The sequence below is a fragment of the Molossus molossus genome, unplaced genomic scaffold (genome assembly GCF_014108415.1).
Source record: "Molossus molossus isolate mMolMol1 unplaced genomic scaffold, mMolMol1.p scaffold_m16_p_14, whole genome shotgun sequence".
Taxonomy (NCBI): domain Eukaryota; kingdom Metazoa; phylum Chordata; class Mammalia; order Chiroptera; family Molossidae; genus Molossus; species Molossus molossus.
In genome coordinates this window covers 45,550-114,346 of record NW_023425349.1, presented here as the reverse complement: position 1 = coordinate 114,346, position 68,797 = coordinate 45,550, and the positions used below count along the sequence as shown (strand labels likewise).

General features: G+C 60.4%; 2 protein-coding genes across 2 annotated transcripts; both read right to left on the bottom strand.

Moving 5' to 3' along the window:
• Positions 1–63: 63 nt before the first annotated feature.
• On the bottom strand, positions 64–24,922 carry QSOX2 (quiescin sulfhydryl oxidase 2). Its single transcript, XM_036261654.1, has 13 exons — positions 24,586–24,922; positions 20,169–20,201; positions 14,623–14,723; positions 12,599–12,647; positions 11,924–12,029; positions 11,687–11,777; positions 10,504–10,649; positions 9,297–9,428; positions 8,768–8,897; positions 7,233–7,355; positions 6,264–6,414; positions 2,987–3,175; positions 64–918 (listed from the first exon to the last, which is right to left on the bottom strand). Exons 1-13 carry the CDS (start codon positions 24,920–24,922, stop codon positions 440–442), a joined length of 2,067 nt encoding a protein of 688 aa, XP_036117547.1. The 3' UTR covers positions 64–439.
• A 2,946-nt stretch (positions 24,923–27,868) lies between these two features.
• CCDC187 (coiled-coil domain containing 187) lies at positions 27,869–63,505 on the bottom strand. Its single transcript, XM_036261653.1, is given in 24 exon segments — positions 27,869–27,999; positions 30,340–30,852; positions 30,855–30,970; positions 30,972–31,026; positions 31,029–31,110; positions 31,523–31,632; positions 33,038–33,237; positions 34,139–34,249; positions 34,321–34,464; positions 37,286–37,372; positions 38,227–38,337; positions 38,885–38,969; positions 41,993–42,065; positions 42,823–42,880; positions 45,211–45,323; positions 48,489–48,597; positions 49,133–49,220; positions 49,595–50,154; positions 51,300–51,394; positions 51,654–52,696; positions 59,450–59,542; positions 61,531–61,629; positions 62,552–63,057; positions 63,390–63,505. Coding segments are annotated over 24 exon segments (4,698 nt in total).
• Between the last annotated feature and the right edge of the window lie 5,292 nt (positions 63,506–68,797).

Genomic DNA, 68,797 nt, shown 5'->3' with positions numbered 1-68,797 from the left:
CCCTGAAGAATAGATGAGCCCCCCCCCCCCCCCGCTTTCATCCACCACGTCCACTCCACATGGCAGGGGGTCCTTCCACAAACCCAGCACTTGCTTTGCTCTGGGTCCGTGGCTGCGGTGGGTCTTTCTCCAAATCCCAAAACAAGGCTTTGCAGAACTGGACACAGAATCTAGTAAACTTGAGGTGAAAGTGGGCACAAACATCCTGTTCATTTGGCCTGGACACCCCACCCCCACTCTGAGACCTAGAAGAGTAAAAATATAGAAGTCACTTTGCTATGGCCCTGTCAAAGGTGCCCACTGAGTGTGCCCGGAAGGCAAACAGCCCCAGCTCGGAGCCAAAGCTGCCCCGACGTGAGGGCAGGTCCGCCATGTCTATGGATCCCTGATCAGAGTGTTAAAGCTGCCGGCTTGGGTGGGCTGTTCCCACAGGCGTCTCCTACACAGACGGGTGGTGATGCCGGACTTTCCATCGCTTGGCTCGCACTCGGAAGAAAAAGAACATCACCATCAGAAACAAGGAGGAGGCCACGTACAGCACGACGCAGAGGCTCATGTCCAGGCTGGAGAAGCCCATCCCCAGAAAGGGTGCGGCGGCCTTGGTGTCCCTGTGGCCCCGGGGCCCGTCCAGCCCCAGATGTGGCGGCTCCGACAGGCGCGGTGTGGGGGGCAGCACCCGGGGCGGACGCGGGCTCTGGGCTCCGGGGCCTCCATCCTGCTCCTCGGCCTCGCCCGCCCCTCCCAAGGCCGCAGAGTGCGTGTGGACGAGGTTGTGGCTGCCGTAGTGCTGCTTCAGGAACAGGAGCACCTGGCCTTCGTTCCAGCTGTCCAGGCCCCTCGTCTCCTCGTGACAGGCTGGGCAGAGGTCTGGGGTGGGCCATGGGACCTTTGGAAACCTGGGGTCCTCGCTCAGGTGGCCTGGGAGCGGGAGGGACAGCAGTGGAGAGGCCATCGGAGCCCCGCTCCCCCACTCCACCCAGGGCCCCTGTGACCTCCCGTGGGGTGGAGAGCACCCTATGTAAATGCTGTTTCTTCCCTCCCACCCGCAGGCGGGTCCCCATGGCCACACTACACCTCACCTGGCCAAATCCTGCTCCTATCTGCCCAGCTACTTGTCTTCCCAAATGGCCTGTACCTAGTTCTCGCCTCTCGTCTTTGACCTTGAGGCTCCCTACTGGGCGACCCCACCTCCACTTCTCTTGGCTGCAGGGGAAGCCCATGGCCAGAGCCCGGGGCAGCCGCCTGCACTGCTGCCCAGGTGGTTCTATAGCACCTCAGGCTCAGGCGGCTCATTTCCCCTCTGGGGCCCTGAAGACCCTTGAAGGACCTGTGAAGACATTCTGGGCCCCAGCCGGTGTGGCTCAGCGGTTAGAGCGTGGGCCTGTGGACCAAAGTGTCCTAGGTTTGATTCCAGCCATGGGCATGTGCCTTGGTTGTGGTTTGTCCCCGGCCCCAGCTGGGGTTGTGCGAGTGGCAACCAGTCCATGTGTCTCTCTCCCTCCCTCCCACTGTCTGAAGATAAATGTAAAATATCTCTGGGTGAGAAAAAGCAGAACATCCTGGGCGCGAGCCCATGTCCTACGGCGAAGCCCAGAACCACCTGCGCAGGCAGGCACAGCCAGCTGCCCACTCCGGCCCCGGGCAGTCCGGAAACGGCCTCCCAGAGCGAAACCACACCGCACGGTCTCGTGGGTCTGTCCGCGAGCTGCGATGAGCCCCTATGCGCAGAGCACTCCGAGGGCTGAGAGGCCACCCGGGCCGGGCTGCACGAGGCTGAGCAGGGGATGCAGGCCCTGCCCTCTGGGGTTTGTGCCTGTGGAGAGCTGAGTATGTACAGAGGGACAAGAGGGGACCCGCCAGCACCCTCGTGTGACACCGCAGAGGCAGGGAGGTCCAGGTCTGGTCACCATCCAGAGGCCGGGGTGGGACTGGGGGACAACGGGGTGTAGGAGCCGGTTACACGAGCCCAGAGCCTGCCCCTGCTGCAGCGCGGGGGCGGGGCACACGGAGTCCTGGACTGGGGGGGGGGGGTGTCTGGCAGAGCACCGCCCGAGCGCTGCAGGGGCTGGGGGTCGGGGGACTGACCCTGCCCAGTGCACCGCAAGGCACCGCCCCTGCCTGGCAGCGACGGCAGATGCCGGCTCCCACAAAGGGGCCTCGGCCATGTGAGCAGAGCCGCAGCTCCGAGGCGGAGAAACCAATTTCCTCTAGTGCTGAGTCGTAATGTGTGTTTATAATGTGCAGGATTAAATAAAAACCAGCAGTTTAGTGGCATTTTCGACTTATCTCTATTAAGATTTCTCAGTGGAATTACTTTTAAGCCTAATTTTAATCTGGCACTGATTTGGGGACAGTCTGAACTACTTAACTCTGAGAAAACGTATGCGCCCTGCTTAGTGTTTTTTTTCCATTCTCACCCGAGGACATTTTTACATTTATCTTCAGATAGAGCAGGAGGGAGAGAGGGGGGAAGACAGAGAGAGAAACATCGATGTGAGAGAGACACCAGGGCCGGGGACAAACCACAACCAAGATACATGCCCTTGGCCGGAATCGAACCCAGGACTCTTTGGTCCACGGAGCCATACCGGCCAGGGCCTGCTTGGTGTTTTTAAGCAAAGCCACCTTGAGGGTTGGCTCACAGTCTGGGAGCGGATTGTGCCGACAGGAACTACCCTGACAGCCTCACTGGGGCCTCGTGGTCTGTCAAGGGGGAGGACGTGGTGCACGTCCACTTCCACGTGGCCTGGAGCCCCCGGTGAGAACAGCCTGGAAGCAGGGTGCTGGAGGCCTGGAAAGGTCTGTTGTTTGGGCAGCTCCTAGGAAGGTCGTCATGAAACTGACGTCTGACCAGGGCCGGTGTCCAGCTGTGAGCCTCGGGCAGGGAGCCCGGCACATGGCGGGCGGGCGGAGTGCCGCAGGTCAGGGCCATCGCTGCCCACAGGCTGGGACCTCAGAGACAGGCCACCACGTGGCTTCCGCTTACCTGCCAGGCGGCTGTTCACGAGGTTGTGTTTCTTCCAGAGCCAGAGGATGGCCTGGTCCGGGGTTTTCACGGAGCCCATGGACTCCTTGGCCATCTCCTCGAAGTGCTCGCCGCACTCCTCACACCCGAAGAAGGTGTGGACGTACCTCCTGATGGTCTGCAGCACTGCCTGAGGGTCGTCTTCGAAACCTGCGGAGGAGGCAGCACCGTGGGCGCCGTGGGGACTGTGCACTGAACCAGGACGGGCGGTGTCGGGCAGGGACAGCCTGTCTGCTCAGACACAGGAAGGAGCCAGCGCCTTCCCAGACGCCGGCTGCGCACACGTGTCCGCTGCAGGAGGCAGGCGGCCCTGGGAGCAGCCCGACGCTGAGGACCCTCGGGACGAGCGGCGCCGTCCACCAGGATCTGACCCTGTGCCATTTCCTGCCTCACAAGCAGCCCCCAAAGGCTGCCGCCGGGCACTGGCAGCTGCTCCTCTAACCTGTGGTTGTTCTGCTTCGACACCCTTGCGGAACACCAGCCGAGCGTGAACACAGCCTCCGCTCGTGCCTGAGCTTGCCGCCAGCCCACTGCGGTCTTCCTGAGGGCGGTGCTGGGACGGATGGGCAGCTGCCAGGGCTCCTTCTGGGGACCGCGGGGCAGCGAGGACCTGCGCTGCTTCCGGAACGGTTGCCACTCTCTGCGTGGGGACCTCTCCAGCAAGTACCAGCCACAGGCACAGCCCGTGTGCCCACATAAACACTGAAGGGCTTCAGCAGTGCAGCCGCCCGGGACAGGCAGCCCCCAGGGGGGCACTGACACGGGGACCCTGAGAAAATCATGGGGCAGCACAGGGCAGGGCCCAGCGGGTCCCTGCAGACGAGCAGTATGGGGGCCGAGGATACAGATAAGACCCACGAGATTAAAACAGATCGAACATCAGCATTAAAAGACACGCAGCAAGATAACTGAAAGAGACACGCCTCTGAGAGGGGCCCTCACTCCGCAGCCCCAAGCGCGGCCTCTTCGCAGGTCGACCTGAAGCCCATCCTGGTTCTGCTCCCACAGCCTGCGCCTGAGCCTGGGTGGGCGTCCCCCCCCCCCCCGTCACCAGCCTGAGACGGCTGGTCCCCCTCACCCAGAGCAGGTAGGAGCCGAGCTAACTCCCGACCGCAGAGGTTTCCAGGGCAGCCAGGCGGCGCCCACACGCAGGCTGGGCCTCGGCCCCGTGGCCCTCGTGCAGCCGGCAGACCTCCGGCCGACATCTGCTAGGCTCGCCCGTGTAATCCTGCTTTTCTTTCCCCAGCAAAGCGCTGCAGGCTCAGCCCCTAATCTTCAAAGTGGACAAGAACCACAAAGCTCTACCTGTGGGGATTAGAGGACGCGCAGGCTTTTAGCTGATGGGTTTACACGTGCAGGAAGGAGAGGAAAAACCTCCAAGACGTAATCCGGCGTCTCTGCCTGACCCAGTTCTGTGGCATGAGATGTGCTCTTGGCATCATTCAATTCACGCTGCTGCTGCCGGGCAAGCCCGTGGCATCTGTGCGCTCTGCCGTCTGCGCCGTCTCTAGAGCGTCCCGGGACGACCGGGCCCTGGCCGGCCCTGCCTGCCGCCTGCCCAGGTGCTCCCTCCAGAGCAGGTCCCAGTGACCCGAGGCTCCGGGGTACAGCTCACGGCCGAGGTGGCCCGCAGCCCGACGCCGGAACCCACTGTGCCGTGTTGCCTTCAGTTCTGTTCACGAGTTCCGAGGTTTCTCCTGAAAATCATGCTGCACTTGCTTCTGCAGGGTTCTCACGCAATGTGGAGTTTGAAAGCCTACTTCTGCCCCACCAGACGCCCGGGAAGGAGAACTCAGCACTGCCTTGAGCAGAGCAGGAGTGGCAAACATTTCTGAAGATGGCGACACGCCCTCCTGCAGGTGACTGTCCTTCCTCACCTCGAACTGGGCTAGAGAGACCTATCTGACCAACAGGACGTGGTGGGAATGATGCCGTGTGGCCCCGGAGCCCCGAGTGTGGGGGTGAGGTGGCTGGCTGCAGGACTCGGGCCTTCTGAGTCCAGACCCACAGCCTCGCCGCCCGGGCGAGCATCCGTGGATCCAACAGAAGGGCCACCTACACTGCCGGGTCCTGAAACCACGGGCAGATCCACGGTGGTGGTTGTAGCTGCAGCTTCTGAATTAGTTTGTTAGGCAGCAAAAGGTAACTGAGAGAATTTTATAATTTCACTGGAAAGAACACTGGGTTATGTGAGTCTAGACGCCACCTCTGACTTAAAATAGCATCAGGGGACCTCAGCGAGTAAGATGACGACTCAAGCAGTATACTGTGCCTCCTGCTGGGGCCAGGGCGTGTCCGTACAAGAGTCCAAAGTGGGGAAAAGTCCAGCACATTTGTTAGCGTCTTGTGTAGCATACAGAACACGAGCATTCTGCATTAGCTGTTTCCTGGTGACTGAAATTACTAACCCGACTCAAACACTTCGGTGGGGTTTCCTCTGTGGCAGGGGTCCACCCCCAGGAGCAGGCTGGGCCATGGCTGACCTCAGGCCCAGAACATGCATTGGGGGCGTGGGGGGCACACTCTGAGGAGGGCAGTGCTGGGACCGGAGTGGCCTGTGGGGAGGACCTGGGTGAGGACAGCCAGCAAGAGCACAACTGCCACCACCACCAAGCTTGGCGGGGGCGCCCTCCCCGGTTGGCCTCAGGAGACCGGGCCCTGACCGACCGACACTCTGCCTGAGCAGAGGACCTGGCTCAGCCACAGCAGATTCCTGACCCACAGACACTGTGAGTAATACGTTTGTTGTTTTAAGCTGCTAAGTTTTAGGGTAACTTGTTAAATGCAACAAAACATAAATCATACAATTTTCCACGTATGTTCACTTATCCTCATATGTTTCAAAGCAGAAGCAGAGGCACTCACATTGCAGGTGGTCCCGGCCTCGCCCTCCCCTGGGCTCCAAGACTGGGCTCCTGCCTCCTGCAGGCCAGTCACGTATATGCTTATGCGTCAGGGGTGGGAACTCGGGCTCCAGCATCAGGGCCGTGTTGGGTCAGGCAGATGCCCGAAAAGACATTGCCCTCACCTGCCTAGCAGGGGATCCCAGGGGCCACTGCTGACATGCTGCGGACATAGAGCAAAACAGCCCTCCACTGAGCTTCCGAAGGCACCTGGCAGGCGCGGTCACCGTGTGTGTGTCGGGGCCAGGGGCACCTGGGTGCGGGGAAGGCACCTGGCAGGCGGGTCACCATGTGTGTGTGTTGGGGCTGGGGGCACCTGGGTGCGGGAAGCTCACCTGTGTCATCCAGAGCTTCTGGGTGGGTCCCCGCCTGGACAGTGAGTGTGTGAAACAGTTTCCAGAGAGAACACGTGTAACCCCTCAACTCTGGTCGGCTTCCTTGACATCCAACCCACTTTATGTGATTAGTAAGGAATATTCCAGAAATCTTGGAAAAGAAAGGAAAGAACAACAGATCACTGAACTGCTAGAATTAACAATAGCTGGTAAATGTCCTCTGACTGGCGGTGGTTACACATGGGGTCATTTATCGAAGCCATGGGAACTCCCAACATGCTCACAGCAGTGTGAGCCGGCCACGGCCACGGCCACGGCCACAGCCACGTGATGAGGAAGGCCCTGGGTCTGCTATGAAGCTCTTGGAGACCCTCCCTCTGAGAGCCCGGCCTGCAAGGCAGCTCAGCAGGGCTTCCACACTCTTACAAAACATATCATTTTTATTAATTTTTAGGTGTAAAATTCTGAGTTTACCCAAAATTTAATTAAAAAAAAAAAAAAAAGCCCGGCCCTGGCCGGTTTGGCTCAGCGGTTAGAGCGCCGGCCTGCGGTCCGGAGAGACCCGGATTCAGTTCCCGCTAAGGGCATGTACCTCGGTTGCAGTTTGTCCCCGGCCCTGGTCGGTTGTGTGGGTGGCAGCCACTCGATGTGTCCCTTTCACATCGATGTTTCTCTCTCTCTCTCTCTGTTCCTCTCTCTCTCCCACTCTACCTGAACAAAAAATGGAAAAATGTCCTCCGGTGAGGATAAAAAAAAGCCCGGGTGCCACAGTGCTGAGAAACCGCCGCGGGCTGTCGGCAGCTGTCCTTGACCCGAGCGCTCAGGAGGAGGGAGAGCACCAGAGACGGAGGAGGGAGTGGACAGCAGGTGTCATGGGGACAGGCACAGTGAGGACGCGGAGGGTCGCGGGGGACGCCGACGCCCCGGGCGTGACAGGACTGTGGCCGCAGGAGCCGGGAGGGTGCTCACCCGCATCTTGTTGTTGACCAGGTCCAGGATGGCGTTGTAGGGGACCCTGTCCAGGGGCAGGCTGGCCAGCCACTCTTGCAGCATCTCCAGCAGCTTCCTGACGGGCGGCCGGCCGGGGAACAGCTGAGCGAGGAAGCACCGACTTAGACACTACTTGGAAAGTGTGCGCCGCTCAGGCTCCAGGCAACGTGTGCGACCTGCCGGCTCACGCGTGTCGGTGCTCAGGCCGGGCAGCGCCCAGCCTGGACCCCGCACTGAGGCACCGCTCCTGTCAGCCGGCGCTGCGGAAGGGCTGAGAGCCGGAGCGCATCCTGCGGGACGCCGAGACAACAGCAGGACGGCGCCGTCAGCTCCGCACAACCTCTTTGTCGACATGGGTCACCCAGCACCACGGTCAATTCACCAGCATTTAATTTCAAGTTTAAGTCAACTCCAGAAGTGATTAGGATGATGTATGGCCACCCTGACCACAGAGCTGACCCGGGTGGCAGCTGAATGAAGGGACGACACAGGAGGCCCAGCAGCTCCGTGACGGGCAGACAGGGGAGCTCTCTTTTGGGGGGGTACCCCGGACTCCTGGACTTGGGATCCACGGCGGGTCAGACCCGTCCCAACAGCCGCCGTCTGCTCCTCTGAGATGCACAAGGCGACTCACTCTCCCTGAACACAAATCCCACCTCCCTCCTTTCCTCAACACTCACCGAGCAAACTGACCAAAGTGTTGAATATGAATCTCTGTTCAGGGAATTTACAAGAGGCAAACATATCTGTTAAAATTAAGCCTCCTTATCTCTTAGATAATGACAAGTATCCAGGTTGCAGTGTTGTAACCGGTGACCACCAGGTCTCCAAGGTGACCGCAGGTGGGGACAGGCCTGGGCAGGGATACCCCAGAGGTCAGAGAGCAGAGGGGCCACGGCCGGGTCTAGACGGCTGCTGAGGCCAAGAGAACAAGGGCTCAAGTCCATTCCCAGGAACCCGGGGGATGGCCTCCCACTTCCCACTGCTCTGCCCCCCAGAGCTGTTCTGGGCCAAGAAAACAACAGTGAGCCACGGGTTCCAGCCCCGGAGCTAAGAGTTCTCGGCAGGAACTGAGCCTGAGCGAACACGAGCCACCACTGCCCCACCTCCCTCGAGTGGTGGAGGGCCGGCCAGCCCACCGCACAGGTCCTGGCCCACACGACAGACCCCAGTGAGTGAGGACGGTGGCTGCGCCTGTGCCCCGAGGGAGCTGCCTGCCTGCAGCTCGTCACTGGGTTACTGGCTCCATCACACCTCGAGTCCCAGGGCCACGCCGTTTCCACCACACTCACCTCCGACCTGAGCCAGTGCCCCTCACATCACCCCTCCTGGGACCCCTGCTCAGGGCCCTCAGGTTTGGTCCACAGGAGGGCAGGGCTGTGTGCGCCATGTCCCCAGTGCCCAGAGCAGGGTCAGGTGCATGCAGGTTGCGGGCAGAGTGCACGCCCAGCTCAGGTCGGCTTCATTCCCAGGGATCACGGGCCAAGCTCCAGCCCAGAGCAGACCCCACACACCTTGGCAACGATGGTGACAAAGTCCTTCAGTGTCTTCAGCTCAGCCCCAGCCAGGGTCCTGTGGGTGGCCAGCTCCACCCTCAGGAGGTAGTGCAGCCCCGACTCCAGGTCCGCTGTGTACTGCTTTGACCTGAGAATGAGTGTCATAAAGCTAGGTATGAACGACCTTCTCTCTTTTTGAAAATATATTTTTTATTGATTTTTTAGAGAGAGGAAGGGAGAGGGAATAGAAACATCGAGATGGGCCACCCCCTGCACGCCCCCTACTGGGGATTGAGCCCACAACCTGGGCCTGTGCCCTGACCGTGAATTAAACTGGACCTCTCAGTCCTTGGAGCCACACAGGCCAGGCCAACGACCTTCTCTTTGCGAGAATCCCCCACTCCCCAGGGAGATGTTGCTGATTCCTCAACAGCCAACTGTGGCTGCTGGGCTCCCGGGGGACTCGAGCCACCAGCGCACCGAGCCCACGGCCTCCCTGTCCACACCACAGCCTCCCCCACGGCTCACGTCCGAAGGGAACACTTGCCTGTCAAACTCTCTCCACTCCACGACTTCAGAATTTTCTTCATTTGGCTTCTCGGGCAATGCAAGTGATTTTTTCCTCACATCCGGCAACAACTTCAAATAAGAGGAAAAGAATGACCGGAGAGGCTTCACGCTGCAAGAAAGGGGTGGGTGGGTGTGGGCTGAGCCGGCGTCGGAGCCTGGCCCTGAGCTACTCGTCACCGTGTCCCAGGCTGGGGCCTCGGAGCTGGCCTCACCCCAAGGACGTTGGGCACACCCACACAGCACTGAGTCCAGCTGTTCAGGGGCATCCAGTCGGTTTATAAAACTGGCTGAGACCTGCCAGTGTCAGCTTCATGACACGTGGGAGTTGGAGCCTCAGGGGGTCCCGAGCCTGCTGCGCTTGTGGCCAAGTGGACAGGTGGGACACGCCCGAGGACGGGTAAAGTTGTACCGAGCACGTGTAATAGCTCAGGGGTCACCCAGAGACGGCAGGTAAAAAATATCAACATCCTTACAGGTTAAATTGTACAGATAACACTTTCAACATAAAATGATCATTTTCTTCAGAACAAAATAGCGGTGTTCCGGGACGCTCTGCCAAGGGCAGCGCTGGGCTAGGAGCCTGGCCCCGGCCGGCAGCCTCTGCTGCAGGCCCAGGTGCTCAGAGTGTCCTGACAAGTTCAACGGCAGAGCGTGACACAGGTCGGCCCGAGTCCACAAAGATCCTGCTTACCCGGAATTGGTGCATTTTTTCTTTTTTGTCAAGAACAGAAATACACCTTAGAAACTGTGGTCCACTCGAGGCTTCTGGGGAGGCACCCTTCCTGCCCCAGTTAAACTGCCAGAAACCCTTCAGGGTCTCCCAGCAGGGTGAGCCTTCTCCACCGCAAGAGGGAGGACCCGGCAGAGAGCACAGCTTCAGGACGTGACCTGACCCTCTGACCTATGACCTTTCCCCGACCTGTTCCAAGTCCAGTTTATCTTTGGGGCCCCCAGGCACCCAGTGCAGAGGCAAATGGTGGTGTCATGGTTTCTGTGGATCTCAGCAAGAGGAGGGCTGTGAGGGAGGGGTGCCCGATCCCACCTGAGCCCCCCGCTCTTCTGGTCAAGGGGCTGTGCTCCCCCACTGACAGAGAGACCATGTCTGGCCAGAGTGAGCTCCTGCCCTGGCGGGTTCCGGGATGCCACCTTGTATCAAAACAGTCCTTAAGCCAAACTGCACTTACATGTTGACCAACCCGTGTGACCCATTTGGGTAAATCAGGTAACAGGAAGGAACAGAAGAAACACCCAGTTTCTCCAGAAAGGCTTGGTCTGTGTCCAGGGCTCTCTTCACCACGACGTTCTCGTAAGGGATCAGGTCCAGAATCACCTGGATGGGAGAGAATGCGTCACCTCTTCTGCGGATGGTGGTGGGACACGAACAGGAGTGGCGTGTTCGCAGAAATCAGAAATCTGTCATCTGGAATAATCTGTCTTCTCCACCACGAGACCGTCGTCTACAGTATTGATCCCACTTTAAGACAACTGACCGAGAGCACAGCACAGGCAGAAACCACAGTCTGGCCCCGCGTCTCAGACTGTCCAAGGAAACACCGGTCAGCGGACTGTGCTGCACTGTCCCAGCCAGCACGTCCTCCACAAAACTGACCTCATCCAACGAGCACACTCCCCACCTGCACAAGTGGGCCATGTGGCCGTGAACCCTCAGCCTGTGCCCTGTGTGGGGAGATCCCCAGCACCCCCAGACAGCAGCATAGCCCTGGTCTCTCTGCCTTCGTTACCGGAGCTCACAGACAAGGAACCGAGTCCGGGCAGAGGGCAGAGGGCAGAGGGTAGAGAATAGAGGGACACGGCTCCGAGCTGAGGGCACAGCTCAAAGACGTGCAGCTAAGGAACTGCTGTCGTCCACCCTGGCATCTCTCTGGTTCCTCACTAAGAAGGCCACACACAATGACAGGAGAGAACCAGTCTCACAACAGATAGAAACACATTTTATAGAATGTAGAATTTGGCAAAAAAGTTGAGAGTTCAGAATATAGCAAAAAAACAAAACAAAAAAAACCTTGACAACAGAGCATAAGGAATAAAGCACCACCTCCCAGCCCAGGCCCCACCCGGGGGTGAGGCAATGCTTGCGACCTGCTCCTGTCCTGCCCCATAGGATGTGCGAGGACACAGGCTGGACACGTGCGACTCTGCCCACACTAGGTTCACACCAGGCAGGGCGGCCTGATTAGGACGCTGTCCCCTGTGGACGCTCCCCCACTCTGTCTTCTCCAGGAACAGTCAAGTTGCCGAGTGGCACAGCTACCGTCGTCTTCGCCACCCAGGAGTCTTGTCCCAAGCCCCGTGCTGAACCCATCACGCCACAGGACAGGACAGGATGACAGGATGCCCACACGATACCTCACGTCCAACATACGAGCTGCTGCTCTCAAACAGAATAGCCACGTAGCGGCCATCACGGTTGTCAATGAGGGAAAGAACATCACTGGGCCTTTAAGAGGGAAAAAGGCTTTTAGTGCTTCCGAGAACAGCGAGCTGGCCACCAGGCACTAGCGCATTCCACTTAACACACACCCACATCGCACAGAATTAAATTGGACTCAATGCGCCACTTTTTTTTTTGACAGAACTGCGCACCGAACAGGAGCCAACGCGGGGCAGGCAGGAGGCCTGTTCGCCTCCGTGTGGTTCTGCAGGAAGTCGATCATGGCCTGTCTCATGGTCTGCAGGTCTCGGTCGGGCCCTGGGGGGAGAAGCAACGCCATCACCACTGTGACCTCACTGCACGCCACCCCAGCAGGGCCCCACTGAGGGTGCCACGCCCACCGCAGAGTGAGGTGGAGTCACGACAGGAGGCTGCCCGGTGAGAGCGAAGGGAACAGGATGTGCGGGGACACAGGCCGGACACGTGCGACTCTGCCCACACCAGGTTCACAGCAGGCAGGACAGCCTGATTAGGGTGCTGTCTACTGTGGACTCACTGGCCACGTTCTGGGGCGTGATCTGGGTGCTGGCTACCGGGTGGGCTCACGTATAGAAACTTCACCCAGTGTGCACTTCTTCAATACTGTTTTCAATTACAAAGTCTTCTTTTAAAAAATGTCACCACGTGTCTGCCAAGGAAGGCAGAGCACAGAATAAACCCTTCCTGCGGAGGCCGTGCCTGTCTGAGCTGGCGGGGCTGGTGGGGGCGGGCAGGGGCGGGCAGCGTGGGGTGGGCGTCAGGAGAGCTCTCCAGGCTCCTGAGCCATTTTTACTCTGATGGGTTTTTGAGGCAAATCTAAGTGTAAAATGCATCGCTTATGTCCTTACCTTTAAAATTTTCTCCAGTTGTAAAGTCCTTTGTAAATGCTTTAAAATACTACGAAGAAAAACACAGAACACATAAGGAACATGCCTGGTGTCTGTGTCACGTTGATCTTTAGCAGCAAAGCAAGCATCTCTAAGACAAGCCGCAGCTGCCTCCCTCCTGAACACCTGCCCGAGTCAGCGAGGCCCCAGACGAGGGACCTGAGGCTGTGTCTCTGTGGATGTTAGGCTCCCTGCCAGACTGAGGGCGTGGCACCCACCAGAAGTCTGATATTCACACGTTCTGACCCAACATGGCTAGAACCACAAAGACAGCACCCTCCCTGACTCTGGTGTGGAAGGTGTGCCCAATGGTTTCACTCTGACGACACAAAGGGTTCCGGGGAAGATGAGACACAAACGAGTATCTCTGAACATAAGAAAGAACTTTTCGCCCTGGCTGGTTTGGCTCAGCGGTTAGAGTGCTGGCCTGCAGACCAGAGAGTCTTGGGTTTGGTTCCCGCTAGGGGTATGTACCCTGGTTGCGGTTCGTCCCTGGCCCCGGTTGGGGTCACGTGGGTGGCAGCTGGTCGATGTGTCCGTCTCACATCGATGTTTCTCTCTCCCTCCCTCTCTATCTGAAGATAAATGCAAAAGTGTCCTCAGGTGAGGATAAAAAAAAAAGAACAAACTTTCTTTTTTTTTTTTTTTTATCCTCACCCGAGGACATTTTTCCATTTTTTGTTCAGATAGAGTGGGAGGGAGAGAGAGGAACAGAGAGAGAGAGGGAAACATCGATGTGAAAGGGACACATCGAGTGGCTGCCACCCGCACGACCAACCAGGGCCGGGGACAAACTGCAACCGAGGTACGTGCCCTTAGCGGGAACCGAACCCGGGTCTCTCCGGACCGCAGGCCGACGCTCTAACCGCTGAGCCAAACCGGCCAAGGCCAAACTTTCGATTAAAATGAAAAATCTTCTTCACTGAGGACAGTCATGAATGGGTGAAGCCGCGCCGATACTCACAGATGGAAAGAGCCGAGCACTGTGCACGTGCAAAGGGCTTTGCTAACAAGTCAGAGATGAGCAAAGGACCAAGAGGAAACGGGCAAACCACAGGAGCACGCCACAGACAGATGAGGCGCTGCCCCTGGTCAGCCCCTGCGCAGGGACACCTGTGCCCAGAGGGACTCTGCCCCAAACAACGGGGACACGTGAGTGCCTTCACAGCAGCGAAGCCTGAACAGCCAAGAGGCAGAGATGGGGGGACAACGAAGGGCTCTGGGACAGTGTGGGTGACTGGGCGACGCCCTGTCCGTAGGAGCCCGGCCTCTAGCAGGGCCATGCAGTGTGCATGTGGACAGCAAACAGGAGCGCATTCGAGGCGGTCACCTCGGACAGGGGCCAGAGGACAGTCCACAGGGCCTGAGGGGCTGGGCAGCGGCGGCTCTGTGTGAGGTCCCGTGAACAGTGGGGGGGGGAAGCGCTCTGGACGCAGCCACAGAGCACAGGCTCCAGGGCTGAAAAGGGCAGGGCCACAGGCTCCCGCAGAGCCGCCCTTTCTCTGAGCTGTGACTTGCTGTGGAGCTGTGACTTGCTGTGGCCGTGCACACGCACACCCTGTACACGGTCTCCACCTTCCAGATTCCTTAACCCTCTGCCCCCTAGTGGGAGAGATGGGCACAGGCCTGACTGGGGGCCCACATGGCATGTTCAGGGCAGCAGGGCTGGGCACCGTACCAGGGGTCCTGTGGGCACCCAGACAGGTCAGCATGCGTGGCACATGGAGGAGCTGCCTCACATGGGCCGCACGTGGGGGTGGGGGAAGCACCGGGTGGAAAGACCCCAGACGGGGACTCTAAGAGCAGTCCTGACCACCTACCCACAGGTGCAGACCCACAACGTGTCCAACCCCACGGGGTGGGACGAAAGAGGGACCCTCTGCAAACAGCAATTCCCACCATGTTGGCAGGAGTGCCCCAGTGCTGAAGACGGAGGCACTGCCAGGCGAGCTCCAGCTGGCGCTGCGAGGGCAGGGGGCGCTCACCCGGAAGCTGGGGTAGAAGCGGACGTCGTAGGCCTGGCACACCTCGTGGTTCCTTTCCTCCGCACAGTCCAGGGCGGCGACGCGGATCGCGGCGGCCCAGTCTGAAAACAGGGGCAAGACCTCGGTGTGGCGGGCGCTGGGCTGGCCAGCCCCTCCCGCCCTTCCATGCACAGAACATTCCCATGTCCAGTTGGGAAGAGGAAAAAGCCTGGACCTCAGGCCACCACGTTGCTACCCTGGAGACCAGAGCACACGACCTGCAGAGCTGGTCTCCTCGAAGCCGCCAGCGCTGGGGGCAGAGGCACTGCCCCCCCAAGTGGTCCCCGTGCTTCCCCAGGCGCCTCCCACAAACCATGAGCACTGTCGCCATTCTTGGGAGTAGAAAAGGAGCTGTTTGAAATACACCTGCATTTTTTTTTAATCCTCACCTGAGGATATTTTTCCAATTATCATCAGATAGAGAGGGAGGGGGAAAGGGAGAGAGAGAGAGAGAGAGAAACATCAACTGGTTGCCTCCTGCATAATCCAACCAGGGGGCCACGGATAAACTGCAACCGAGGTAGGTGCCCTTGACCGGAACCGAATCCATGACTCATTGGTCCGCAGGCTGACGCTCTAACTGCAGAGCCAAACCAGCCAGGGCTAAAGTTTTTTTTTTAAATCCTCACCCGAGGACATATTTATTGATTTTAGAGGTGGAGGAAGGGAGAGAGAGAAACATTGATCTATTGCCTCCCATATGCTCCTGACTGGAGATCAAACCCGAAATCTAGGTATGTGCCCTGACTGGGAATCAAACCTGCAACCTTTTGGTGTACAATGCTCCAACCCACTGAGCCACCTGGCCAGGGCTAAAGTCTTTATGATGGAAAATTCCCAGCACGGAAAGAAACAGAGAGAACACGTGACCATCCGTGGGCCCCCGTCAGCTGCCGTGGATCATGTCCACCAGCTGTACCTCTCAAGGACAAGACTCTTCACCCAGCATTCGCTACGGCCGTTATCACAGCAAGTCGTCAAGCAGGCTCCAACAGCAACACACATCCAGCTAGGATCCAAAGCTCCCTAACTGTCTCCTTTTTGCTGAAATTGTTTGAATTGAGTCCAAATGAGGCTGTTCGTTGTGACTGGCCGACACGTCTGCCATCTCCTGTCCCCAAGGCTGCACTGCTCATGGAAGGGCCCAGCTCCTCTGCACTGCAGTCTGCCACCACTGGGCTCAGCGGACTGCGCCTGGCCCCCCGACTTTCCGTACACTTGCGTACCTACATCAGACTGCGTCCGGCTCTCTTGGGGAGTACTGCCAGGCGGGTGCATGGCCCCTTCTCCCTGACCCCCGAGTGCGTGCGATCCCAGGGGCGCAGCCAGAGGAGGTGGCTCGCTCCTTCCGCCTCACTGACAGGTGGGCAGCTTCTCACAGTGGCACCTGGGCTTATGGCGGCCCCGAGGCAAGGCTCACACGGGAGGAAGTGCCAGCTCATCCCTTTAGTCACCAGTTTCAAAGGAATGGTTCCACAACAGCCTCCAAAGGTGACTTGAGAGGTTTCCCCTTTACAAGATTTGTTCCCTTTCTCTTGGATGATCAGACTGATCACACCACCAAGGGCCCTTCCAGAACGCTTCCTGGCTCCCTGCCCTGTGGGGCGGCCTGAGGAGGCAGGACCCACGAGCCAGAGACACAGCAGCAGAGCTCACAGTGGGGACCAGGCCACTTCTGGGCCAGGTGAATCCTGCTCACCTTCTTCTGCAGCTGTGACCTCTGAGTGGGTCTCACAACCGCCATCACTGAGAAACCGACAATGCTGCCTGTGTCCCTACAGCACACCCCAGCGTGAACCAGCAACGTGGTAAAAAACCAGCTGTTTCCTCTGAGTTCTGCTACGATCTAAAATGTCAGAGGTTAGCCTAGCAGGTGTGGCTCATTCAACTGAGCGTCTTCCCATGGGCTGGGAGGTCCTGGTTCGATTCCTGGTCAGGGCACATGCCCGAGTTGCTGGCTCCATCCCCAGTAGGGGGTGTGCAAGGGGCAGCCAATCCATGTTTCTCTCTCTCCCTTCCTCTCTTGCTAAAAAAAATACATAAATAAAACGTCTGAGGTTATATGAAAAACTGACCAGTCTCTAGACACTACACAAATAAGAAGGCTTTCACATGTTACCAATTCAGTAACTTGTATTTTTCACCTAACATGCCACTGTTGCTTACATAGGTGTACTTTTTTTTTCTGTGATTATAAAAAAATTAACCAATATTAATATATGAAAAGGGACAAGTAACAAGAACATGAAAGCTATGCTTCACAATTAATGACTGAACATCACGAGCCTTGGTAAAACCAATTCATGTCCGAGACCATTTTACACGGATGGAAAAGAACCGTCACAGGCCCTCCTGAACCAGAGGTCACACCCTCCCGGAGGCTCGAGTTACATGGACCACAGGAAGGACAGTTAATGCTGGACGCAGCAGCGCAGCAGATGGCCGGCGCTGAGGTGCGGCCCAGCACCTCCTCTGACGCTCAGCCGAGGGCCCTGTCCAAGCCTGCGTCTCTGCCCCTCACCCGGGTGCCACCTCTCCTGCTCAGGACCAGGGCTTCACTGCCCCCTGGGAATTTCCATGACACACTTTCATCTCACGCTTGAGGAGGAAAAGCACTGCACCCCCAAGAGTGTGTCAGCAATGGAGACACAGAAAGACAATGCTCACTCGGTGCCCGAGGGTGTGCGCTGCGACTTGCCACGCTGTGGCTGGCCCGCTGTGAAAAGGGTGCGGTGGGACCATGCCCACTGCTCGTCCAGTTGCTCAGTGTCTCCACTCACAAAGTTCCCAGTGCAAGGAGACTCCAAACAGCACCCCGTGAAGCTCGCTTGTCCCAACGCTGGCAGTGAAATGCGGCCAAACAAGAAACACGACCACAGCCAGGTTGGTGACAGCACTTCAGTAGCCTCCTGAGCCTGACACAGCTCGTGCCTGGCAGGATCAACCATCAGCCCTGGGGCTCAACAACTTCATCCCCTGAAGGCAGAAGCCCAGGTGCAGAAGAAAGCCCGCTCCACAACAGAAGGCTGGCAAAGGCTCGCCCGCAGACCTGGGCAGCGCCTCTTGGGCAGCCCTGGGCTCTGGGCACACAGAACCTTCTGCGTGCTGCACTCCATACTCATTCCCTAACATCAACATTGTAACCACCGCCCTCTGGCCTTGGAGATTTTGGAGGATCTCCAATGGCACGGATCATTGCAGAGCATTGACCTTCTCCTTTATCCAAGTCCCTGGGGGTCAGGGTGAGCTGGGTGGAGGGAGGGTGGCTGACCCGTGGCATGTGAACTCTTGACCTCTCCCCTGCACCCCACCCCAGACTGCATGTGTCACTGCCCGCTGCTCTCTCCATTTGGCTGTCCCAGGCACCCTCCCCAAAATGCAACCAAGAGTCCTGATCCTCTGCCTACCTACCCTGTGCCCACTCCACCCCCAGAAGTGGGGACCCAGCTACCCTCCTGCAGCACCAGCCCAGAGGGCCCGGTTGAGCAGCAGAGGGGTGTCAGGTGGCAGGGTGGTGGGCTCGGGGGACAGAGCAGGCAATCTGGCCATAGAGGCCCCTCTGCAGGGAAAGCAGAGGCCATGAAGACGGCAGTCACCACCTTGGGCTTCCAGCCTCCAGAACTCCGCTGCCTCCCCAGCTCCAGGAGGCAGGCTCGCCCTCTGAAGCAGGCACAAGGCAGGGGGCTCAGAATGAAGGAGGAGCTCACTTTCTGCAGGCGTGTAAGCTGCTTGCTCCTGCTGTGCTGGCTGCCCTCAGAGAGCAGCAGGAAACCTCACCTGCGACACCTCTGACAATGGAATCCTGGGAAGCTCGTCAGTGCAGGGATCCACACGGGGTTCGCCCTGCACCAGCTCCTGAGCATGGTTTTCAAAAGCCAAGGTCCAACGTGGACAACACGAACTGCACCAATGCAGAACGAACCCGCTGAGGAAGCTGGACAGGGCTGAGGACACTGGCGTGGACACACAGCCTGGCTGAGACAAACCTGCGTGAGCACCCAAGGCTCTCCCAGCGTCCCCTCTGTTACCTCTGCGGGCCTCAGGCCCAGGTCTCTAGAGAGCAGCCACAGGGCAGGTCGTAGGACTCCCTCTTACACCCACTCTTCCTTCTTGCTGCTCAGGAACAAGAAGTCCTTCTACTGGCCTATGAGCCTGGAGCTGCTGATCCCACCTGTGGCCCAGGCCATCAGAGCCCCCAGTTGACCACCCTGGCCCCTTTCAGCCCTCTGGACACAGCAGTGCTGGTTCTGCCTGTCTCAGGGCCTTTGCACGTGTCACCTCTCATGTGTTGTCCCTCGCTTGGCTCTGTGTATCATCTTTGGGTCTCAAACGCCACCCCTCCGAGGTTTTCCTCCATAGGCCTATGTGAACCTCATTACCCTGTTATTTCCCAGGACTGATCACTTGCAGCCAACCAACCTATTCACTCTCTTCTGTTCACTCCTGTCCCTCCTCGAGCAGGGGCTCACTGGGGCATGCCCGCTGGTCACTGCTTTCTGCACCCAGCACAGTACGCACGCGAGGAGCACTTGGGACAAGGTCCGCGAACCACCGCAGAGCAGACACCCAGCCTCGCAGGGAGCTCACTGGATGGAACACACTGGCTGGGACAGGACGTGCAGGGGCCATGGCCCGCCTGGCTTCTACGACCCCTGAGACTCCACGAGTCCATCTGCAACTGCCACTCCACATACACATGTCCCCCAGAACTGGGCTGCCGACCTGGTGGAGGGGCACGCTGACCCTCCTCAGGCCTTTGTCTTTCAAAGAAGGCCCGTCTGTGCGAGGCCACCAAACACAGACAGGGAGGGTTTCAGTCACAGTCACTGCAAGTCTCCGGGCAGATGGACGGCATTCAGGGAACACAAAAGAGAGACACTCTCTGTTCCCAAATAAAATGAAGCCATTGCAAGGGTTTGCTTCAGGGTATCTGCCTCATTCAGCTGGGCCCTCCCCTCCTCCTGCCCTCCCACCTGTCTGGCTCCCAGCACACAAAGGAAACAACTCTGCACTGGAAGCACAGTGTCTGCCTCCAGACTTCAGGCCGCCCCAGCTACATGTGGGGGTTTCGGGCTGCCCGCCAGGGGCACCCGCCAGCAGTGGCCATGGCCTACTCCTCACTTCCATTCACAAACCTATTTTTAGTACCACAAGCTTAAAAAAATACTTGTGAAATAATTGAGCTTCCAAATACAGTAGACTGAAATTAATTTCAAGCTTACTTGCAAAATAACCATATAACTTAACCTAACCGGATTAAACCTTTTACTATTACTTGTCGTGTTCCAATGGAAAACTCTATGGAAGTCTGATCTATGGTCAAACATCACTTAGTTCTGGAATGACGGCAGTAAAGCTTTCTAACCTCCCAGGGTTAAAAGAACACACAGGATTGTTGGTTTCAAGGCAAACAACCCAGTATGGCTTCTCTGTCCTTGTGCAGAGTCAGGCGATATGAGGTTCCCAGTCCCACAGTCCAGCCACGGGAGGGCAGGGCCTTCTCTCACCTGGTGCAGGTCCCTTCCTGGCCAAGCAAAGGTCTTTTCAGAGAAGCTCCAAGTCAAGCCACAACACAGACTAGGGTAGAAACTCAGCTCCCATACTAACAAGCAGGAAAGAGCACAGGTTATCCAGATGCTACCCATCCAGAGTCCAGGCATGTTCTTAGCCTCACCTGAGCCAAGGGCGCAACTGGTCCTCTGTCCCTCGTGTTTGGCTCAGTGAGGTTAAACTCAGGCTGTATAGGGTCACAGCAGGCACTCCAGAGCGACTCTGGGACGTGAATCGTGTCTTGTTGGTTAAGTGCCAAAGCATCACAACGGCAAGGGCTTTGGAGAGTAAGTCCCACACTCTCCAGGGCCAAGGCAGAGCCAGCAGCATTCATGACTTGGTCTGCTCCAGCCAATGCGTTAGCCTGCGGGTGGAGATCCTCTGGACGCGGCTGTGATGAGGCTGGGTCTCACAGGTGCATCGGGGCCCACGGTGGGAGGATGTAGCACTGCCTGCCCCGAACCTGCCCTTCCAGCCACTCCAGCCCAGGTGAGCTCCCACAGCCCTCCTGGCACCCTCCACCTAGACACACTCCTGCAGGTCATTCCTGCTGCCATCAGCACCCCATCCTCCCCCAGACCCCCATTCCTTCTTCCTGTGAACAGAGACACTGGGCCCATGGGGAACACTGAGTGCCCCAGTTCATCACCAAGAAGGCTGCAGCCTCACCACACAGAAGCCAAGTCCAGAGCAGGTGCTGAAGAGCTCAGAGGGAGGCAGGACCGAGAGCAGACAGCACGCGGCCGTGAGCCGAAGGTTCCCCGATCCGGGCCCCATCCTGTCCTCTGCAGACACAGGGAGTGTGCCCTTGGCCCTCTGGAGTCACCCATCCTGTCATTCAGCTATGCGAGCATCAGTGGGGGACTCTGTTTCACTCAGCCTCATGGTATCACCATCTGACATAAGCAGATGGGGAAGACAAGGTGTGTGTAGTGGTGACCACCCGGCAGGTCTCAGCTCCCCTTCTAACCTCTTCTCCACAATCCCAGGGCAGTTACAGAAAACCTGCCCTTGCTTCCCTGGGGGTATGGTGGCCCTCAGAGGGACACCCCTTGTGTAGATCCATCTGTGCAGAGATGCTCCAGAGACGTCTCGGGATGGGGGCCACCCCCCGCTCAGGAGAAGCACACAGGCTGCGCTAATGGCACAGCGCCGGGCTGAAGCATGGTTGGGAACTCGACAGGGTTCTATTGGTGAGTCCTTAAAAGTGACAGGCCTGGGCAGACCTGCAGGGCCCGGAGCAATGTAGACCTCTCATTGGTCAAGCCACCTTCCTGTGTTTTGAGAGCACGTTTATTAAAGCTGGGCACAGTGAAACAAAAAAGTGCTTGGGATACAAGAAGCCACTTGAGAGCCTGGGCTAGGCTGCTGTGGCTCACGGGGAAGTCAGAGGAAAGGGGGCCTTGGAGACAGGTTCAGGGGGTCAGCCCGGGATGAGCGGCCGCTGCCCATTGCTGCCCTGGCTGCAAGTCCCATGGGATGGGGACTGAGACTTCAGGAGATGCACGCCTGAGAGGGAAGAAAGACGCCAGGAGAGAGAGCGCTCAGGTCACCTTCTTATATGGAATAACATTTCTTTAAAAATCTTGACAATGTCAATGAAGAGCTAAAGTTCAATCCAAATCCAGTAAAACAAAGGTGCCCAAGCTGTGACCAGAGGCCCTGCCGAGCTGGGGAGGAGCCGCATCCTCTGCAGACCACCCTCTGGGGCTTTCTGCTCCTTCTAAGCAAATGGAGGGAAGTTAGGAGCGAGCAGGGATAAGCAGATGCTCACCTAGCTCAGTGCCCCCCACTGGCCACCCCAAGGAACTGACTAGCCAGGGAGCAGAGGCTGTACCAGAACCACCCACTTTCTAGCAGCTACTCAGGTGCAGAGTGTGAGGAGGGCAGCGGATGGGGATGCTGGTGGATACTCCCCAGTCCAAGGTGTGCGTGCCCTGGGAGGCTCACTGGACAGCCCAGTTCACAGCGACTGACTGGGACCAAAGCGGTGACAACTGAGTGATGACTCCACTTAGACTTGTTAAAGAGAGAACCACAATCACTCGTGCTAAGTTCATGACACGGAACCTTAACACTTGACCTAACTGCAGTTCCAGCCCCTCCTGGAGTGGAGTTCTAATCCAGTCTGGAATGTCCTGATCCACACTAGTTGGGTCATCTGCCTGAAATAATCCACTCTTAACTGTTTAGCCCTACCCTTCTGCCTATGAAACCTTCTATTCTGTACACCCCCTCAGAGAGACCTTTTAGTTGCTAGATGGGATGTTACCCGATCCATCAATTGCTCAATAGAGCCAATTAGATCTTTATATTTACTGGGTTGAACTTTATATTTTAACAGACTGGACCACAGAACCATGGGGGACCACAGGGAACACAGCTCAGAGCAGAGGGGCTGCCACTGACTTCATGGTGAGGGTGAGGATGGTTCCTCACACTCATTCCACAGGTAGTGGGCTGAAATGAGGCCCACACAAAGGGTCCCGCGGTCAAGCACAGGGAAGCAAAGGGTGAGCTGTCTGATTCCCGCGCTGAGGAACTTTAGAGTGCAGGTCACCCATGAAGGGGAGCCACTGCCACCTTCCCTGTCTCCTCGGCCATGGCCGTTTCTGAGGGTGTCTTGCAGGGTGTCCCAGGGAACAGTGAGCCTCCAACTTTGGGACTTGCACTGACAGGCTGTTGGGCCTCACGCCCAGAGCTTCTGACCCAATGGGACTGGATTGAGGCTGACAACATGCATTTCTATCAAGTCCCCAAATGGGACAGTCCCAGTCAGAGCAGACACTCAGGCAGCCCTGCTAGCAGTGTGGCTCTTGGAACCGGCTGCCAACCCCCAGGCCCCTGCCTTCTCACACTGCTCTCATCTTCTGGGCCACATCTGCCTCCGGTCTCAGGCCTCATTTTTCTGGCCTGTACTTGGACAATGTACAACCCTTTTAAGATAACCTTGTTTAGCTAATAGTTAAGTTAATCACACCACTTGGTATGGATTTGATGTTTCACTTTGAGAAGTAACTAATCTTCCAAGTTCCAGACCCAATTTTCAAGGCTCCTCACATGCTGGCTCAACTAAGGAATAGTTTGCAATACTTTAATCACAGTTTACAATTTTTGTATTTCTGAAACTAAAATAAAAAACTGCAAAGAGTAGGTGACAAAGGTCTGTCTTACCAGAACTACCTGCATTTTAATTGATACATCTGTTCCTGTCACCAAATAACAAATGAGAACGGAAAAGTTCTTTGTATTATTAAAGTGACTGTTCACAAAGCAAAGGCTTAAAAAAAAAACCAAAACCCAAAAACCTGTTTAGGAGTTCTCTGTCCATTCTCAGTCTCGGGTCTCAGCTGTGACTAGCACAGAGCACTAGGGACTTAGAACATGGGATCGAAGAACAAACCCTGCAGAATTCAAAGGCCCCAACACCCTGAGTTAAGATGAGAATGCACCGAAATAAAATCATTTACAATTATACACAAAAACCCTACTCAGACTTCTTTAAAGTTTCTTTGTGAATCAGTTTGGTTATGAGAAAACTAAAACAGGGTTGGATACAAGACTTAAAACAAAGGTAGGAAGGAAACATAGTAATTTGTTACTTTCCTGCCTACTGAAATGCATAATTACAGGTTGCTCGACATCAACAAGAGTCCTGCCAAGCTTCCCTCTGGCTGGGGACCAGCTCCTACTTCGGAGCACTTGACGGTCCGGTTCAAAGTCCAGCCAGCCCGCAGGAAGAAGACAGCAGGCTGCCCGCTCCGGCACCCCTCGGCCGCTCCGAGTGGGCGAGGCCCCTGGGGCCAGCAGCCAGCGCCGGCGGGAGCATCGCCACTAGTGGGTGGGCCGCAGTTGCCAAAGGCTGCGTGTCCGTGAACAAGGACCCTCCAGTGAAGCGCTGGGAAGGTCTCTTTCTGCGTCTACAGAGACATCTGCAGAGTGTCGGGGTGTCTCCGCTGGGGCTCCCTTTGAATGGCCAGCCAGCTGCCCAAAGCAGAAGAGGACGAAGGACTTAAAGGGAAAGCGCTTGGGACTGGAGTGCGGATCCCCAAAGAATGGGGATTTTGGCACCGAAATGGGGTTTCTGAGGACGGCGAGCGAGCCAGGACACCGGCGGGGCAAAAGCCCGGGGTTAGGGGGCTTTCCGGCCGCAAACGCGTGTCTGGAGAGCGGGGGGCGCTGGCCGGGCCGCCCAGCCCCCGACTGTGGGGTGCGGCTGGGCGAAGGGTCTAGTTGCTCCGCCTGGGACAGCAGCTTCCCGGAGGGGCCCGGAGCAGGGGAGAGGGGCCGGCGGCTGCCGCGGGCCCGAGGGGCGAGTCGCGGGCCGCGGGGCCGGACCGGCCGGCGTCGGGGTCCCGCACGGGGCGCGCTCACCTCGCACGTCGCCGGCCAGGGCCCGCCAGGTGGGCGCGTAGCCGATGCAGTGGCCGCACCACGAGGAGTAGAACTGCACGAACCACGCGGCCGAGCTGTTGGCCGTGGCCCCGCGCACGCTGCCGCTGTCCAGCACCCACACGGCGTCCTCGCCCGCGTGGTACAGCCGCGCCGCGCCGCCCGCGCCCGGCCCCGCCGCCGCCGCCGCCAGCAGCACGAGCAGCGGGGGCAGCCGCGCGGGCCGCACCGAGGGCGGACGCTGGGCTCGGGCCGCCGTTCCCGCCGGGGCTCCCGGGCTGCGCGCCGCCGCCGCCGCCGCCGCCCCGGACGCCGCCATGTTGGAAGTGCCGCGGCGCGCCTGACCTTTCACCCTGGCAACAGCCGTCACGAGCGCCGCGCGCGCCCGGCTCCGCCCCGAGAGCCCGGCCCCGCCTCCAGCCCCGCCCCAGGAGTCCGGCCCCGCCTCTCAGTCTTCCCTCCGGGGCCCGCCCCTTCCTGGGCTCCACGCGCTGCCTCTCCCTGCCCCAGGCAGCCGAGCCCCGCCTCCAGCCCCGCCCCTGGCGTCCGGGCCCGCCCCCGCGGGCTCCACGCGCTGCCTCTCCCTGCCCCAGGCAGCCGAGCCCCGCCTCCAGCCCCGCCCCTGGCGTTTGGGCCCGCCCCCCGGGCTCCAGGCGCTGCCCCTCCCCACCACAGGCAGCCAAGTCGCGCCTCCAACCCCGCCCACACGAGCCAGGCCCCGCCTCCGGCTCGCGGCCTCCCCGCTCACGCTCCCTCCCCCCGCCCTGTCTCCCACCGCTGTGGCCACCCCCGCAGGAACCCCATCCCTCCTCCTGCAGTGGGGAGTCGCCAGGTTACAAATGAAAATTCAGGGCGCCCCGTTGTGTGAATTTTAGGTCAACAGCGCCTCGTTTTTAAGTCTGAGTCTATTCCGTGAAATGTGTGTGCCACAGGCAGGACCCAGACCCAGGGCGCAGACACCGTGTTGCAGCTGGTCTGCCACCCTGACCTGGACGTTTCCATGTAAGAATTTAACTCTTAGAAAAACATATGAAACATCCAGGTGTTCACATGGGTTCAGGTGCTAAACTTTGGAGTTGACCACAGCTGACTTAACTGCAAAGCTAGGAAATAAAGCTTCATAAGACTTTTTGCTTAATTCAGAGTGGGAGACCTGGCTTTTTTAGCTTAAAAAAATTTTTTTTAATTGATTTTAGAGAGAGAGAGAGAGAAACATCGATGGGAGAGAACGTTGATGGGTCGCCTCCTGCATGCCCTCACTGGGGACCTGGCCCACAACCTGGGCACGTGCCCTGACTGGGAATCGAGCTGGCGACCAGCTTGGTGCAGGGTCGACGCTCAACCACTGAGCCACACCGGCCAGGCCAGGAGACCTGACTTTTAAATTGCTATATCTGTATTTTCTCTTCTCTGACCCAAACAAAAAGGAAGGGGATTACAGAGCCCATGTGAGTCAGCAGCCATCATCCATAGCCTAGAAGTTTACGTTCTTATCTTCCTGATCACCTCGATCTTGTGGGTAATTAACTTAAATACATCAGTAGGATTTGAACTTGAACTACATTTGTACCAATGCAATCATCTCTCTGCTCTTTACATTGTGGGGTTCTGTGTATGGTTTTGTTTGTACCCCTTCCCCAGGTCCCATGGCTCCCCATTTGCTATCCTCCCTTTCTTCACTAACATTTACTGGGTTTTGGCTCCCTGCTGAGCCCTAGAGACAAAGTGGAACCCTTAGATCTGCCTTCTAGGAGCCAGAGGGGGATGAGTGCCACAAAAAGCAGTCAAGCAGGGTAGGGGGAGAAAACTGTTGTACACACAGGTGGGGAGGCCTCTCAGAGAACTCGATTAGGGTGGAGAAGATAAGAGAGAAGCGAGCAGCCCAGGCAGAGGAACTGTATGTGCAAAGGCCCTGAGGTAGGCATGTTGGAAGAGTAGCAAGGAGGCCAGTGTGGCTGGAGCAGAGTGAGCCATGGAGAAGAGAGAGAATTGGAGAAGTAGCTGAGGGCAAGACCACGCAGGGCCTCCCTAGCCAGGCTGCAGCCGAGGGCCTTGACTCTGAATGCGATGGTGCCCACCGGAGGCTTTTGAACTGCGATGTGGTTCTGGCTGCGGGTGGAGAAGCAGGTGGGCAGCAGGAGACTTCTGAGGGCCATTGCAGCCCTCTGAGAGGTAGTGCCACTCAGGTGAGGGGGGTGGCTGTGCGGATGAGGATGGTCAGACTTTGGGGGTGTTATGAAAGGTGGAATATGTGGTGAATCGAATCCAGAATGTGAAACCAGGGCTCACATCTACCTGCAGGGTTCTGGCCAGTTGCTCTCGGCTGAGATGAAAGACCCAGGGGAGGGGTGGGCAAGCAATGTTGCGGGTGAGAGTGGAAATCAAGAGTTTGTTTCGGACAGCTGGATTTGAGACACCTTTTCTACATCTGAGGGAGGTTTCAGGCCACAAGTTATCTGTGAGTCTGGGGTCACAGCCCCGGGGCAGGCCCAGGTGTGTGTGTATGACAGAGAGATCTTGTCCCAAGCCTGTGGCCAAGTTTTACAACACCACTGGCCTTCTCCCAGCTGTGCTCATGGGGCATTAGGGAGGGCCCTTTGCTGGGGCAAAGGTGTTTGATGGCATAGTGTGGGCAGATAGCACAAAGAACAACGGGACAGAGGTGGGACTCACGGGCTTTCTTCTGGGACCTCAGTGCTGCCTGGGAGCCAGTGTGGAACAGGACTGACTTGCTGGGCCTGATTCTGTTTGGGCACCCACCAGACAGCCTTGTCCCCAGCTGCCACAGAACCTGGCCCAGCAAGGACCCAGCTCCCTCCGGGAGGCCAGTGTACTCGGGGAGCCAGACCCCCGGGGCACAGCAAGTCACCAATTAAACGGATCCTGAGTGTGTGGCACCACCCCTGTGGAAGCAGCCCTCGTGGCCTTCACTTGTGTTTTGTGATCGTGGCTGTCGTGGCTGCGCAGGGTATGAAATGAAAGGGTCTCACAAAGCTGGCCTGAGGATCTGGGGTTTGAGCGCTGACAGCGCCTTCGCGGGCGCTCTGGGCAGGAGGGACTGTTTGCGGGGAGGCTGAAGGAGACAGATCACAGGAAAATTAAATGTGGGGTTTAACTGAGAAATAATCATTTTCTATGAAAGATAATGACTTCTCTGGAGGCAGGTATCAAGATTTATTGGCCCAAGAGGTTACTGGGGATCGGAGCCAAGGCAAGCACGGTGAGGCCTGGACAGGAGTAATCCTGATACTGAAGTCTTGCCGGGTCAATACATCTGAGCAGGAGCCGCTGGCCCCGCGCACGTCACGTGGGCCGGGATGTCAGCTGTCTGCGCCTTGGGGAACACAGTTCTCTGGCCAGTCATTTCATAGCCCGCCTCCCACAGATCCCACTGTCCTGGGAGTGGGGGCAGGATTCTCATTAGACCCCCTTCACCGGTCTCCCTTCAAGGTCACGGGCCACAGGCCAAGAGATGACTCCAGACACACTGCAGTCTGCCGGCTGCGTGGGCCAGGTCGTGTGGGAAGCCCTGGTACAGCGCCAGCCCAGCCACGGCATGGTGCCAGCGGTCACCCCCAGTGACCAGCCGGGAGCCCATGGAATTGGGGGCGGATCTGCAGTTTTCCACGCGGGAGATTTATTGCCATGCTGAACGCGTGTGTAAAAATACATAATTCCTCTCACATGGCCTCATAAATCCAGAAGGATCAGCCATAAATGGGAAAAAAATAAAAAATTACAGACTAATTTGTTCAGAAAACTAGAAAGGAATCAATAAAAAAACTGTAGCTCAAAATTTGGTTTGAAATCGCACGGGAAGGAACACATTTCCCCCTGGATCCGGAGCTCTCCCTGTGCTCGAAGGCAGGCCTGGGAACGGCCAGCGTGACATCCACACGAGCCGTCTTCGCCGGGGCCTCTTCCTGCAGCATGGCACGATGGCCCCGCGGGGTTCTCAGGGGCCCCCACCAGAGCTGCAGGGTGGAGGGCAGCACCTTGGGGCTTTGCCAAGACAGCTTCGTATATGTCTCCCACTCAACAAGTCATGAGAGGCTGGGCTCCCCAGGGGTCCATAAACGTAGTTCAGTGAGTGAGTTCTGCTCTTACAACTGGGGAAGCCTGGGGGCCCTGGCTGGGAGAAGCTGAGTCCTGGGAGATCAGCACCAAGACCGGCCATTCCTAAGGCCACCGTTCTGTCCACTGGATTCTGGACTCCCCATGAAGCAGGGATTTTCCAGTTCAAGAAGGAAAATGGGAAAGAATGGACGAGTGCATGGGTGGACGGGGGAGCGGATGATAGGTAATAGGCAGATGACTGATGGATGGATGAAGGGAAGGTGATAAGTGATAATACAGACGCATTGCAGGGAATTTCCTGGAGCACAGCTCAGAGGTGCCCTCGCTGGAGGGAGCCCTTTCTGGCATTTGACTGTACTGGGGACACAGCTCAGGCCCCACTGTAGCCCAGACACAGTTCTGGGACTGGCAGACAGGACATAAGTGTCCACTGTTGTCTAAAGCAGCTCGAGTGTCCCGTGGCTTCCTCAGGACAGTGGCCATGGCAACAGCACCGCCCTGGGTGAGGGGTGGGCGGCAGGGACCCCGTCAGAGCCTAGCAGTTGGTGGTTCCTGTGGGGAGGGGCCGTGGTTGTGGTGGCCTGTCCTGAGGGTCCATGAAGGACAGCTGCCCTGGCCTGTTTCATCTGCCCCTGGCCTGCTGAGACCCTGTCCCCAAGGGCTTCCACTTGGCAGGTCTCAGCTCCTCCTGTTGGTTCATCCTATGGACTTCTTTCCCCACAGGAAGTCCTCTGCGGCCGCAGTCAGCTTGGATTCCCTCTGCGGGACCATCGCTGCCTTTGAAAGCCGTCCAGGCCCACACAGGGTCACGGAGGGCGTGTTTGGTAATGGACGCCACCAGAAATGAGCTTTTGTTTCTTCCTGAGGAGTCTGGGGCACATGTGGGGAGGCCTTGCTCCCCCCCAGGGAACTGCCCAAGGGCTGGCAGGTGAGGTCAAGTGCCCTTCGACCCTGAGTGCCACAGCCTCTAACCTACGCAGCGTGGCCGAGGAGGTGGCACAGGGAAGGCACCTGCCAGCCTCCAGACAGCCACCAGCAGTGTCGGCAGCCCCCCAGCCACACAGGCCACAGGCAGCCCCCAGCCTCCAGAAGTCAAGCTCACGCAAACATCACTAATGATCTCCTGAGCAAGGCTGAGGGCCTCCGCCCCTTGTTCCGTCTCCCCGAAGCGTTCTCGTCCTCTCTCGTCCTCTGCTAATGGCCTCGTTCTGGCACATGGCCGAGCGATGAGCTTGTGCGAGGACCTGCCCCCTCCCAGCTCCTTAGGACTGTTCTCCCCCAAGTCCAGGACCTGCACCCCTCCTCGGCCAGCCAGGAGGGGTGCACCCTGCACAGCCTTCTCTGCTTCGGCCCCTTAATCTCTGGGCCGGGGTCCTCTTCCAGAGCCCAAAGAGCGACAGCCCATGTCCAGAGACACGCAGACAGAGCCAATTCACCTCTGATGTCGCGGAGTCACCGTGCATCGGTGACCTTCTACATGACCAGCTTTCTCTGAGTGGCAGCCCTGCCCTGGGGACATCCAGGCTTCCTGTAGCCTCCAGCACCCGGTCTGCAGTGAGCTCTCTGCTGTCTGTGTCACTGCAGGCTGTCCACTTTTTTCTCAGGAAACCTGTCTTGCCCAAGATTGCCCAGTGGCTCCCGGGCAAGGCCTGGGGACACGGCTGGCGTCTGCCAGTTCTTTGGTTGGTGGGCTGCCTGGCGCGGCCAGCTCACATAACACAGCCCGCGTGTCGCCCAGGATGCTTCTGGTGAGCTCGGTGGAGACCAGGTCCACCACCCCAGCCCCGGCCATGCCTTGTAGATCAGTGCAGGGGACCATGTCCAGGGCAGGAGCTGGGTCCCCCTGCCAGGTGCCTGATGGCCCTGTGCTGCCACCCTCGACAGTGCTGGCCGACCCTCTCCAGCCCCACAGGCCACCCTGGGCCGAGTTGGCGGCTGCACTGACCACCTGGGGAGCTTCCCAGGGAATCACCTGCCTCCCTACACAAGGGGAGCCTAGCCAGCCGACAGACTCAGACCGCTGGCCCTCCACAGCCTGGTTCCCTCCAACAGAACTTGATTCACCCAACTGGTCCCCGAGGCTTCTGCCCCGTCCACCTGCTTCCAGGCACAGGCTGGATTCCTGGGACCCCAGGGACAATGTTTCGGGAGGCTCCTCCTCAGACAAGGAAGCAACTCGAAGGTGTTGACAGAGGCACCCTCCTCTGGGGGGCCCAGCGAGCCCCCAGGAGACATGATGTCTTCAGGTGGGGAAGGGAAGTCCTCTGAGCTGGTGCTGGGGGTGGCCCCACTGTCTGCTGGGAGGCGGAGGAGGAAGGTGGCTGTCCCTGTGTGTGGAGGATGGAGGGCCACACTTCCATAGGACAGCACCTTGTCCCCTGGGGACAGGATCTCAGGCAGGACACTGCCATCCTGAGGGGGGCAGGCTTCCTCCGGGGGGGGGGGCTCCACACCCCCCCATGCCCAGGCACCCTGCTTTCAGCTCCCAGGGGGCTCCAGGAAGAGCCTGGGGGGCTTCCTGTTGGTGGGTGAACTCAGGTCAGCTTCCCAGGGTGCCTCTGGGCAGCCAGCTGAGGCCTGTGGAGGCCCAGTCTCTCCCCCTTTGCTGAAATCCGCTCCTTGGGATGCAAGGACCCCGAGGGGAAGGGCCCCGAGGGGAAGGAAAGGGACAGGTCTGGGCCTCTGCAGGAAGGCTTGTTGGATGGGAACGCAGTGCATCAGCCTCGGGGGACGTCTGCTTGGCCTTTCCAGTGTCCAGTTCAGTGGTCAGACTCCAGATGGTTCCTGTCCCTACCGGGGCCCACGGAGGGGACGGCCATGCCGGGCACCCTCTGTCTCCCACGCCGGAGGAGCCTCCCGCAGGCAAGGAGCGCCCCGTAGCCTGCTGGGCACCCACTCCAGGCTCTGGCAGGCTCTCCTCAGCCCAGACCTCGCTGGACACCTCTGCCGAGCCTGGCCGAGGGGCCGCTGGGAGAGGCGGTGGCCAGCCTGCCTGCAGGATGCCTGGCTCTGACCCTGGGCCTCCCGACACCGTGGAGGAGCAGCCGTGCAGGGCACTAGCCCCGCTGCCCGCAGCCTCTCCCAGCTCGCCTGCCCTCTGCCCAGTGCAGCCCCCGGAGTCTCCGGAAGACGGCTCCCCCACAAGCCCAGGTCTGCGTCCTGGGCGTCCTCGGCCCCCCAGTCTGACAGGGAGATGGGCTCTCGGAAAGCTGGACCAGGAAGGCAGACACCTTCTGGACAGACGGGCAGGGCGGGCTGCTCCCAGAGGCGGGGGCTCGGGACTCCACCAAGGACCCTGAGCTGGTCCCGGAGGCAGGTTCCAGAGGGGAGCCCTGGCTGAGGGGGCGGTGAGCTGGGGCTGGGGGCTGCCCGGGGGCTGGGCCGGGCATGTCACCTCCTCGGTGGCTGCAGGAGCTACAGAGAGAAGAGAGTGTGGGGACGTCACCAATGGTCTCACCCTGCCTTCCCGGTGACGCACCCCAGCACTGGGGTTGGCAGTGGGACGGAACCAGAGACTGAGTCAGGGGCCGAAGGCGTGTCCAGCGGGCCAGTGTGTGGGCCCTGTGACCCCAGCGGTTAGCCCCATCCACCCCTACCAGGACGTGAGTGACCGCAGACGTTTCTGCATCCAGGGACTCAGGCTCCCACCGTCTGAAGGCTGACCGGCAGCATGTGCCTTGTTCTGTCATCTGAGACCTGGATGTTTCAGACAGGGAGTCAACCTACCGCCCTTCAGGGGCTGCCTGGGACCCCGTGATGTGAGGGAGTGGGCGGCCTCCCAGCTCCGCTTTGGAAGAGGCTGGCTGTGATTTAGAAGTGACCTTAGATGACCCTTAGGTTGGGACTCAATGGTCCTGGTGCAAAGCAGGGGTGGAGGGCTGATGGGCGGAGCATCACCTGGACAGGTGGTCAGCTGGGTGGCTTCCTGCCAGGAGGAAGGATCTTGGGGGTTCTCCTGCCAACAGGTCTTTGTTCTGCAAACACATTGTGAGCAAGTCTGGGTGCCCCCAGGAGAGACCCCCATCTTCCCAGCTCAGGGTCTCTGCAGGGGACCTTCATCGACCCCAACAGGAGGTGGGGGGGGTGACCACCAGAGCACAGGGCTCCAAGGGTGGGGTGGGGGCCCTATCTTTAGGGGTTTCCAGCCTCGGTGGCCACTGCAGCAGGTAGCTGGGGGGTCATTACCACATGAGAGGTTCAGGGGCCGTGCTTTCTGGAGGGGCCCCTCCTACTGCCCCACCACTGGCTCTCAGCCGATTCAGCAGCAATATCCCTGTTTCAGACCCAGGAGGGCGTGGGGTGGGCTGAGGGAAGGAGCAGCCAGGCCAGTGCACAGGCACCGGGGGGGTGAGGCCACCTAGCGAGAGTGCAGGGAGCAACGGCTTCACCACCTCCACGCCCAGGCCCAGGCCCTGCCCGAGGACCCCACAGGCCCAGGTAGCTCCCCAGACCCCGTACCTCTGCTCCTCTGACCACTGGCTTTCCATTTCCGGGGCTTCCCTAACGGGGCTGCCGGCAAACTCCAGCCCCACTCTGCCCCCACTGGGCTCTGGCTGCCTTCAGCCACCTGATGGAAGCAAGTCGGAGAGTTGGTGCACTCAGGGTGTGGGTCTGGCCTCAGTCCGTGTCCCTCCGCCGTGGAGAGAGCCCCGTGCTCTGGTGACCCCACGAGGAACACAAACCCCCCCTGCAGAGGGCCCTCCAGACCCTGTACACAGACACCCGTCCTCCAGTGGGTCCCAGTGACCCACCAACAGATGGACCCCTGGGAAAAGCCAAAGTCTCTGTCCTGTCGGCACCCTCACCTGATGGCGGGGTCACTCCACCCAAAGCCACACAGCGGGGCAGACAAAGCAAGGCCAGGCCCTCACTCACGCTGGCTTCCTGGGGGCTCTGGGGGCCCCCCGGCTCCGCCTGCCAGCTCCGGCCCCGGAAGCCGTGCGTGGCTGCCCGTCAGAACCTGGCGAGGGGCTGGGGTTGGTCTGGGGTCTCCTGCGAGGCCAGTGACCATCAGTGCTGACAGGACACGGAAAACATGGTGTCCAGGAATCCTGAAGCCACACGAAAATAATCTTAAAATCCACACTAGCTGCAGCGCTCGTGTTTGGCTTAGGCGAGACATGCAAATACGGGGTCGTCTGCTCCTGAAGGTAGCGCTGTGGGAAAGTTACTGGTAGGAGTCCCAAGGAGCTTCTGGGAGAAGGTGGGGCAAGGGCAGGCCTTGACCACGCGGGAAGATCAGCCGAGTGGGGACAGAGCGGAAGAGGGGCCTACAGTCGGGCCTTTGCCGAGAAGCCGCAGGGACGCCCACCTGTGTGTCAGCGTCTCCCTGTACCTCCCTGCACCCTGGGCCTGGCAGGTGTGGGGTCTGTGATGGTCCCCAGACCACCAGCCCGAGGGGACTGGAGGTATTTAGCTAAAGCCCAGGTTTGTGGAACTTTTACCAATGGGAACCCACCCTCTGGCCCATGGCCCTTGGTGCAGGTCGAGGCATCCTGGGTCGTACAAAGAACCTGGGCTACCGATGACGGTGCTGGTGCCCCCAGGGAGCCTCCTCAGGTGCAGTGTCCTGAGCAGAGAGCAGCAGGTGAGCGGTCAGAGTGACCCTGTACTCTGGCTGCCGCTGCCCCGCCCGGGCACCTTGGCATGTAAGGCTGCCGCTCTCCACCAGCCTCCCCTGGGGTCAGGCCAGCCACCGGCCCTGGTGTCTCCTCTTCCCAAGCTGGCCTCAGTGGCTGCAGGTGAACGTCCGAAGCCGAACTTGCCCTGGGGTGTCCCCTCCTGCTGCTTGGTGACAGGTCTGTGAAGCAGTGAGGGGTGGTGAATGCTTGCCGGGCCGCGCCCTCCTGGGGTGTCCAGCCTGGGCCACCTGTCTCCACACGTGGAGGTCGAATCACATTCGGGGCGGCACTGGCTGGTTGCCCAGTGGTCAGCGCACGGGCAAGGAAAGACCGGTCTGGGCCCTCCCCAGCCAGCAGCTCCCAAGCAGGGCCCATTGCCCCAGATGGGACCACTGCAGCAGGGGAGGGTGACGAGGCATGGGGCACAGCGCTGGGGCGTGGTGGAAGGGAGATGTCCATCTGTCCCTCAGCACAGAGCACGTGCCCACCAAGACCTCTGGATGGAGACTGACCGCTGGTCCGCGGCACAGCCCCAAGTGTCGAGCTGGGCCCACTGAGCTCGGGGAGGCACACCGGGTTGGAGGCCTGGATGCCAAACACACTGCCGTGCTCTTGGCACACTGATGGGCAGCGAGAACGCCCCATCACAGCCTCAGGAACGGGACTGGTGTCCTGACGCCTGGGTCCGAGGGCAGTGACTGCAGACGGGCAGCTCTAGAACGTCCTGCCCTCTCCAGGGGCAGCCTGGGGCTGCTTATGTTTCCTCTGCCCCAGGCGCTTGCTGCTCCCCCAGGTCCCCGAGCAGCTCCCAGATGCAGCCACAGCAGGGGGTGGGCAGGGAGCAGGCTCGGCGGGCCATCCTCTGCCTGCCCAGCCCAGCAAGCACGCCGAGTGGGTGAGGCAGCCCAGGGCCTCTCAGAGACCTGGGACGCAGTGTGAGTACAGGTCAGTCCGTGTGGGATTTACCTGGACGTTGTTCACAGAGAGAAGCTGAGGGCCAGGGCCAGGGTGCCTGCGGTGACTCACGGCGGGACTCGTGGGCTCTCAGGGCTTCTCCAGGGGTGGTGGCTGGGGGGCTGCCAGGCCTGTGCAGTGTCGGGGTGCATGGTGGGCCCTCTGCAGGCCCCTCTGGCTGCTGGCTTGTCTCAGAGCCCCCCTCCCAGGCGGCCTGGACTTTGAGGCGGGAGCTCTATGAGAAATAGTGGAGGGTGAGCAAGCCCGGACACCCCTGGGTGGACGGCAGGCTCCCATAATTAGGCCCAGGCTGAAACAAGTGGGCATAACTTCACATGAGCCCTGCACCCTGTTGCTGATAGTCCTGAGACAGGTGTAGACGTCAGGCCGGGGCGGGGGGGTGGGGGGCGTGGCTGGGTGCACACTGGGGTCTGTGTCGGGCGGCCTGGATGCCCCTCCTGCAGCACACCTGCCTGGTGGTCACCCTGCAGTGGGCCTGCTGACCTTCACCGGGTGCTTCATGGACCAGCTAATTCTGTGCTTCCCACCAGGTGAGACCAGCATCTTTCCCAGCTCACAGAGGCTGCTCAGGCTGGGAACAGCCACCCTCCCCTCCCCTCCCCTCCCCTCCCCTCCCCTCCCCTCCCCTCCCCCCGTTCACAGCCTCCTTCATGAGGCAGTGGGCAGGGATGGGGTACTGGGCCAAGCATGCCCTGTTGCCAGGGTCCCCTCAGGGGCTGGGCTCTCCAAGGAGCCCCAGGCCAGGTGCTTCTTCTTGCCCCCAATCCCCGCCCACTACCATTAGGAGTTCGTCGCCTCCCCCAGGGCCTGGCCAGGGCCACCTTGCCCAGGAGACCTCCTTGGGCACCTGAGCAGGGACTGCCCTCCATCTGTACCCGCCAGAGTTCTTTTCCTCCCGGATGTGTTTACAGGGCACTTGTACTTTCCCATGAAGCAGCCGGCGCCAAGCATCTCCTGGCCCCAGCCAAGCCTCCAGCCTGGTGAGAGCGCCCACCTGGAGCGGCTGGGGTGTGGCCTGAAGCCCCTGCTGCAGGCAGGCTGGGGCCTCTGCGGAGAGGGGTCCTGGGGTGCTGCAGGAACAGTGTCTCTCGTGGGGGGAGACCAGGTGACTGCTCCGCAGGCATTAGATGTCCCTCCGACCCAGGCTGAGGAGGAAACGTCAGCTATGACCCCAGCCCGGCACCAAGGCCCACATGGAGGAGAAACCCACCTGCAACCCGTATGCGGGGCAGCCCGGCTCTGGCCCTGGGTGGGGCCTCCCTCTGCCCCTCCAGATGCCCCCGCTCTTCTCATCCTGCTCACACAGGAGACCCCCGCGCACTGTGGCTCCAGCAGGAGGCAGGAGGGAAGGCAGAGCGAATGTCCCTGGGCCTGCGCCCCCCCACCCCCAGTGTGGCTGGGACAGGCTGGCTGTGGCCCTGCCCTCCGTGCAGCTGTCCTTCTCCAGGTTCTGGGTACTGCACCCACCTCTAGGACTGGTCCCTTTGTTAGACTGTCCCCATTGTCCTCTGTTCCCTACTGTGTCTCTGATAGCACACAGCTCAGCAAAGCCACCTTGCCCACACTCAGGCCTCTGCACACCCACCCTGGGAGGTGGCGGGCCCTGACCCCAGCTTCCACCACCTGTCTCCACCTGTGACACAGCACTCCAGGCTTGGGGAGCTGTCCCAGGCCCTCCAGCCAGTGTTTGCTCTAAGGGGAGACCAGGGCAAGCCCTCAGGCAAGGCCTGTTCTGTAATAACTGGATCCCCTTCTAAGTCCTCCTCACGGTTCACCAGTGAAGCCATGCCCTACGGACAGTGTCACTTGCATTTTTCTGTGGGCGTCTCCTCCTGTGCCATCCCCTGGAATTACCCCCACCCCCCACCTCCCTAGTCCAGGCAGGCGATGTACGGGCAGCCTGGGGTGTGCTGAGGGCTCCAGAACTCAGGCATTCTCAAGCTGTGATCACATGATCACACAGCTCAGTCTTCACCACCTGCCCACTTCCCAGGACAAGCTGGCCTCACCGGCTCCTGCTCCAGGTTGCCGAGGCCTGTTGCAGCTTCTCTGCCAAGACCACCTGTGTGGCATCTTTCCTCTGGCTGCCGAGACACCTGGGGTGGTGGCAAGGGGACAGCCTCAAGTTGGTCCAGTGGATGTGAAAGACCAGGCATGGCCAGCCCTGGGCTCCCCCTCCTGCCGCAGGACACCGGGAGGAGGCCGAGATGCGTGCGCAGGGTGGGGAGCCCTGGGGGGGCCTGATGGACCCGGACAAGGCTGCCAGTCCCCCCCGCCCCCATGACCTTTTTTGAGTCTGAGAGAGGAAGCACCTGCAGCCCCAGCCCAGCCCAGGGGTCCTCTGTGGAAGGCGATGGGTGTGGGATAGAACAGCCCGGCACCCTGGTGAACTGCTGGACAATCTTTTGGGAGGCCTACATGGCAATAGCAAGAAGCTGAAAAAAAAAAGCATTGTCACTGACACAATTCCATCCTAGGAGTTTACTTTAAGGACATGATGTCTTGGATGAGCCCTCTAGTCGGAAGGTCCAGCTGTAGGGGCGGTGGAGGAGGGGTTAGTCCCTCTGCGCTGGGCACCTTGTGTGAGTGGCAGTCATGGAGGGAACGGACAGGTTGTCCTGACTGTCAAGTGCACACTCAGGTGAGTCTGCGTTGTCCATTACAGGTGCTGCTCAAATAGCCGGGGGCCCAGCTCCCTCTGCAAGAGCTGACGAGACAGACGGGGAAACAGGTGAGGTGGGCTTCGATGGCTCTAACATTCATGGATTTACTTCTCACTTTACTGCCCTATCTGACTTTCTGCGAACACCCAGTGCTATTTGGATGAGTATTGTTTGTTCCGCAAGGGTTTCAGGGCCGGCGCAGGACAAGACCCCGGGGCAGGACCAGGACTCGAGCAGGCCAGGCGGGAGCTGGGCGACGTGGCTACGCGCATGCGCTCACCTCTCACCTGCCCCGAGGCCCCCAGCGCATCTTGTCGGCCTCCTCCTTCTTGCGCAGGCGCAGCAGCCCTGCCTGTGCTGCGCCCGCAGCTCCTGTTCCCGGGGCTCTGCTCCAGCATCTGAAGCACGAAGTGGCCTAAAGCCTGGGCTCGGCACTTGGGAACCCCGCCAGGCCCCACCGGGGCGGGGTAGACCACCGGGCTGCGCCCCGGACCGGCCTCTCCGATGGGAGCGGAGCCCAGCGCAGGGGAGACCAGCGGCTCCAGGAAGCCCTCCTGGACTGCCCACCCCACTCATCCCCATGTCGTGCCCCCTTCCCAGCGGTGAACTCCCGAGGACGGTGCGGGGTCCTCATCGTCTTGGCCTGGTTTGTGCTCCAGAGGGTTTGAGAGCGGCCAGGCTGGTGCTGTACAACCTGGGCGCAGGGGCCAGCCCTGCCCAGAGCAGCCTGTCAAAGTGCCTGCCCCCCCCCCCCCCCGCAGGAGGAAGGGTGGAGGGTGGGTGATGCCCATGGCAGGCAGAGTCTCCCTCATCCAGGACCCACTGTGGAGCCCCCGGGGCCAGGCTGTAGGAGAGGCAGCCCAGGAAGAATCTGGATCTACTATTGGCGAGCAGTGCCCCCCGGCACCCCCCATGCTCCTCCTCTCTGAGGACATCTCCCCGCACCTGGTGAGTGGGTTGTCCTGAGGGTAGAGCCTGGCCAGGGGCAACAGCGAGGGGTCTTGGTCAGGCCTCTCTTCCTGCATGGGCTCTGAGGACAGAAGGAAAACAGGCCATGGTCGCCTTACGTAGGCGTCCCAGGGGCTTTTCTACAGGGGGGCTTTCCGGGCAGGATGTCTGGGGCAATTCAATGCCCCCACGTACTCACAGCTCTGCACCAGGTCATGAGGCCATGCCAAGAGGATTGACTGTCGCCTGTGCCCTGATATGCAGTTCTGCTGTGTGAACCCACTGACCATGCCAAGGCCCAGACCCAAGGACAGGACACCCGAGGACGACTCAGTGCAGCTGCTTCACTTCCACAGGAGAGACTGAGGCCCAGAAAGAAAGAGCGACCCTTTCGAGGTGCAGCACCAAGCGGGTGGGGTGACATCGGAGCCCAGACTCCCAGCTTCCACAGCTGTCTGGCCACTGACGGCTGCTGGCTGCCCTGCGGCGCTGGGTGTGATGAGAAACGGCGTCTGTTCTTCTACGAAGGTGATGTGAGGACCTGTGCTTCTAAGAGAGAGTAAAGGGGGTTGGACTGTGCATTTAATGTCCCACCGAGGAAAACTAAGAAAATAACTAAACACAAAAGTACTTGTGTGTGTGCATATATGCAGATGTGTCCACACACATGTGCAAGGCAATGGTTTTCCGCACGCATCGGGCACATTGCACACGGATCCCTGAGAGACAAAAAACCAATTAGGTGAGACCCGTGATTGTTACAGCTTACTGCCTTGAGAAGTTCCCAGCTGCAGTGTGGGGAGGGGAAACTGAGGTAGAGGGGCAGAGCTGTCTGGAGAGACCAAGGCAGCTAGAGCTGGTGGGATGGAGAGTCGGAGAGGAGAGAGCCATACAGAGAGACCTGGAGATCTGTGGCCTGTCCCCCTGGAGCCTTCAGTACCAAACCAGAAGGCTGGGGATTATGTCTGTCTCTACCAGCCAGGCTGCAAAGCCTCCTGACTCGTGGGTCGTAGGGCAGAGTACATGGAAGCTAGAATAAATTGTCACCAGCAGAACAGCACAACCAGAAACGTTAAAAGAGGTCCTTTAGGCAGACAGATAGTGATGCCAGAGAGGAAATCCAGCTCCACACAGAGGGATGAAGAGCAGTGGGTAATGAAAAACATGTATACAGCCCTGGCCAGTTTGGCTCAGCGGTTAGAGCGTCGGCCTGCGGTCCGGAGAGACCCGGGTTCGGTTCCCGCTAAGGGCACGTACTTCGGTTGCAGTTTGTCCCCGGCCCTGGTTGGTCGTGCGGGTGGCAGCCACTCGATGTGTCCCTTTCACGTCGATGTTTCTCTCTCTCTCTCCCTTCCTCTCTCTCCCTCCCGCTCTATCTGTACAAAAAAATGGAAAAATATCCTCGGGTGAGGATTAAAAAACAAACAAACAAAAAAACATGTATACATACAGGGGTATATATGGACAGGTGCAGGCGTATATACATACAGGTGTATATATGTACTTGAAATATATAAACTTTAAAAGGTAGTTGAGTGTTTAAAATAATAATGTGTTGTAGAGTGTGTAAACTGTTTTAAATAAAACGCATGAGAAGAGTTGCATACAGTCCAGAAAAGGAGACAAGGACCTATGAAGAGCCTCAGCTCTGGGTGAGATGATCGGTATCCTGCGGATGGACAGCGTGTGTATTATATATACTAGAGATCCCACAGCAACCACTAAAATATCAGGTACAGCGCCTAAGCCAACAACAGGGATAAAATGAAAGCGTGAAAAGATGGTCATTTAACCCCAAAGAAGTCAGAAAAAGAGAAGCAAAGGACAGATTACACAAGAAAACAAATAGCCAGATGACACACTAAGTGTAAATGTGTAAAGGACACAACCGAAGGACAGAGATCGCCAGCTCGGATAAGAGAAAAATAGAGCAAGATCTGCGATGTGCTGCCCACAAGAACTGCACTGGAAACAGTTTGAGGGTGGAGGGACCCGTGGTGGTAACGAGGAGCCGGACCAGCCTCCTCCAGGAGAAAGCATCCCGCCTGGGCCGTGACGTAATGACAAAGGGGTCTGGTCATCGGGAGCGTGTGATAACCCTAAACATTCCTGGCCCCACTCCAGAGCTTCGAGGACACGGAGCAAAAACTAACAGCACTGCGTGGAGACGGCTCAGCCACAGCGGCAGGGCCGTGCCCGGGCCCCTCCCTCAATAGCTTGTGGGAAAATCCGGGGGACAGAGTGGATTTGAACAGCCCTCCACCAACAGCAGCAGGAGACACATTCCTTTCCAGAGCACGTGGACCCTCTGCCAAGACAGACCAGATTTTGGGGCGACCCAATCTCAGAGTCACACCATGGTGCCATTAAATCAGAAACTGCTACAGGAGCAGAGCCGCAGGTGGTCCTGGCTGTGGGCTGGGCGCTCGCAGGGTCTGCCCTCCAGCCCAGCGCCCCAGAGCTCTAGACCTGCCAGCACACCCCACGGTGTGAGGGTGGGCTGGGCATTTCCCACCAGCACTTGGGGGGGCTCAGGGGAAGCCGCCCCCAGGGACGGAGGAGGGCGTATTGGAGGACCTGAAAATGGGGGCTCCCTGTTCCCAAAGGGGTATAACCAGGGCTTTGGGGAGATGGTGAGGGCCACGAAGGAGGTCTGCCAGGAGCAGGGCGGGAGGAGCTGGCACCCACTCCGTCCCAGAGCAGAGTGGACGGGGCTGGCTGACACCATGCTCTTCCTTACTTGGCCACGGCTCTCACCCAGCCTGTACCGAAAGCTTCCTTGCGGTAACCCAGGGTTACCGGCCCAGGTGTGGGGGGATGGCACCCACCATGTGCAGTTGCTGTCTTCTCTGTGGGCCCGAGCTAGTCCCCACGAGCAGGAGCTGTGTTGCCCGGGGCCGGATCAAGGCTCTGGCATCAGCTAGACTGTTTCCAATCCCAGTTCCACCCTTACGACGGGACCTCGGGCTTCGTCACTCCGTCTCTCTGGGCCTCCACTGGGTGCGTGACTCAGTTTCCCCTTGGTGTCCACGTAGGGAACGTGGTTTGCCTGCAGCAGGGCTTGGGGTTAAGCACCTGGAACGTGGCTGTTTTCAGGACACTCACCCGCAGAGGCCGACTTCCTGGCTTGACGCTCCCGTCCCTCCTCGGCCCCGGGCAGGCGGGAGCAGCAGCATCTCTGCACAGGGGCGGGTGTGATCTGCCAGGTGGAAGCGCCTGGGATTCCGCTCCAGCGGCACCGGCACCCCTGCCTTCCGAGACCCCCACCCCACCTCCTACACTGGGCGGCACCACCGTCCCCAGCCTTGGGCGCACCTTGGTCTGGCTGTCGCACTGCTCCGAGAGATCTCTGGGTCCGGGTCCCAGGCAGCTGCAGCCCCACCAGGCCTGAAGCTGTGGTTGGCCTGGCCTGGGGCAGCCTTTCCACCAGCTTCCGTAAGGACAGGTGTGTGTGGTGGAGGGACAGACAGCCTCCAGCCAGTGGCCGGGAAGGAGCCCGAGCCCAGCACCTCTCCAGTCTCAGGAGACTCCATGTGGGCGCCTCCTTCCCTGCCCTGAGAGAGGGCTGGGCGAGGGAAGGGTGGCCGGTGTCCAGCAGACAGAGCAAGGCCAGCGCGGGAGCCTTCCGTGGTGTGTGGGGCTGGACAGCGGGCTGGGGAGCTGCATTGCCCAGCAGGTGTGATGCCAGAGCAGGAAGAGGGGGAGAAAGGGAAACGGGCTGCGGTGGCTGTGCTGTGTGGTCTGAGGGCCCCCGCCTGCACACACAGACACGTGTGCCCACGTGCTCCTTGGGTTCGGTGGCTCTCGTGGGCCTGCCTCCTGAAAGGTGCTGGGTGAGAACGTCCCATCAACGGTTCTCAGACCGAAGACAGAGTCACTTCTGAGCAGGTGCGTCCTATCAAACCAGATCACAGACACCCCCTCCTGGAACTCACCTTGCTGGCCCTGGGCTGGGTCCTCTCTGCACCATCCTGACCAGCCAGCACCGCCTGTCTGGGGCACGGGGCGGGCGTAGGGGCTGGGCAGTGCGGGTTCAGGGGTGGGGTCTCCCCTTCTGGGCAGACTTCTCCAGGGTGTGAGCGTCCTGTGCACTGTAGCTGCTGAGCTCCAACGGAGAGCCCTTGGCTCAGGTGCCAACAAGCCCAGGACATGGGCAGGCGGGAGGCTCAGATGGTCAACCCAGCCAGGAGCCCCCAGGACACTAGTGGGGAGAAGCGTCCTGTTTCTGTTTGAAAACGAGCATCCCCGTGGCCTATCGAGGGGCTCTTCCCCGGGGCACAGGCAGGGCCCACATTTCAGAAAGCAGCCTGTGGGCAACCTCCCCACTTGGGGAAGAGCTGTGGACACAGGGGCCCAGGGGCGAGCCCAGGGCTGTCGAGAGACCCCGGGCACCCAGCCGAGATGAGAGGCGGGGCTTTGGCCACCACACGTGCACTGAGCGTCTGGGGCGAGGCTGGGGGTGCCACCTCCTGCTCCGAGCAGACTGGCTCCGTGGGAAGGAAGGTACTTTTAGGGATTGGTTTACAGTGTGTTCTGAGCTGAAGTTCTCGAGGAGGGAAAACCCCTCGCTTCTGTTTTGTGTCCCAGACAGAGGCTGGACCCAGAGAAGGTGCTGGGAACCTTACCAAGCCTGCGCCTACGCTGCCGCTGAGCCTCCCCCGGGTACCCAGAGCTGCAGAGGCGTGGGGCCCCCGGCCCTGTGGGACAAGCACGGGGAGCTCCTGGTCACCTCTGGTCACACCAGCACCCCTGACAGGGAGACACGAGCTGTGTGCCCCTGGACACTCCGCTGTGACCTCGACATGGGCATGGCCCTGGATGGCCAAGCAGCTGGCAGCCCCTGAGACTTTCAGAGTGACCCCGCTGAGCAGGATGACACTGGCCTCCTCAAGTCCTCTGAGACGGTTGTGGAGGAACCCCGAGAACCTAGCCGACGTGCCACCCAAGCCCCTGGCAGCCGGGATCCACTGAGAGGCTGTTGCTATTCACAGTGATGATGATGATAACGGGGTGCTGCTATCGCTAGTCACAGTGACGACGATGACAAGGGGTGTGCTCAGTCACAGGGTGTGGGGTCACGGCCTCCCACGGAGTGGAGCTGACAGGGCACCGTGCCAGTCGGGCTGGGAGTGTCTGAGCCCCACGGCAGCGGCAGCCACCGGTCTGCTTCCGTTCACACTCAATTCCAAGGAAAGAAGGGGCAGAATCCCACTCTGCAGCCATGTGGGCCACGTTTCAGTGGTCACGGAACCACACGTGGCTGGTGGCTGCCGTACGGGGAGCCCGCCGTTTAGAGCAGTTTCCTCGTTCCAGAAGGTTCTGTTGGACGGCGTGGTGTGAGGTGTTTAGGTCTAGAGAGTCAGGCAGCGCCGGGCGCGGTGGAGTCCAGAAGGTTCTATTGGACAGCACCGCGTCCACGCATGAAAGCTGGAGCTGACCGACTCAGAGCTGAGCTTGGACCCCACTCTGCCACGTGCTGGCGGTGACCACCCAGAGGCAGATGCACAGAGGGGCGCCCACAGAGCAGGCCGCGAGAGCGACGCCTGGACGGGCACCCTGGAGGGAGCCACCTGGCCCGCCCAGCGCCAGCCTGTGGGAGCTGCCAGGCCCGGCCAACAGCTCACAGCTCGGCCGGCCAGACCGCGAGGCTCTAGGAGGGCTGTTCTCAGGTGGGTGGGGACCTCTGTCCCGGCTCCTTTCCTCCGAGGGCACAGCAGGTGTGGCCGGCCCCCTGGGGACCCTGAGGCCACAGGGTGGGCTGGGGTGGGGCAGCCTGGCCGGGTCCCCCTCCCCGGGGGGTCTGTGACCTGGCCCTGCAGAAGGTAGCTGTTCATGCCAGTTTCCGCCCGTCTCTGCCCTGGCACCCAGGCCACCCACTGAGTGTTCCTCGAGGGGCTCGCACCTTCCAGACCCCATCTGTGGCCCAAAGTTCAGGGCTATTGTCCTTTCAACCTGACAGTTTTCCCTGTGGGGTGCTGGGAGGGTTCCTGCTTCTGGTCTCATGCCCCTCACAGGGCAGGGCTGCCTCCCCTGCCACACTGGGGCAGACACGGATACGGGGAGGTGGCAGCTGGGGTGAGTGGGTGGGGTGTCCCTCGAAGCAATACCCCTCACGCGGGAATGGCAAGAACACAGGGAAGCAGCTGGGTCCTAAAGCCTCCAGAACACTTTAATACTGAAACACGGATGCTTTCCACACGGAAAGGCCTCTCTCTACACCCGCAGGACCTCACTGGAGCAGCAGGCGGTGGAGGGGGTCCCGGTCGGACCTCCCCAGCCACCCCACCAGCCAGCCCAGGGCCTGTCCGCAGGCTTGCCCTTACCGCAGCTCCGCAGGGTCCAGGGTGTGGCCAAGCCCACCCCTCTGGCCGTTGGCATCTCCTCCAGCCACAGGGAGCCGCAGGTGGGGTCCGGCGGGGCTGGCACCCTGTGTGAGCTGGGACACACAAAAGTACACGTGAGCGGGGTGCAGGGAGGAGCAGCTAGCGGGGGGGGGGGGTCTGGGCCGTCAGTCACACAGCCCAGGGCAGGACTGCAGCCAGGGGCCAGGAGGGCAGGTAAGTGGGTGGCCTGGGGCCTGCAGGTGCCGACACCGGCAGTGTCCTGGGCTTGCGGGGCCGTCCGAGAGGCAGTGACTTGGGACAGGCAGCCGAGGCTTGGCTTCCCCGGCCACCGTGGGCACTGGGGCAGGACTGGAGTGTCCTTTGCCACAAGGCCACCCCTGCCCTGGGCGCTGAGCTTGTGTCCCTGTGTGCACGGCCTGTCCTCTCTGACACATAGGAGCCCAAGAAGTGACCACAGACGCTGTGCACACACTCCTGTGGTCACGGAGACTGGGGGGGCTTGGCCCCCCCAGCAGCCCTCAGGGCCGGGGCAGGTGCTTGTTGAACACCTGCTGTGTGCCAGCTGCCGTTCAGTTTGGCTGTGCCTGGTCCCCACCCCGACAGCCCGCAGTCAGGCAGGGAGACAACCAAGTGTCCCAGAGAGGCCAGCAGCCCTGGGGCGGGCAGGTGCCGAGGAGGTCATGGGCGGGCCTGTGGCCGATTCCCGGGGGCCCTGTGGATGCCCAGGGGGGTGCACTGCCGGCACAGGGCCGTGGATGGGGCGGAGGGACCGGATCACTGCAGGGTCCTCTCTGGGCTCACTCTTTTTTTTTTTTTTTTCATTTATCTTCAGACAGAGCGGGAGGGAGGGAGAGAAAGAAACATCGATGTGAGAGAGACACATCAACTGGTCGCCTCCCACACGACCCCAACCAGGGCCGGGGACAAACTGCAACCGAGGTACGTGCCCCCAGCAGGAACCAAACCCGGGACTCTCTGGTTCACGGGCCGATGCTCTAACCGCTGAGCCAAACCCGCCAGGGCTCTGAGCTCCCTCTCGCTCCCTCCCTCCTCCCGATCAGGGATGGCAGGGAGGAGCCATCCTGGCAGAGGATGGGTCAGAGGGACGGCCATGGATGGCCACTGACTGAAGAGCCCGCGTCTCCCTCCACAGTGTACAGCAGGCACTTCCCTGAAAGGACCCAACAGTAACTCTGCTCTGCGGCCACCCAGTCCCTCACTGTGGGGGACTCAGCCCTTCGGGGCAGTGCGGAACGTGGCCGCGTGCTGGTGCTTGCTGACCCCTGGTCTGGACTTTCTAGGGCAGTGGTCCTCAGACTTCAGTGTGCACCCGAGTCCTGCCCACAGCCCACCCCCGAGGACGAGATTCGGGAGGGCCGGTGGGCCAGGGGACGACTGGAGAACGGGGGGACGAGAGAGTGAGCAGAGCAGAAAGACCGTGGCCTCTTGCGTCCGAGCCCTGGTCTGAATCTTGGCCTGCCCCCCACGAGCCATGGGACCTGAGCAACGTCCCCTCCTGAGCCTCAGTTTTCCCACCTGTAAAATGGGGTGAGGACCCCTCTCCTGGAGGTGCTGAAAGCTGGGCAGGGGCCTGGGCAACCTCTTCCTCCAGAGACGCTGGATGGACCAACCCAGCACCCTCAGCGACTGGCTGGCTCACCCTCCACTGAGCACCATGGTCCCGGCAGGACAGGTGGGAGGTGAGGGCTCACCCTCTACTCAGATCCCAAACAGCTCAGGGGGAGCTGTGACTGTCATCCCTGCGTCTGGGCAGTGGGAGAGGTGACCAGGGGCGTGGCCACCGAGCTGCAACCTGCGAAGCAGTGAGCAGTGAGTGTGTCCCTGTCAGCAGGGACAGCCCGGGCTCCCTTCCCAAACTCTCAAGGGGCCGGCAAGCCCTTGGCTCCCTGATCCCCACACTCCAAGGTGCTGGTCATGGGGCAGCCTCACGGATGGCTTCGCCTCTGCCTGTGGGAACTGGTCAGGGCCTTGGGGGAGAGGGGCACTCAGTGCCCAGGTGCGAGTGCCTGGGGTGGGGGTAGGAAATGCCTTGGAGGCCACAAGCCTTCTGCCCCTCAGCTCCTGGACCTGGGAGGGGCCCACGGGCCTTGCTGGCCATGCAGCACCAGGAGGGCAGGCAGGTGTAAGGTATCTACCTTGGAGCCTGGGGCTCCAACATTAACCTCTCAGAATCCTCCCCACCCTCCCCCCTTCTGAAGGTTTGTGCTGGGAAGACACAGAAATCCATACCAATGCTGCCCCCTACTGGTGGAAACAATTCAATTCTACCAGCTGAACGGGGCTGGGCCTGGGTAGGTGGGGAAGGGGGGCAAGATAAGACTCACCCCAAAGTACCAAACACAACACCCCTCTACTAGTGAGGTCAAGGGGGGCTTCAGGGAGGCAGGGTTGGTGGGGATTCCTGGGGGGACAGGCAGGGGAGGTGCACAGGCCAGAAGATGTCCCCAGAGGAAAGGGGAGGGTTGGAGGTGCTATTGGGGAATCAACCCCATTGCCCAGGGGCGCCTCCGAGGCTGGCAAGGGGTATGTGACTTTGCTAAAGGTCAGCAGCTGGAAGCACGGATCTGGGATTCGCACTTACCCCCACCCTGGGGTCCCGGGCAGCCCCACGTAGAGGGGGCACCAGGCTCCCTTCTCCCCAGAGATGTACCCCTCCAATCTGCATTCCTCACTCCACATGCCCCAGCCACGGTGTCCACCCTCCCGTCTGGTTCTCTACTCGTAAGCTCCACACCCTCCCAGGCCCCAGTGCCAGGTGCCCAAACGGGGCAGACCAGGTGAGGAGCCCCTGGCTTCCATCCCAGGTGTTACTGGTGGGCTCTGGGTGATGCCAGCAACAGGCAAGGCCAGCTGTCCGCCGGAGCTCCCCTCACCCTCAGCTCTGACCTGTCCAGGCTAGGGCCCCAGAGGACACGTAGCCACGTAAGGGAAGGGACTGCTGGAGGCAGCTCGGCCTCAGGCAGAGAGGTGAGAGGGGCAGAAGGTCCGAGAACCTCCCGGGCGGTGTGGCCTCCAGGGAGGACGGGCTGGGCTGGGGGTCGGGAGGGCGCCGCTGGTCACCGAGGAGGACGGTGGGGCCCTGCCTGCTCTGCCACCAGGAGACGCTGGGTGGGCGGCAGGGCGGCGGGCCGGCAAGGGGAGTCTTTGAGGAGGAGGCTGAGCATGTTCACGACCCCAGAAGGGGAGAGGCCGCAGCGGCCTGGGGAAGGGCACGTCCCAGCCAGGGAGCAGCTGACCTGGCAGACAGCCTGAACAAAGCGGAGCAGGGGCTGGGCTGGCAGGAAGGACTCCTGAGGACGAGTCATGGCTGAGAGGGGCTCGGGGCACAGAGCAGGGACCTGGCCCCTGGGGGGAAAATGAGCCAGAGGACAGAGGACAGGAAGGGGCAGGACTGTGGAGTCCTGAGGTGAGGGTGGGGACAGCAGAAAGTCCCCCAAACCAGGCCCAGGCTGGGCTGACTAGGTAGATGATGGGGCAGCCAGAGGCCCCCCAGTACCCCAGCCCGAGGCCAGTCATCTGTGTGGAACTAGACCCAGTGTCCTCTGGGGGGCCTGTCTGACGTGGCCCCGGAGAAGGCCGCAGCCCGTGCTGGGGGCGCGGAGAAGGCGCCAGGTTCTGCGGCTGAGAGGTCGTGAGGACTGACGCGGACATGGAATCTGGGACCTGCACCTGTATCAGTGTCCCCTGCGCACACCCAGCCTGGTAGTCACACCAATGACACGGGGAAGTGTGGCCACATGTCTCCCTGGGCGTGTATCCTGGGGCTGCTCCCTTCCCTGCCACAGAGGGGCCGCAGCACCGCCTGGCGCACAGGGGGCCCGGAGCAGCTCCCTGGCGGCTCACAGCCCGGCCGGGACATGCGGGGTGCTCGTGGGCTTACCTTCTGGCCAAGGGGCTGAGGACCTGGAAGGAAGCCGAGTCTCTCGCCAGCCTCTTGCCCAGCTCCGAACACACCTCCTCCATGGACCCTTTGGAGAGATGGGCACCAGGCGCTGGATGAGGGGAGCGGCTGCGGGTTGCTGGGGGACGAGGGAGGGCGCCCCACACAGCAGGAGGGGCCCAGCGGCCTCGGGTCCCCTGTGCCTCGTCCTGTCCCTGGCCTGCCCTCGGGAGGCTGGGCGGGGGGGACAGGCATGGAACCCTCGGGACCAGGCCTCCCTCCTCCTCCAGCCAGAGCCAGGACAGCGGCGACAGGAGGTCGAGTGTGTGCCTTTCCTGATGCCACCTTCCTGGTGACAACTGTGACACTGTCATCATGTCCCCCCTTAGGGGGAAGAAGCCAAGGGACAGTGAGAGCCACCGCCAGGGCTGGTGGCCCTGGTGGCCTGGGTGCCAGTCGTACCTCGGGGCTTGCGGGCCGGGTGGCCCCGGGGGCCCCACAGCAGCATCTCGCCGTCTGGGAAGCAGGTGGGAGAGAGGAGCGGCCGGGCTGGCATGTCTGCCCTGCCCCAGGGGGCCCCTCTGCTCCTGTTGGGCACCAAGGCCCCGGGGCCGGCTGGCGCTGCAGGGGTGGGGGCTGCAGGCACGGTGCTTGGGCGCGGGGGCGGCAGTTCCGAGACCAGGTCCTCAAGAGTGTCCACTTCCTCGGACCTGAGCAGCTTGGAGGTCAGGATGTCGATCCTCTGCTTCAGGATGTTTGCCATGGTCTCCAGGGCCTGCAGCCGCGCCTGCTTGTACCGGAAGTGCAGCGGGCCCGGCGTGCCCAGGCGCTCAGCCTCCTCAGGGTCCAGGTAGATGCACAGCCCCGGGCGCGTGTGCCGGGGGGTCAGGTCCTGGAGCTTCAGGGGTCCCAGGGAGGAGCTGGCAGACAGGAGCAGGGGGGCACCCTCCCAGCCTTCTTGGGGGCCTCCTGTCTCCAGAGTCTCGTCACGGTTCAAAGCTCTGTCCAAACACAGGCAGAAGCTGTGGGGAGAGGGGACAGGCCATGTGTGGACACGCGTGTGCAGGGGTGAGCATGGGGTGCTGCCCCATGTGCTCACGGTGCCTGAGCACCCTTATGGCTGCACGGCTATCAGAGCAAGGGCAGCGGGCAGTGGTTTCTTGGACGTGACGCCAAAAAATACAGGACACAAAAGAAACAGAAGAGTCAGACTGCTTCCCACGTAAGACTGGACACCCGAGGACACGGGCACAGAGTGAACAACCCCTGCGGAACGAGAGGGCGTTTGAAACCAGGCACCCCCGGGGGTTCAAACCCAGAACACAGAACTCCCACACCTCAACAAGAAAACCGAAAAACTCGATCAAAACCAGGCAGAGGACTCGTGAGGCCTTTCCTCTGAAGACACAGAGACGGCTGACAAGCTCGTGAAAAGATGCTCGATACCAGTGATCGCTGGGAAATGCACACGAAACCACAGTGAGGGCCACCTCACCCCTGCGGACGGCTACTGTGAAAACAGAGTGTGGGTGAGGCCGTGGGGCACCGAGCCCGGGGCTCTGCTGGCGGGAACAGTGCGACCCGTGTGGCGGCCCCTCGGAGGGGCGGGCGGGGCACCACCTGGCCCGAGGCCCCACTTCCGGATCCACACCATCGAGATTCGAAAGCAGGACCTCAGAGACGGATTTGCACACCATGTGCACAGCTTGTTCACCACAGCCAAAGGTGGACGCAGCCCAGTGTCCACGGCAGGGAAACAGATGAACCAAACGGGTCCATCCACACAGTGGATGTCATTCAGCCCCGAAGAGGAGCCGAGTCGCGACACACGACACAACGGGGTTGATACAACGTGCTCCGCAAGAGAAGCGATATCGAAGACCCCAGGCTGTAGTCCTTCCCGTAGGAAACGTCCAGAACAGACAGGTCCATAGACACGGAGCAGACTGGGGTTGGCTGGGGGGAGGGGGGGTTCCTCTGGGCCACGAAAGGTTTGGAACAAGGCAGAGGCTCCGGCTGCCCAACGAAAGTGCTCAAAGCCACTGAAATGCTCACTTGAAGTGAACTCGGTGACTCTCACCTCTGAGGTCACTGGCTCTGCGCAGCCCGGGAAGCTGCCCCGGAGGAGCCCCGCCCAGGAGGGGCAGCCCCACACCCGCACACTCACCTGCCCGGGGCCTCCTGGTCCCCCAGCACCATGCCGGAGGTCACCTTACTCCACTGCAGCGCGGGCGGCCCTAGGCCCCCAGACGCTTCGAGGCCCTGAAACAGGAGGACGCAGCTGGAGCCCACCTTGGCCAGGAGAACCTGACACCCTCTCTCGGCCACAGGGCTGGCCCTGGACTCCCCGGGGTCTCGGGCTGGACCCCTCAGGGTCTCCACTTTAGGGGCTGGGACAGAGATGGGGGACCCCTACAGAGCCCCATCAACCCAGAGAGGCAGGCGGGCATCTGGGGACTCCAGGGAGTGACGGCCGTGGCTGAGCTGACAACACCCTGTCCGACCCGACCCTGGTGCGTACTCCGGACGGCGCTGAATGCGGAACGAAGGTCACGATGCTGGGGGTCGTCTGGGAGACCACGGGGAAGGCTTTGGTGGGGACAGCCTTGCTGGGGACAGCCTTGGCCAGGATGGCCTCCCTCTGACTCCTGTAGACGTCCTGCAGCCTCTGGTCCATCAGCCCCAGGGCCCGCATGGCCGAGGCCTTCTCCTCCAGGGCCTGCTGCCGTCGCGCCAGAGCCTTCTGGCGCATGACCTGCCGCAAGGACTCAGGGCTGTGAGCCTGGCCCAGGAGCCCCCGGGGCTTTGGGCAGGGCGGTGGCAGCCGGGCCTCATTCTCCTTCCCAGGTGCCATCCGAGGGGTGCTCTGGGCGGGCCTGGGCCAGGTGTTCTTTCCTCCCCAGGGAGGCAGGAGGGAGCCTCTTCCCTTGAAGGGGGTGCCAGCCCTCTTAATGCAGGAGGCGCTATCCACAGGGTGCCATGGCGCTGGGGCGGGGGCCTCGCTGTCTTCCGAACTGGCCCAGGCCCTCTGCCCGGCCGAGGCGCTCCAGGGCCGCTGAGGGAAGTAGCTCAGCCTTTCAGGGGGGCTCCCAGGCCTCTGGAAGGTGGGGTCTCGTCCTTGGGCTGACCAGGTCCTCTGGGGATAGGACTCGCACCTGCCCAGGGTGCTCCAGCGCAGCCCAGCAGGGAAGCTCCCGGTTCTCTCTGAGGAGGAGCGCGTCCCCTTGGTCGGGGCCCGCGGACTCTTGGAGAGGGGGGTCTTCACATCCGGCGCAGTCCAGAGGCCCTGGCGCCTCCTCCCTGCCAGCTCCTGTCGCCACAGAGCGGCCGGCCGGCACTCACGCGCCCCCCGGAGGTGGCGGTCTTGGGCCAGCTCCAGCCCTGTCTGGATTTGCTGGCGGAGGTCTTGAAGGATGGCCATGGCAGAGTGGATGGTCACCATCTGGTCGCAGGCAGCCAGGTGGGGCATGTTGGCAGACACCTGCGGGTCACTGCGGACAGAGGCTGGACGGGGCACCCGGGGACGGGAGGTGGGGCTCTCTGCAGCTTCTTTCTCCGTGTCTCCTGCAAAGACAAGCAGTCACAGGGGGAGCAGGGCCGGCCCCCGCTCAGAGGCACCCTTGCCCCCTGCCCCAAGGAGCCCCACTCTGGGCCTCCGCACTCATCATTGTGTCCAAGGTGGCTTCAGGGGCAGGTGCCACCTCAGGGTGACGGGAGGCTGCGCTTGGGCACCTGGTGAACACTGAGCACGAGTTGGGGGATGGGAGTCTGCTTCCCGGTCAGGAAAACCTAGAGGGTCCTGCCCGCCTCCCAGGAGCCAGACGGTGCCTCTCAGGGACAGAAATCCTGTCCTTAGGGTTTATTTTATTGTTTTAATCTTTATTGTTGAATGTATTACAGATGTTCCTCATTTTTCCCCCACTGACCCCTCCTCCCCACTCCGACCCCCCTCCTGCCTTTCCCCACACTGTTGTCTGTGTCCATTGGTTATGCGTATAAGTTCTTTGGTTAATTTCTTCCCACCCCCCAACCCCTTTCCCTTTGAGGTTCATCAGTCTAACAACCAATTTGTTCTTCTTCATCCCTTCACCTTTTTCACCCATTCCCCCAACCCCCCTCCCATCTGGCAACCAACAAAATGTTCTCTGTATCTATGAGAATGTTTCTGCTCTGCCTGTTCATTTTGTTTGTAGAATCCATTGCCGATAGATATGTATTCATGGCCATTTTGTTTGTTCATATATTTTATCTATTTCTTTTCTTTTTTTTTTTATCTTCACCTGAGGATATTTTTCCATTTTTTGTACAGATAGAGTGGGAGGGAGAGAGAGGAAGGGAGAGAGAGAGAGAAACATCGACGTGAAGGGACACATCGAGTGGCTGCCACCCGCACGACCAACCAGGGCCGGGGACAAACTGCAACCGAAATACGTGCCCTTAGCGGGAACCGAACCCGGGTCTCTCTGTACCGCAGGCCGACGCTCTAACCGCTGAGCCAAACTGGCCAGGGCTATTTTATCTATTTCTTAAAAAAGACCCTTCAACATATAATAATGGTTTGGTGGTGATGAACTCCTTTAACTTTTTCTTGTCTGGGAAAGTCTTTATATGGCCATCGATTCTAAATGACAGCTTTGCAGGATAGAGTAATCTTGGTTGTAGGTTCTTGCTTCTCATCACTCTGAATATTTCTGGCCACTCCCTTCTGGTCTGCAAAGTTTCTTTTGAGAAATCAGCTGACAGTCTGATGGGAACACCCTTGTAGGTAACTAGCTGCCTTTCTCTTGCTGCTTTTAAGATTCTCTCTTTGTCCTGAATCTTTTGCATTTTGATGATGATGTGTCTTGGTGTGGGCCTGTTGGGGTTCACCTTGTTTGGGACTCTCTGTGCTTCCTGGACTTGTATGTCTGTTTCCTTCACCAAGTTAGGGAAGTTTTCTGCCATTATTGTTTCAAACAGGTTTTTGATTTCTTGTTCTCTCTCTTCTCCTTCTGGCACCCCCAAGATGCGAATGTTGGCACGCTTGAAGTTGTCCCAGAGGCTCCTTAGAATCTCATTGTTTTGGATTCTTTTTTCTCTTTGCTGTCCTGATTGGGCATTTTTTGCTTCCTTATATTCCAAATCGATGGTTTGCTTCTTGGATTTACCTATTCCACTATCGAATCTGTGTAAATTATTCTTTATTTCAGTTAGTGCCTCCTTCATTTCTGACTGTGCATCCATGATTTCTGACTGGTCCTTTTTTATGCTCTTGAGGCCCTCACTAAGTTCACTGAGGTTCTCACTAAGTTCATTGAGCATCCTTATAAGCAGCATTTTGAACTCAGCATCTGTTAGGTTGCTTATCTCCATTTCGTTTAGTTCTTTTCCTGGATATTTGTTCTGTTCTTTCATTGGGGACCTGTTTCTTTGTCTCCTCATTTTGGCTGCCTCCCTGTGTTTGTTTCTGTGTATTACTTAACGAGAGGTACGGGGCTATCTGAGACCAGATGTTGCTTGTTTGAAATAATTTAGAAAAAACCTGAAGCAGGATCCAAGACAGGCCAATCCTATGGTGAAGCAACTGGCAACAGCTTGGGTGGGTCCGAAAACTGGGTGGGGCGGGGTCTGCAGTGTGAGCCAGGGTGCTGGAGTCCCAGATATGGGGTCTGTCTGCTGCCCCAGGGAAGGGCTCACCAAAGGAACAAAGGCCTCTGACAGCACATCTGTTCTGTAGAAAGCCCCCTCTCGCCCTCACTCCAGTGCCAAACAGCTCAGTTCTTCCCTGTATGTCTCTGGTGCCCCTCGAGCTGCCTCCCCTCCAAGCTTAGAGGGAGAGAGTCCGATAAGTCCGTGTGCGGGCCCTTTAAGGAGCTGCCTGGGGCTCCAGCCGCCTCAGCCTCCCTGAGCGTCAGTTCCTGCTGGTTTTTCCAGCCAGAAGTGATGGGGATTCTCTTCCTGGCACTGGAACCCTGAGTGGGGCGCCTGGTGTGGGACGGGGACCCCTCAGTCCTCAGGGAGGACCTTCCCAGCCGAGGTGTCCTTCTGATTTTTATCTGCCACACGTGGGTGTGGGACCAGCCCCTCCGCCTCTGCCCTCCTACCAGTCTCCATGTGGCTGCTGCTTTAATTCCGTAGTTGTAGGACTTGCATTCAGCTCGATATCAGGCGGTTCTGAATGGTGTTTGTTCTGTAGTTTAGTTGCAACTTTGATGTGGTTGTGGGAGGACGGATACTGCATTTACCTTGACCGGAAGTCCCTTAGGGCTTTAACTATAAGGGTTTCCCAAAGCCCCCGTCTGATGGCAGATTCAAAGGGCATTTGACAAGTCACTGCTCCAGCACCTGATGCCACCTCCTTCCTTGGCGATGTGGGGACCCCGCCTACCCCCAGATGGCAGCGCAGAGCAGGGTGGAGCCCAAGCCAGAGGCACAAGTTACCTAATTCCAAGGTGGGGGCCAGCTCTCTTGAGGGTGCCTTGCTCTGGAGCCTGGGAGGGAGGGAGGGGACCCACGCAGCCCCTCACCAGCTCGGCCTCTCCTCCAGGCATTGACACCAACCAACTCAGAATCTTGAACAGAGAAAACACAGCGGGTGCCAGGGCCTCCACATGCTGGCCCAGGTGGGGGGTCAGCGGCTCCATGCAGTCTGGGAGACCAGTTCCCATGCTCCCTGAGGGGTGAAATCCCTCCTGTCCAGGACCCTGTGGGGCAGAGCCACATCCCCAACCACCAGCCAGCAAGAGACAGGGCCGAGTCCCAGGATGATCTGACTTCCCTGACCCCCGGTCTCCTCTTCAGGAAATAAAGTAATAAAACCTGCTCCCTGTGGCTCGGTCTGTAAGACCTCAGCACGGGCCCAGACACACGGCACGCGCTTGGCAAATGCTGACCAATAATGATAATGAAAGTGATCATGAGCCACCAGCCCACACAGGGCAAGTGGGAGGATAGTGTCATAGCTGATCTTTTGCACTGAGCTGAAGGAAATTAATCTGGTTTTAAGTGGGTGAGACTCAGTGACAATAGGGGGTGGGGGGGCTCATGAAGAGGCCCAGGCTGGCAGGACAAGGGACCACGATGGTGAATCCCAAACACTAACGTGATTTTTAAAATAATCGTTGTCATATGATAAATACCATTTATCAAGGCTTTACTTCATAATACCAGGTTACACGCATTAAATGTAATATCAGCCCCACCGTCATTACAAACCCGTCCACCAGGGCCCTGGCAGAGGCAGAAGTGCCCTGCCTTTACCTTGCACACACACACGCACACACACACACAGACGCAGTCACACAGAAGATAGTCATGCATACACAGACACACATGCACACAGAGATGCACACACACAGATACACTGTCATATACACACACGCAGAGGTACACACATGCTCACATAGAAACACACATAGATGTACAGGCATGTATATACAGACACACATGCACACACAGACACACATGCACACACACAGAGACACGTGCATGTACACAGTCACACAAAACATGTGCACATGTACACATGCAGGCATGTACATGAACACACACAGAAACATGTGCATGTACACATGCAGACATGCAGACGAACACACATGTTCACAGATACACACACACACACTGCCCCTCCCCTGGGGACCAGCCCAGGGTAGACCCAGGGGAGATAAGACCACCCATGCTAATACTTGTCCTGTCCCCCCATGAAAGGGGCATTTCTGCCACCTGAGGGTGCTGTACAGCTGACACCATCCAGAGGGCTGACCCCGGGGGCAGGCGACCAGATGGTCAGGGGCCTTGCTACCCCCGGATGTGGTCAGGTGGGCATTCCCAGCCTTTGGCTCTGCTCTGAGCCAGCAGGGTCCTGCCCTTTCTGGGCTCATCTGTGGTGGTTGTGGCTGTTTACAAAGGTGGTTGTGTGTGACTTAAGAGGTCAGGGCCGGGGTCCTGTTCCTAGAGGGCGTGGCCTGGGTGTGGCCTTAGGGTCCTTCCTGGGGGCGTGGCCTCTAGGGAGCTTGGCTCTTTGGTCCCCTCCTGCTTCTTCAGTCCCAGGTTCAGGCCGTGGCTGAGGTCTCTGGGGCTGGGCCATCGGAGGTAGCATGTCTAGGGGGTTCTGAAGGGCTTCCGGGCGAGACTACTCTGTGCGCCCAGGAGAAGGCCACGCCCCTCCCGCTGGGCCCGGTGCCCCCCCAGGGGCTGCTGCTGGCTCGGCCTCGGCCCCGCCCACAGGCCCCTCCCTCGGTGGGCACTCGGCTTCCCCATCAGCCTGCCAGCAGGTCCAGGTCAATAAATGGGTCCTGATGGGCACATTTTTTCTTCTGCTGAGCAGTTTAATGGCAATTAATTTTTTTACGAGAGGATTTTTAATCTGTGGAAATGGATGAAGTCCCCAGGTGCCCTGTCAGAGTCCCAGGGCCGACCTCATCTATGATAAAAAATGCAAAGTGAGGTGATATCATCTGAAATTAAATATTGGGCTTCATTTTCCTCCGGCCGGATGGATGAATATTTTATGACTATTGTGATTTAATTTTTTGTTAACTACAGCAAATTTCTAATTCATCCGATTCCCCAGTCCCGTGACTCTGACCTCTGAACCCACACCCATGTCTCCTTAGCCCAGCTGTGACTTCGCCGCTGACAGAGACTAATGGTCAGCGCCGTCAGGGTGACTGGGTGGTGACGATGATGAATGCGGCCCGTGGCACGCCCTTTGACCCAGTGTCGGGCAGAAACCAGGTCATTTTTCAAGTGAGCCATTAAAATAAAACAAACCAAAAAGCCGAGGGCTGGGGGAGGCGATGCAGAGAATGTCATATCTTTGCATTTTCACTGGGGCTTCTGGAACCTTCTCCCTGCCTCCCAGCACCCCTGACTCTCCCGTGTGAGTGGGGTTCTTCTCCCCCACATAGCCTCACGCCAGCTGAATGAACACGACTGCCCAGCCTCACCGTCCCAGCCGCTCAGGGCACCGTGAGCGCGGCACAGAGAAGTGTGGTAACGTGGGCAGAGCACACACCGCCCGCTTCCCGTCGGGACTGTCATTTCATGCCGTGGGGTAACTGAGGCGCGGGGATGTGCTGGAGCAGCTCGAAAGCTGTGCCCCAGTGCTTCGTGCTTAGACTAAGGGTCCAGCAGAGCTGTCTCGGCTCCAGTGAGTGGGGTTCTGCCCCCCGAGGGGGCTGTCAGCAGTGTCCCCAGAGGGGCCCCAGAGCCCAGGCGCGGAGGGAGGGGGTGCCGGGGTGGTCCCGGTAGGCACAGCTGGGCCTTCTCCCGTGAGGAGCACAGGCCTGGGGCTGGGGGTCAGGTCCCGGCTCACCTGTGTGGCTCCGGGCAGGCTGCTGCACCTCGCAGAGCCTCAGGTCCCTCATCGGCACAGTGAGAGCGAGCCAGACACCCCCAAGCAGAGCCGTGGGCTCACGGGAGCTGATGTCCAAGAGTGTAGGCCCGCAGGCCAGGCGTCAGGGCTGGCCACTCACCCGACCACCAGGCATGTCCTCAAGGACGCCCCAGAGGACGCTACCTCCCTCGGTGCCCACCCACCCACAGCCAGCCCAAGAGCAGCCCCTCTCTGTTCATCCCACAATCCCCACAAACCATAACCAGGCTGGGCACCCACACCCACCAGCCCTGAGTTAGAAAGAGCTCTGACTGCCAGCCCACGGCCCACGGCCACCGAGACCACTTAACAGAGCTGCCCCCCCCCCGCCCCGTGACGGCTCCACATCCCCAAAGGCTGGGGCGAGAGAGTGGGCAATGCCCAGGCCTTCCCCCCTCCAGTGCTCAGGCGAGCTGCTACCTGGAACTGTGAACCCCAAAGCAGGCCCATCGGGGAGCCCACTCCCCTAACCAGTCTTCCCCATGCCAAAGGCAGCAGAACCTGGACAGCTGGTGACGTAAAGCCACGCGGTGAAAACGCAGACACACTGTCAACCACACTTGTCACGGGCCCACCTTCACACGTGCCTGTCAGACGCACGTCAGTACACGTGAGGAGCAGACAGTACATGTGCTGAAGCGTGACCGAGTGCCTTGGGATTGAACCTGGGTTGTGGACTTTCCCTTCATCACAAGGGGTGGCCCCTGCACTGGGGACCCACCCGCTGCCGCAGGGATGGCTCTAGTTACCCGCGGTGCAGATGCCAACACTGCCCCTCCTCCGTCACAGCAGACCACCCCCCCAGTCAAGCTCAAGTCCTGCTGGTCCAGATGTCCCCCCGGAGCACCATGCACACAGCGCTGAGGTGGCCACCGGCAGCCAGCGACCCTGCACTGGAAACTGTGGGTGCCCAGTGAGCCAGACCATGAGCTCGTGTCCTGCACCCGCCCAGCCGACCTTACCCTTGTCCTTGGCAGCCCTGCTGGGGGACCACGTGGGGGCCTTCTCTCTTCTGCAGGAACGACTTCTTGTGCTTTTGGTTTTCTCCCGTCGAACTTCAGTGAGAGAAGAGGGGAGGGCAGAGAAGGTGAGCAGTGATGTGTACCCAGGAGCCCCCAGCCCGGTCCCCCCGGTCCCTGGTCCTGTGTGGCTGCTGTGCTCAGGGCCTGAGGGGCACACGTGGTACATGCCCTCGGTGTTCTGCGTGGGGCCACCGCGGGGTGGGCTCGTCACTCCTCCCTGACTGCGCAAGTTCCCAAGGTCTGGCGGCCGAGATTCCAGAGGACAGGAGTAGCCGCCCACGTCCATCTCCTGCCCCCAACTCGGAGCTGGGTTTCGGTGCTTCTGTTTGTTGGATGAATGACTGACCTGCCCAGGGCATGACACTGGCCTCCCTGGGAGTTGAGGGGTGAGAGCTGGAGTCCGAGGGGCCTTCGCACGTCCAGGTCCACCCCTGGCTGGACCGTCAGGGGCACCCGGGACCCAGAGGGCGTAGGAGCCAAGCCCCAGAGTGAGGGACAGCAGGGGAAAGCCAACCAGCCAGGGAGTGCGAGAGAGCAGGCCGCATCCCCACTTCTTCATGCGGGAGGGGTGCGGGGAGACTGGCCAGGACTCTGCAGGCCTCCGGGGTGGCCAGTCCAGCCTTGGTCCTCAGTGTGCGACCCCGCTGGCAGGAAGGGCCTGGAGGACACATCTTGGGGGTTCCACTCCCGTGAGGGACCCAGGGGCGTCAGGAAGGTGGTGCCTGGGGGGAGTCAGTCTGGGGAGACGAGAATGTCCCGGCGAGGACAGTGGTGGCTGCACAGCTGTGTGACCGCTCCCGGTGCCGCTGACCTGTGCACTTGAGGGTGGGTGAGATGTCCTGTTCTGTTCTGTCTATTTTACCACAACGTGAAAAAAAGACCCAGGCCCTGCCCGCACCCTGCTTCTGGAGGGTTCTAAAACGGAGTGGGTAAACGTGACTGCCGAGAGCTGGTGACCAATGACAATGGGCACCGAGGCCCCCAAGTGACCGATGGCCAAGTCCTGAAATTTGCTGATGCTCCCCAGTGGCCCCGTGGAGTGTGGCAGAGAGAGGGACCCGCTGGACGCGCTAAGGCCATCGGGGTCTTGGTGCAGGGAGGAGGAGGAAGACGGGCACCCTGTGGGCAGCTGCTGGTGCCCCGCTGGGCTCAGGGACAGGCTCTGCCCTCGGTTCCATCGGTCCTGGGCCTGCACTTGGCTCCGCGTCGGCTGGGGCGAGACACAGGCCTGCCGCCCACTGGGGTCCTGACCTCACCCTGGCCACCACGACACCACAGGGGACCTGACTCTCAGTCCTCCTCCCCCACAGCCCCTCAGAAAACCCTCGCTGCTCCCCTGGGCCAGGACAGCCTGGCTCTGCTCCCTGGCCCTTTCCCCTCCCCCGGCCGTGGTCTCCCAGATCTTACAGCCTCCTCCCGCCACCCCTCCTGCCCCAGAGTGCACCTGCCAGAGCCCAGAGCAGCCCTGGTCCCTGCCCTCTGGCCCCCCGGAGAGGCACCCCTCGGCCTTTCCTCCCCCACTGCTATTGGTCGGATGCTGAGTGAGCCACGCCCTCGTGGTGCCCTTGGCCCTCGGGCCTCCTGCAGCTGTCTGGAAGCCTGCTGGCCCTCTGCAACCCTTCCGCAGCCCCCGGCAGGGCCGGGCAGAGGCAGGGCAGGGCCCTCTGTGGGACAGAGGGAACGATGAGCCCAGAAACTGGCAGGGCCCGGAGGACCCCTGTGGCTGGTGTGGTCGTGCAGGCAAGACCTCACCCATTCTCTGTAGGAGACGTGCCCCTGCCCTTGAGCCCCAGCCTGCAGGGCCTGCCCGCATCCCTCCCCTGCTGCGAGGCAGAGGGTTAGAGACGGGCACCCCAGTCTTCGCTGTGCCCCTCCCTGGCTGGGTTCTCTCATCCTCAGTGTCCCAGCGTGTGAGTGGGGACCCCGTGGAGCCAGTCACACAGGGTGAGAGAGGAGCCGCAGGGCCAGTGCTGGGTCCCGTCGTGCTGCCCGCACCGTGCGCTGACCGCTGGGCTGCTCACCTGAGGCCTGGCGCTGGGAGACCCCGGAGGGCTCGCACTCCTGGCCAGCGCTCGCCTTGTCTGCAGCTCCAAGCTCAGCCGCACTCAGGTCGCCGGAGTCTGGAGCCGAGATAAAGGTTGTCGTGAGGAGAGGGCTCTGGTTGGCCGCCGCTCGAAAGCCTCAACACAGACCTGTGCCGAGCTGTGCCCTCGGGCGAGTGCCGATGGTCAGTGTTATGTGTACTTCACAGTTTTAAAAAATACAGATATTATGTTGAAAATAATTTTAGAAGAAAACATGCTGCCCGGCCGGTGCGGCCCAGTGGCTGAGTGTTGGTGACTCATGCACCAGGAGGTCGCTGGTTCGTGTCCCAGGCTCGCACACGGCTGGGCTGCCGCACGATCCTGGCAGGGGGCGTGCAGGAGGCGGCCGGTTGATGTTGAAGTTTCTCGTCAGTGTCTCTGTCTCCCTCCCTCTCCCTTCCTTTCTCTCTAAAAAAACCCCACAAAGTTAACAAAAACATATTTTAAAAAAAAGAAAGAATAGAAAACATTCTCCCGTCCTCTTGAGGGGCCGTGCACCTGCCCCGTGGGGAGCACGCAGGGTGGGGTCTGCCGGTTCGGCTACCGGCGAAGCCGTGTGGAGACACTTCTCTGAATTCTCGGTCTGACCCGAGCCTCCGCCGCCACTCCTGGGCGGGCACATGCCACGTCTCTGGGGACCTTTGAAACCCTCTGCAAGCTTTTCCAGGGGTTCCTGACCCAAGTCCCCTCACACCTGACCATGACTCTCTGCAAGGCTGCAGGCCCAGGCGGCCACCCCTCCCGCTCACCTTCCCTGCCACCCCCAGCTCCCAGCAGCCCCCGGCCCGTGTCCATCAAGGCCGTGTCCTTGCATGTGCTACAGCCCAGCCCGAGGCACCTCCAGGAGGACTGACATCTCACTCGGCCTCCCTGGCTGTGGGCCCCTCCTGGGGCTCCTGGGGCACCCAGACTCTCAGCACAGCCCCCTCATCTCTCGCCAGGAAGAGCTTCCACTGACCTGGGTAGGCTGGGGTTGGAGGGGGCTTCTTCAGCCTTCTGACCTTCCTCTGGGGGGCAGGTGCGGAGGCTCCGAGGGTGTGCGAGGCGCTGGAGGGCAGCGAGGTGCCCAGGGAGGCACAGCTGGCCTGCCCGTGTGCCTGGGCCCGGATCCTGTCCCTCAGCAGCTCCAGCCGGGGGCTGCTCTTCCTGTGCTGTCGCGGGGACCCCAGCCACTGGGAGGGTCTCTCCTTCCAGGGCTTGTGGGGAGGTGCACACGACTTGTGCCCCCCGGAGGAGCCGGACAGGCGGCCGGATGACACGGAGCTGTCCCCGTCCTTGGACTGCTCACAGGCTGCCCATATCGGGCAGCTGCAGGTCTGCCCAGGGGGGCCTGGCCTCTGGAGGTGGTCAGACCAGACCACGTAGGGTGTTCCCTGAGGGGCGTCCGGCTGCTTGGAGGGCCTGGGCCACCTCAGGGCAGCCATGAGGTCATCCTCGGCTATCGGTGGATGTGGCTTGCCTGCCCTTGGGAGAGAGAAGCAGACACAGCTGGTCAGGAGTGGAGACCCAGCAGAATGTCCCACAGTGCTCCCCACCCCTCGTTCTGCCAGTGCTCCTCCCAGAGCACCCCCAGACGGGAAGTGCAGGGGCCAGGGAGGTGCCCCCAGAACGGCATCTCTGAGATGTTCTCTAGACCCCGACAACGCGGCTTTTCTTATGCACCATGATCAGCCCAACCCACAGGTTGGGAAACTGAGGCTCAGGGAGAAGGGACACAGCAGGGCCCTCTGGCCCCCAAGTCCTCACAGTGACTGGACACCCTTCAGGGGAAGGCGTGCCAGGTGCCCAAGCACTACCTGGGCGCGGTGCCGGCCTGGGCAGCTGATCTCCACGGGGCGCCCAGGGAGAGGGGGCAGTGGCTCTGGCCACCTTTGGGGTGAGGCTGGGTCCTTGTCCCCGGGCAGGTGGACATGGCCGCAGGGCAGGCGCCAGGGCAGGGCCGCGTGAGCTGCAGTCACCACCTGCCCTGGGCACGTCCGCAGGGCAGCCTCGAGGTCTGCAGCGCAGCTTCCATTCCTGCTCCCGGTGGGCTGGCCCCTGCACCACCCGGGTGCCGTCCTGGTCCCCTGCCCAGGATGGAAACGCTCAGGGTGGTCATGGACCTGGGTGGGCACAGTGGGCTGCCCAGCCCTAGCCTGGCAATGGCCTGGGGGCTTCCAGCTGAGCTGCTCCTTGGAGGAGAGGGAGAGAATGCCAGGTAACCGTGACAGCACAATAACCCGTCACTCAGCAACCAGGGGCTGAGGCCTTCGACCCCTGCTGGGGCTCAAGCAGTGCCCCGCCCCGTCCTGCCAGGACACGGGGGCCAGGGGCTGGCGCGCATGGTGAGTGAGCTGCCAGGGCTGGGGTCCGGCAGTGGGGACCGAGTGGGGTGCTGGGGGAAGGGCAGGCTCCCAGGGTCAGTGTTAGGAGTGGGCCTGGGCTCAACCCCAGGCTGGTGTTGGGCTCAAGGTTCAGTTCCCAGAGGGGTCAGCCTGGGAGCCCAGATGCAGAAGAGAGGAGCCAGCCCGAGGCGTGTCCCCAGCAGCTGGACGAGGGGCCCAGTGCTCAGCTCAGACGTGAACGCAAACATATCTGCCACTTTTCTCTGGCTGGGGAGGCTGGTCAGGGAACAGGGCGTGGCCTCGGCCGCCCCGGAGACACCCTTTTACACGTAGTAGTTGGAGCCCAGGCCTGCCAGCCCTCTCCTGCTGGCTCCTGTCACCTCGCGCTGACCCTGGCGGGGCTGTGGGGTGGGCAGGACCGGACTCTGCGCTCAGCTGGCCCCCAGGAGGGTAGCTGTTCAAACCGCAGCCAGCCCCAGTGGGCTGTGTGACCTCGGGAGACTGGAGACCCCACCCAGCCCACCTCTGGGGACTGTGAGCACCTGGTGAGTTCACCCGGGGCTGGGAGCCAGGTCTGAGCAGCCAGGGTGCGGCTGGGGTGGTTATTGGCAGTGGCCTTGACCGTCCTCCTGCCGGGATGGAGCAGCCCCGGAGGAAGGGGGTCGGCAGTGAAGGACCAGCAGGAGGGGCGGGTGACCCAGGGACAGGGCCTGCCTGGGGGGAGGTGCCACCCCTCTACCCCAACCCACCTGCCCTATGGGGGGCATGCATGCCTGAGCACACAGCCAGCGGGACCCCAAATCCAGGGGTCCGGTCCTGCCCGGGCTGGTTCCACCCGGGGACGTGGCTCCTGGAGCTGAGATGGAGCAGGTCCCGCCCACACGCTTCTTCACGACGTGTGTCTGTGTGTGTCACAGGCCACCTGGGCTACACCGGCAGCCTGGGGTTGGGAAATGGACCCTCTGGCAGAGCCGCAGGGCATAGTATGTCCCTGGGATGTGCTGGGTTTCTGGGAGCCGGGGGCACCGTGCGGGCGTGGCCACAGCATCCCCACCCTCAGAGACCGGACAGCTGAGGGGACAGGCAGACAGCTCCACCCCCTCGGGTCCCCAGAGCCTCCCACCCCTGGGCCAGATCCCGCCATAGCCTTGCGGAGACCACGAGCCCACGTCCATCATCCTGCCAAGGGACCCAGGCCGCGTCCTCCCCACACTGCTCCCGAGAGGACAGACCGCAGGGGCGTCATGGGTGGAAATGTCTGGAACTGAGCACTGAGGAGTTTCTCCCGAGAGCTGAGCTCGGTGCCCTTTTAACCCACTAACAGGGAAACCTCGTGGGTGCTGAGGTGCTCCTTCCCCGCTGTACTCCGCTGGCTCCACTGTGAGGCTGCAGACACAGCTCCAGATCCAGAGCCATGTGCTTCCCAAAGGCCTCGGAAACTCCCTCTCCCTGCCAGGACCCTCTGCTGATGCCCAGCCCACAGCTGCTCGTCCCAAGGTCGCCCTGCCCTGCCCTCTGGCACCTGCTGGGACGACAGCGGTCTCTGAGCTGGGCTGCAGCCCTCGCCCTGGGTCATACACAGCAAGGCTCTGGGGAGGCCACTGGGCAGAGACCACAGCTTGGGGTGGAGAAGTGGCCTCTAGGAAGGTCAGGCCTGTGATGGATCAGCCAGGGCAGCATCTCAGCTGAACCGGGCTGGACGCTCGCCCCACTCAGACCCCACAGCTCCTTCCACCCTGATGCCGTGCTCGCTGAAGAAGGTCCCCTCACCCTGGCCAGTTTGGCTCAGCGGTTAGAGCGTCGGCCTGCAGTCCGGAGAGACCCGGGTTCGGTTCCTGCTAAGGGCGTGTACTTTGGTTGCAGTTTGTCCCCGACCCTGGTTGGTCGTGCGGGTGGCAGCCACTCAATGTGTCCCTTCACGTCGATGTCTCTCTCTCTCTCTCTCCCTTCCTCTCTCTCCCTCCCACACTATCTGTATAAAAAATGGAAAAATATCCTCGGGTGAGGATTAAAAAAAAAAAAAAAAAAAAGAAGGTCCCCTCACTCCCAGTGTGTGCGTGGGCCTGGCTCCCTCCCTCCCTCCTCCCCCACAGGGCCAGGGACTCGGGGGGGGGGGGGGGGGCAGGGGATGGCCTGGTGTGTGAATGCTTGCGGCTGGGCACTGCGGAGCTCATGATGACAACCTCAAGGGAGAAATCCAGCTCCCATCCACAGGCTCAGCCACTGTGTCCAGTCCAGGGTCCCAGCAGGGTCAGGGCCAGGCATGGAGAGATGGTGGCCCCTGTGCGTTCCCAGGGCCGTGCTCAGCCACCACGAACTGGAAGGGTCACAGGGGTGGGCTTCTTCACTCCAAGAGCAGACAGAGCAGCCCCTCATGCTCCTCCCAGCACTTGGGAGACTCCGGGGGAGAGAACCCCAATACCCAAACACACTAGGTGCACACTGGTGACCTCGGGCAGGTCATTCAGCACTTGGCCGTCACTTTGCTCGTTGGAAAAGTGCGCAGAACATTAGCCCCCAGTTGGTCGGGTTATTTGGAGGGTCAGAGACACACAGAACACAAAATGCTCCCCTGGGGCCGGGCACAGGCCAAGAAAGCCGGCCCCTCAGTCCTCACCGAGCCCACCCAGCTCTGACGCCATCTGTCCACGAGGCACCTGCATGGACACCGGAAAGTGGGGACTCACAGGGCAGCCTTCCTGCCCTCGATGCCACCAGGGGCTGCACATACCCTCCTACCACACCTGCCAGGAGCCCGAGGCCTGGGCTGGATGGTGCGGTTGGTGGACACAGTGGGGAGGGGACCTGGAGCCCGAGGCCTGGGCTGGACGGTGCGGTTGGTGGACGCAGTGGGGAGGGAACCTGCTTCCTTCTGGAGCCGGCAGCACTGTGCTCTCATCAGTCACACTGTTTACCTGTCACTGCCTCGCCCCTGGAGCAGCAAGCCCTGAGCAGGTCTGAGCAGTCTCGGGGACAGACTCCGTGGACCCCAAAGGAGAAAGGCCACACCCACTCCCTCAGGACCCCAGGGTTTGAGACCACAGAGAACTGGGCAGCAACGACAGCCAGCACAGGTCACAGCGGGGTAATGCCTGCTGATGACCAAGCACCAGGGCCCCTGGGCCCTGCTGCAGTGAACCGCATGCACCTGTGACCCAGGGGCTCCCATGCGCACACACGTACGTGCACGCACATCAGGGTCACAGAGTGAGGCGGGCTGCCAACAGGCCTGGTGTGGGTTCTGGTCGGGGATGTCCCCTCAGCCTCCGTGCCTCCACCAGCCCCTCCCCAGGGAGGCTGGCCGACTCCTCACAGCTGGTCGGGCCCCAAGGGGACTCAGGGCCACGCAGAGGTGGCTGGTGCCAGGGCGGGAACAGGGCTGCAGTACGAGCAGTGGTTTGGGAAGAGGCTGCGGGGGGCGGGGGGGAGGCCAGACGAAAGCACTGACAGGCCAGAGGGGCAGAGTGAACACCGAGGGCGAGTGGCCACAGAGCGGGGCCTCCGCGGTCAAGGGCAACACGTCAGACATGAAGGCACAGCTGCCCACACCCCAAACTCTCAGCCCAGCCTGGGCAAACCCCTCGGCTAAGCAAGTAAGGAGCAGCCCACAGAAACCTGGTGCCCACCACCCACCAGGGAGCCCGGAGCCACTGTCCACTCAGACATGTCAACAGAGGTCAGCGGGGAGCACCACACTGCGGGCCTGCTCCCTCTCCCCATTTTACAGATGGGGAAACCAAGGCAGGGTCTATGAGATGGAATCTAGTGCCACCAGCAGTGGGACCGGAGCCCAGAGGCAGGGCCGTGAAGTGGGCAGGGACAGTGGACATCTACTCCCAGGGTCAGACTGGCTTTGCCGCTGAGGAGGCCCCAAGCCCTCAGAGGGGAGCCCCAGGCAGGAAGACCTCTCCCAGGTACCGTGACAGGATGGCGGCTCGTCTGCCTCCAGCCGAGTACATGGAAGGTGGGAAGGCTGAGCCCTCCTGACCTGCCTGTGCCCTCGTCGCTGTCTGTCCCCCTGCTGGTGTTTCCTCCCCCCCACCAGGTGCCAACGCAGGGATGGAGACGGGTCGTCTGTCTATCCCATGCTGCTGGAACACTCTAGGACTCTAAGCTTGCTTTTTGCTCCTGTGCCCCCAGGTGCTCACCCGGTGAAAGTCTCCAGGCCTCCCTGTCTGTGGGAGGGCACCAGGCCACAGCCATGGTTCAAAGTCCAGCTGTAAACAAAGCCCAGGAACCCGGGGTGCCAACCCTCCAGGTACTCTGGAGGTCGGCCGGGAGGCTGGGAGGGAGGCCCTCTCTGACGTTGCCAGAGAAGCCCAGGTGTCTGTCCTTTAGGGCTCCTCCTCCAGGACAGCGAAGGGTCTGCAGAGCCTGGGAAATCAGTGCCAGGGGCCTCACCTGGGCAGAGGTGGTGCTACACACCTGGGGCATCGATCCCTGCGGGGTCCAGGGCAGAGTGGGGGCAGGGCAGGGCGGCTGGGCTCTGGCCTCACAGTGTCCCCGTGAAAAGTCTGGGCTGCTGAGTCTCTCTGGGACAGACCAGGCTCCGCGGTCCCAGGCTCTGAGGCAGAGGCCAAGGAAGCCCTTGCCCAGCTGGTCCCTGACAGGTGAGCACCCAGCCCATGCGGGCGCTGCTGCAGGGATAGGAGTCCGCTGTTTCAGGCAGTTAGACAGACAGGAGCAGAGGAAGGACCATGGGCCAGCGGCAGAAACTCACCAGGGCAGAAAGCCCGGATGCCTAGCAAGGGGCAACACAGAAATCAAAAACCTTACCCCAGGGTAACCTTTTCTGCCCTAGCATAGCAGTCACCATGCGGTGTAGACCCCTGACTTTTCATAGCGCTGGTCATGCGGTGTAGACCCCTGACTTTTCATAG

Bases quoted from the DNA above. Each gene is read 5' to 3' on its own strand.
- QSOX2 (XM_036261654.1), bottom strand. From the start codon at position 24,922: ATGGCGGCGTCCGGGGCGGCGGCGGCGGCGGCGGCGCGCAGCCCGGGA. The intron at 20,202-24,585 runs GTGAGCGCGCCC...TTCTCTGAAAAG, and splicing joins CCTGGCCGGCGACGTGCGAG to ACCTTTGCTTGGCCAGGAAG. The intron at 3,176-6,263 runs GTGAGCTTCCCG...CCTCCTCCGCAG, and splicing joins AGAAGCTCTGGATGACACAG to GTTTCGAAGACGACCCTCAG.